The following is a 72,089-nucleotide window of genomic DNA, read 5'->3' on the forward strand; positions in this document are numbered from 1 at the left end:
ATAAGGGTCATTATGGCACAATTCATTTGAATTTCAAATAAGCTTTGTAGATCTTCTCCTAAATACCTATATTAGCGTATGTCCTAATGAGACCAGGGACATTAATAGAGAGCCAAAGTGGTGGGGAGAGAGGGTTCTCAATGTCCAGGTTTAGATGTTGGAGGAGAAGTGTAACCTTAACCTATCAACTAGTTCCAGTGCATTGACCATAGTTTATGTCATTGATAATTGAAGTGCTAGGTATCGATATTTGTTGTGATTCAAGTAAGAGTTGGCGATGCATTGTATCCTGTGCAATATGGTCATTGTGGAAAATCATTTATCTGAAGAGAAGATGGGAACTGAACTTGGCTAAGATGATGGCATAGAACTATTTCTTCTACGAGAATATGCTTCGATAAGAAAGTATTGTTTGAATTCAGGCTTTTGTGATCCATAATGAATTATGAAAAGTATTTCGGTAGAAATCACATAACATAAGTTTTTGGTCAGTGCGTTGCAAACCAGCCAGTGTGGTTCATCATCAGGACCAGTTGAAGAGGTAGACCATGGCAACGGCTTAAATAGAGAGCAATGTAGAGACCAAAATTTCAAATAATGGTTATTTTTGGAAAATAGTATTTAAATTATGATATTAAAAAATATTATTAAGTAACGGCTATATTAAACAGCTAGTTTTTGAAGAATAACATTTAAATTAATTTATGAAAATCAAATATCATTAATAATATTCTATTTTAATAAATTAATTTAAATATTATTTTTCAAAAACTAGCCATTTAATATATAGCCGTTACTTAATAATATTTGTTAATATCATAATTTAAATATTATTTTTCGAAAATAGTCGTTATTTGAAATTTTGGTCTCTACGTTGCTCTCTATTTAAGCCATTGCCATGGTCTGCCTCTTCATTTGGTCTTGATGATGAACCACATTGGTTGGTTCGAAACGTGTCGGCCATAAAATTCTGTTATGTGATTTCTACCGAAAGAAAGTATTGCTTAAATATGTTTTCCAGACATGAGCTCCACACCTCAATCATAAATATGTGTCCCCAAAGTGTGGAAGAGGGGCCTTTCATTTGTGCAAGTGGCAATATCTGATTAGAATAAATTTTTCTACTTCAAAAATAAGTGAAAGGAATTGCAATATGCTTTTGCATAGAGGGGCTTTTAATACATGATATTTTCAATAATGCATGTTGGAGAGCTAACATGAAAGCTTTATATCACTCCAACCATATTTTGGGTTTTAGATGGCATCTCTTATATTCGCGACTCTTCATTGTTGGATTTGTATTCTTTCATTATTACCATTTTGCTTTGCCTTCATCCACCACATATCATGTTAAAAATAATTTCACATTTCAGTAATTCGAAAGATAAATTTATGGAATTTAAAATTCCCACTTATATTTTTCAGCATCTTAGATTTCGAGATTAAAGAATCTTATTAATGCAATATTAGTATAAAGTTAGTTCATTATATATTATTTAATGTCAATTCTCTTGTTGTTTTTGTTTATAAAACGAGCAATATATGTGTAATCAATCTTGCTTTGTCTTCAACCTTTGTCCATCCTTGTCATATTTGTGTTTTTCTATGTTGAATTCTATTTATACAAGAATTGTTGACTTTGTTGATAGATTGTTTTCATTTTTTTCTCTTTAGAATAGCTATTAGTCCAACATCTAGCATTCGGTTGATCTCTTTCTAGTGCGTAAGATTGGTAGATTTGCTAGCAAATTATTTTGTGACATGCAATCATTAAATGTATTTAATGGATCTTCCTTATCAATTAATTTTATCTCTTTCTTGTGCATAACACTGGCAGATTTTCTAGGAAATTATTTTGTGACAAGCAAGCATTAAATGTATTTAATGGACATTCCTTCTCATTGATGTAGGCATAATAACTCCTAAATAGCTATGGGACAGTTCTATTAGGCCTTCTTAGTGGGAAGCACATCCCGCCTAGTCATGTATATGCTCTCTCTCTCTCTCTTTCTATGTCTATTACAACCATAAACACACTTGTTTTTTTTTATCTACTTTCATGTTTTATTGTGGGTCAACACTAAAGTTTTTCAAATATCTTTCACAAAAACATGCTCTCAACTTGAACTTTTTCTAGGAAATTATTTTGTGACATTCAAGCATTAAATGTATTTAATATATATTCCTTCTCATTGATGTAGGTAGGGTAACTCTTGAAAGTGTAATATATAGCTATGGGATAGTTTTATTGGACCTTCTTAGTGGGAAACACATCCCGCCTAGTCATGTATATGCTCTTTGTCTCTTTCTATCTTTGTGATAGCTACTGGTGTAGGGTTATCCCCGCACATATCCACAATACGCATAAATATGCATAAATACCTCTGTCCCAAGTAATTAACTCTCAAAGGAGTCAAATCTCCATAATATCGATAGTTAAAGCTCTCTTACCATCATTCCTTTGTATCGGAACCAATCACCCCACTTAAACCTCCTATCGGGACTATATCAACCCTTGAACCTTTATATAACCCATAATTCACACACACACACACACACACACATACACACACAGATATATATATATATATATATATATATATATATATATATATATATATATATATATATATATATAACCATCCCCTTTAAACATTGGTTACATATGGTTTAACATATGAATACACTATCGGTGCTCTTTTTCCTTATAAAACCCATTTACAAAGGAAAATATGCACAAACCATACCTTTCGCCTTTGTACGGTTTCTGCACGGTTCCCGATGTTGTACCTTTATCACAATCGCTCTCGGCTCCTTCGCGGGTCTTACATGTGTATATGCTTCACCACCTTCCGATATGCGATTCCCCTTGCTATCAGGCTGCATCACTTTAACACAAATATAATGGAATAACAATAAAAACCCACTCCGAACACATCTAGCGAATATCAAAATTTATCCACTTGCCACTATATATGTCATCAAGGCCACCTTATATGTTAACCTTTTGCCATGCCACTCCTCTAAACTCCGATAAGCGATCACCTTGACCTTCGATCGCCGATCGGCTTTATTTCTATTGGCGTATCGCTGGTCCTTGCACTTGACTCTTTTGTCTTAAACCTCTGATAATGCGATAAGCGATCAGATTTGGAATGTCGATCTGAATCTTGATCCGACAGTCCACGCTTAATTACATGATCGTGATCGCTCCATTTGATAGGCTCATTCTGATGTCTTCAAAAGGATTCCGCCTATGCGACTTAATATTGGTCGTTGATTTAAATGATCCAATGACTGTTGAGCGTCAATACTCCACTTCTCATTCTTCCTTTTACTTGGGTTTTTATGTTATTTTTCCAGTGTTTCCTCTGTGGGTTGAATCTTCAAAAGGTTTTGGTTCCTCACTGTTTCCACTGCTCAACTCTTTCTAAGCTTAACTTCTTGAACTCTCAACTTCGTTGTCTCTCCAAAACTCCACTCTGATGATTCAATTGGACTCGATGATCCATTACAGTTCTTCTGAATCGTTCTCCTCTCTCTGCGTGTTCTTCACCAGAACTCTGCCTACAACCAAAGTTATAGAACCTACAAATTCACCAATTACAAGTAATTCAAACATTCAATAGAATTTCATGTATTCACACAGTCCGGAATAGACTTCTATATATAAAAATATGAACAACGATTACAGAATGAGACTCCATCTCTCATAGGCATAATCTTCGATATCTGTGGCCTCTCCTTTTTGACTCTACCCTCAGGCTTACATATATGCAAGGAGTTTTATTGAAATATCCTGGTTCGACTCCTATATCTACTGAACTGACTCCTAAATCCTCTATCCATTATGTCCACTTCTAATTAATTAATTCCTAAAGTTTCTCCTTAGTTCCTCGAATCATGAATTATTTTAAGAGTCGTAATTGATTTTAGGCTCTTTTGTCATTATTACCACTCATGTTCTCATTTATTCGAGAGCACTTACAATTTCCTCCCATTATCTAATTAATTCACTTGAAAGCCTAATTATTACATTAGTTTGTCACTTAGGAATCCAACTTCCTAAAAATATATGACCCCCTATGTCTACTTAATTACAATGGTTTTTCTCTTGGGTGAATGCTCCTGCATCAGACTCCCAAAGTAGAAAATATTCATGATCTCTTGATCATGTGTCTTCTGGTCTTGGTCTTCCTGGATCCCACACTTTGTTTTGTAACTGTCCACATGCTTTGTTCCCTTATTGTTGTACTTCTATTGTCTTTTCCTCCATCTTCTTCTTCTTGTCAATCAGGTTCAAACTCTGATTGATCATGCTTCCTTCTGCTACCATTTTCTTCTATTTGGTCTGCTTCATCATTAGTTGCCACATTTCTTCAATTTATGTTTCCAATTCACCGTTGGACTGGCCCATATTCTGTTTCTTACTTCTTCTTCCTTCTCTTTGCTTCAGGTTACTGTTGCTATCCACTATTTCTTAAAACCATTGTTGGTTTCCTTTACTTCCTCCAACTTTTGCCTTGCTTGCTTTGCTAACTTCTATGCTAACTTTTATGTTGTCCCTTATGCTGACTTTAGCTTTGTTTACTGCCTCCCTATCATCCTTACCCTCTTGCACTAAATCATCTCTGTCCAACACTCTATCCAACAAATTAACTTCTCTATTCCATATATTGAGTTCTTCCTTAGAATTCTCTTCCTTCACCTTTATTTGGATGTTTACTTGTGCCAAATATCCTATAGCAATTGCAACAAAACCTACATTCACAAAAGAATTGTTAAAATAAAAAAAAATAAGGTTATTGTGCCTTATATTCCTTTGACAACAATTCAATTTGCTGCTCTATTTCTTCCTCCTTTGTCAGCACATCAGTATGCTGATTTGAACTCTCCAAAGAATTCATGAGACTGTCCATTAGTCTCTCTTCCACACCATCTTTCCTAATGATGTCTTCCTACCCTTGTCCATTGTAGTGAACTCCTTTTTCTGCAATCATACTGTCATACTCTGAATTCTCCAGTAAATATTCCAACAATGTAATTTCATTTTGACACTTTGCCAGTATTTCATCTTCACTTCCAATCCTAAGTTCTTTCTGCTACAATAAGTCACTGCTTTTCTCATTTAAGAGACATTCTTCATCCTCCTTTATTTCAGAGTTTTTATCTTTTGAAAGATACTTTTCCATACTTCTGACAGTTTCTAGAGATTGCTCATCCTCTACAAAACATTCTTTTGTGTGTGTTCTTTCTCCCTTTGCTAAGTCTTTTGCATAGACTTCTTCTTCCTTAACATCTTTTAGTAGATGTCCTTCTTCTTCAGTACATTCTGCATTGTTGTCCCCCTGTAACTCTTCTCCCAGAGTTATTCTTGTCTCATCATCTTCATTAATATTCTCCTACTTTTTCATCAATAACATTAGTCAAAATAATTCTATTACCTTTTTGAGAAAATATTTCTTCATTCTTCATTAGAATAAGATCCTAATTCCTCATCTCTATGTTAGCTTCTTTAGACTCCTTCATAGACTTTTCCTTCTGTATGTAGTCAAATTCTTCTTCTTCTCAAAAGTTTTCTTTGTCACCTTTTATTTCTAGATCTTCATCTTCTTTGAAGATATCTTCAAAAGGATGCTTTTCTCCTGCAATATCTACCATCATACACAAACTATCAGTTTTAAAAACATAAGAAACTGTGGTCTCACTTGATGGTTCAACCATCATATCTCCTAGCTGTTCTAAACCCTTCATATGATTAAGAAATTCTTCGATGGTCTCCTCTTCAATATCTTCAAGCCCTTCATTTGGTTTCTTGATATCTTTCTCCAACTGCATATGAGACCTATCTATCTCAACTTCTTCTAAAATAGAATTTAGATTCTACTGGTCTTTTTTCTTCTTCATGAAAATATCAACAAATTGTCCTTCTTTACATGTTTCACCCTCAAACATACATAAATTGTTAGATTTAAAACTATGTGACCCTTTGGCCTTACTTGAAGTTTCAGTCTTCAAGTCATCATCTTCACTTTCTCCCAGAATTTCTCCTTGTTTTGGTTCACAAATGGATTCTTCCATTTCTAACTCAACTTCCTTGAGTTTTCCCATCAGCCACTTCACTTGCTTTTGTTGTAGCCTTCTCTGCATCTCATGCCACTCCACTGGCTTCCTCCTCAAGACCCAACCCAGTCTCTGGCTTTCCTCAAGTTTTCTCCTCAATGCATCGAGTTGTTCTTTTAACTCTGCAATATCCTTGTTAATTTCTTCTTGACTCATCCTCTTACCATTTGCATTGGCATCCTTCTTCTCATATCCTCTGCTGTGGCTTCTTTCTGAACCTTTGTTATGACTATCAGTAGTCATTTTCTTCTCTTCTTTCTTCATGATCTCCTCTGCTACAAGCCTCTGCAATGGCTAGTCCCCCTCGCTGCAATCTTACCTCACTGAGCTCTCCTCACTCAGACTTTTGGTAAGCACGCTCCTCTGTGTAGAACCTCCTTTTGATCAACACCTTTTCTCCTTCTAGGCTTCTGCAATCTGTCACTCTCTCTTGATAACACTTCAGCTGTCCTCTCTGTCCAATCTCTTGTTGGATTCTTCAGGTTCACTGCCACTTCTCTATCAGAGTATTCTCCTTACTTTTTCTTCAAGAACACATCTGGTTCTCCTCTTCACATCTTCTTTTGTTGTCACTTGTGAATTAGTATAAAAACACAAATTCTTAATTTAAAACAGAACATTACCTCGCCTTCAAGATCTCAGCATGATTTTGTTTCACCATTCCACTTGTACTTTGAATGGATTGTGTTATCACTCAGGTTGTTCCCTCTGACTCCTAAGGGAATACAGTTGAGGTAACCACAGACCAATCTTTGGATCACAGGTCCTAGCCTACCTGCAATCAGAGAGGGCTCTCTCTTTAGGATTTAGCTTTGTTTTGATAATGTTTAGGCTAGTTCTGATGTACTGAATTTTGTTTAAAGTTTTGGTTGAATGATGTCTTCTAGCAGCTGAGATGTGATCCTTAGGAGGTTCAGCCTATTGGGCAATGGAGTCTGTGATTATGTGTTGTTTGAGGTATTGAGTAAGAGTGATGAGACAGCAGGGCCATATAGGTACTCATGAAACAAAATTCAAATTGTGGAATATGAACTATTTCCAACCAGTGAGAGGCAACTAAGAATCTTTCACTAAGCTGGTGATGTGGAGAAAGGAAATATTACTCAGGAGCATATTAGAATTCCTGAACAGTATTTACTATGTAAGATTTAGTATGGAGGTGAGCAATCAAGAATTACACATCCATAACTAATTCTGAAGAAAAAATTCATAGCAGCATAGATTGAGTTTAGGGTGTTCAATGAACAAATCCTGAACTATTCTTTTTCTGTACTGCTAAACCTGTGAAACATACAGCATAAGTGGATTATGAAAGAATGAAATACATAATAAGATGGTTCAGAAAACTTATTGTGACATGAAATAGCGTAGGAATCCTGTAGCAGCAAGCAAGCACACCACAACACCTCAAACAACTCAGAACTTCAGAAATTCCATTAGCTTCCTGTATTAAAAGTCTGAAATTACAGCATAGCTTCTCCAGAAGAAAAATCAACAACCCCAATAAGTTTATGCGTGGGGATATATATACAATCGTTTTACAAAATATCTTAACAATGAGTCATTTTCTCAATAACTGTCTTTACCAACTTTAAAAAATAGCAGATACAATAGTTATTGCTACTCTAAATGGACAATGAATGACTTTTCAGCTCTGTCAGAAATTCTTTGACTTTTGGAGGCAACTGGGTCAGCTGGGTGCTTCATATTGATTCTGAGTAATACGCCCTTTACTGCTTTGTCGTGGTGCGGCTATCTCAACCCCGTCATCTGCATCTGTAGGCATCTGATTTGGTGGTCAAACTTGATTGCTGAGTTGGCCCTTTCAATTGCTTTCCTAGTCAGAGCAAATATATTAATTTTCTGAAAATGCTGATTTGTGATAAAAATACAAAAATATGGTGAACAACCTGTTTCTTCACAGCAGTGTTTGTATCATGCCCGTCCACCATTCCTGAGTAGGTAATTGGTGTCTTAAGATTATGCCTAAGGTTTCATCTGCCTCAGTATATTTGTAATAGTTTGGAGGCACTTCAAAAATATGTTTGATCTCATTCACAATAAAAAACAAATTCTCCAGTTTGTCATAGAGACTCTGCCCAGATGGAGGCCCTGTTTCCTCTGGGGCACTTGATGCTACAGTTATCTGATTTGTGGCATATGTATTTACCCTCTTGGCATAGTTTTCATGAGATAGTAACCTTCCTGCACTGGTTACTAAGCTGGGAAGGCCTCTGTTATGTAATGCTGTAATTTTCTCAATGAATTTGTTCACCTCTGTCTGCATTTCTTGACACCTTCTATCCAATGTTTGTACATGATTTCTCAAAGTGAGCACTCTCTTCACTAGTAAAATGGTATCAGTTCTATTAGTGATACCCATTGCTTCCAGCTGAGGGCCAGTGTGGTTGTTAAGGACATTGATCATCCTATTAGCTATTTCAAGCATATTTCCTAGAGATGCCCTTGCTCTTTGACTTTCTTTTTGGTCCCTGCCTATGAGATCCATATGTTCATGGATAGTTTCAATATATTGCCACTGATCTCTAATAGATTGACCAATATTGGCCCACAGGATCTTCTTAATTTCAACTACAACTTTATCAAGAGAGAGCTCTTTCTCCAGTTCCTTTATTTTCTTCTCAAGAGCCCTTACGTCTCTTGTTTTTTCAACTACACTTTGCTTTGATTTATCATACTTTTCTTCAATGGCAGCCAGTTTATCCTTGGTATCCTGCAGTTTAGCCATCTGTGCTTCTAAAGCCTCCAGCTCCTTCATCATGTTCTGCATGCTTAGGCTGGGTCCCTGATCTGGTGTTGTTGCTGGCGTTGATGCTCTTGTAGTTGGTGCTGATGTTGAAGGGCCTGCCTCTGATGTTTGTCCTGTGGGAGGACCTGCTGTAGTAGTAGAAAGTGGCACACCTTCAGTGGATGCAGATGTTTGTGCTGGCTGTATTGGTGCCTCACCTTGTCTTGATTTTAGTGCCACCTCTAGTGCACTCTCTGTTTCCATCAATCTCTTGTATAAACTCATGAGTAAAAGCTACTACATCCTGATCCTTCTTTTGCTCTGCCACCTCTCCAGTTTGAGGGTGAAGGGTAGCTGGCAGCTTGATATGCTTTCTCATAGCTGCTATATCTTCATCTCTTTTCTTTAACAGTGCCTACACACCCTTGGGGTCCTTTGGATCATGACCCAATTCTATAATGATCTCTTCCAAGGACTTGATTCTGTTGTCCTTGGCTTGAGATGATGCCTTCTCCAATTCTAGTTGAGCAGTAGTGTTGTGTAGAGAATATTGTAATTGGTGTGCCAGTAGGGTCTTATCAGCTAATGTGGAATATATCATTTCCCCAGTTTGCCTATGTAGATCAATTTGATCCAAGGGGTTGATGTCTTTGGCAAAATTTCCAGATTAGTTCTGATATAATCGGCAGCTGTTTGAGGTTGCTGCATGGTAGGCCTGAAATGACTAAGAGTCATTTTTTGTTCTTGAATTTCATAACCAGACATTAATCTCTGCTGATTAGTTAGCGCCATTTTCAAGAGATGGTTGTAGATTTGTTGTTTGAGGGGCTCATTCCTTTTCTTGATATCTATGAACTGCTACTTGATGCTAGAGTCTACCTTAGATTTCTGCCTTGAAGATCTCACCTCTACCCCATGTGGGATGTCCTGTCCTTGCTGTAAGGAACTGGCCAATGTTTCGATGCTAGGAGGGGGAATTTATCAATTGATCTCTCCGGTAATTCCTCCTCTGAAAAAGGGTTTAACCTCTGTCTTTTTTCTCCTTGCTGGTCCGTAGAGGTAGTAAGAGGAGTGTCCTCTTGCCTATCCCTTTTCCTTGTCCTTTCCTCATTAGCAGGTGTTTGTAAAACTGAGGATTCAACTGTTACCTCCTGCCTTGGAGGGATTTGCTCATGTGTTTGCTGTTCTGTGGAGGCAGGTTCCTTGGCTGTACTTTCCTGCTGCTCTACTTGCTGCTCCACATTTGGAGGTGACTCTTCTTGCTGCACTGTTTTGCCTTTAGCCATGTCTGTTGCTGGGTCAGTTGTTTTGGCAGGCTGCTGGGGAATGGTGGATGAAGAAGCAACTTCTCCAAGGTGCCGAGAGCCTGAAGACCAAACCTGTCCAAAATATTCCAAGTCAACTGCCTTTTCTAAAGTTTTAATGGCTTTCTCTGCTATTTCTTCTTCAGTATAATCTTGCACTAATGTGCCTTCTTTCCACTCTAATTGATTAGCATATTTTTCAACTTCTGGAATGCTAATGTGGTCATATGTAGCAAGCCTATGCTTGATTCTTCTGAGGCTTATGAAATGGTTAGGGTCATAGGGTGCCCAATAGAAGCTTGTCTTGAGCTGGAGGGCTTTTAGCATTTGGTCTGCCTCATCCCAAGCTTCTTCTCTCTTATTAAAGATGAATGGACCCAATTGATGCTTAATTTTCAGCTGTGCCTTCTTGTTTTTGCTATGGAAGTGAATCATATCTGCATTGCCGAACTGCCTGAAGTATTCTAGTGCAAAGAGTCTCATGGGAACATACTTTGGTAGCCTGTATGGTGCTAACTCATAGCCATATATCCTGATCACTGTGTGGTCTTGGTAAAAGTACCAATCCCCAATGCTATAGTTCTTGGACAGCTGGAGGATTTTCTGCATATCATCAGTGAGTCTAGGAGGAGGGGAACTCTGCAGCAGTGACAAGGCTGGATGAATGAATAGGTCAATAAACTCACAGTAGTTGTACGGTGAATAATGAATGTGATGACAGACTGATGTCCAGAATATTACAGATCTTCTGTTTCCCTTTGCATCTAATTTCTTGAGGGAGACAGGGAAGCTGTCAGGCTGATTGTGCAATAGCAGATGATATATGTAGGAGGTGTACTTGAATACCCTCTCTCTCTCCAAGTTCATGAACTGTTCATGAATTTTGTTGGCTATAAATGAAGCATAGTCATACTGGACAGCAGGGGGTTGTCCTGGGGTAAAAATGGATAGCACTACCAGTGTTGTCTCATCCACAAACTCATTGGTCTTGAACCCTAGGATGGAAGATATAATGTCCACCAGCAGTCTCCCTATGTCATTGAACCAGTCATGCAGATAAGGGGGAGGCTATCGGGGCTGGTACTCTGGGCGCATAAATAATTGGCCAATTCTTGTAATTTGTGAGTTGGAGAGCTTGGCACCCTGCTCTAATAAAAGCTGCATGGAAAGAGGGACCAGTGGCCTTGTAGGTTGGAACTGCAGCATTTGGTTTATGGCTTCAGGAGTAATATGGAACAAGACAGAGCCTGAAGGACTCAGAACAACTCTTTGATTGGGGTCATAGTTTGTGCAGCATTGGTGAATCAAGTCAGGGAATTCATTGACCTGAGGGAGATAGTAAATTGGCAAATTGGATTTCCAGATTCCCAGGAGGTTTGTACCATCTCTGTGCTTCTTTCTCAACTCACAAACTATTTCTATATGGTATGTGTTGCACCTCTCTACAATTTCTCTCATCTGATAATCTCTGTCAGCAAGGGCTAACCACTCCAGGTTCTTGTGTGGGGCATTTAATGGGGCAATGTTTAATGCCACAGGGGTCTCCATGGTCAATTGATATTTGGAATTATATTTGAAATTGTTTCTTGGGCACAGCAATATAGAGCAGTGGATTTTGAATGAGCAGGGAAATTTGCAGAGGGGACGAGGAAAATTGGGGTGAAACTGAGTCGAAATGCTCATGGGGGAGATTCAACGAGCAAATTCTGGGATTGGGAAATGCTTGTTCAGTGAGCTTGTTTGGCAATGGTTCAGTTTCACAAATGCGCCATAAGCTGTGAATTTGTGGCAATTTGGCACAATGGGGGACTTCTGTGGGTGAACTTGGGATTACAGTGTGGAAAAGAAACACTGGTCACTGAGGATTCCTGGTAATTACTGTGTTTTCCCTCTTTTCTTGTTTGTTTGGTGAATTATGCAAAAACCAAGGCGCGGAGAGGGAAACTGATAAATACCTGGGTGCAATCGGACAATGGTGTTGATATACAGGTGAATTCAAGGCACCAACAGCAAGGGAGCAGTCTTGAGAGCTGGCGGATAAGCAACGTAATTGCTCATGCAGGATTATAGTAAGTATTTTTGCAAATAATGCGAAAAAATGACTTTTTGGGCAAAATAGGAAAAATTTGGCCTTTGGCGCCTTTTGTTGGATGACATCATAGGTGGGGTCGGGTACGGAGTGATGACGTGGAGGCCAGTGAGCGGTTCTACGTGGACAAGTGACATAGCAGACAGCTTGGAGCAATGGCGGATGGGGCGGTGATGCGATGCTGAGGCGGAAATGACGTGAGGGTGACGTGGGAGTGACGTATGACGGAAACAGGAGGGCGGTAAGCGGTAATATCAGACCGCTCATGGTACGGGTGTGGTTTTGGCAGGAGGCCGCCTGACACAACCCAGGAGCGACACGCGTCCGAGCCCTGACGTCACCCTTTGACAGATTTCAGGCGCTAATGTTCAGGCATCGGGGGTGGTCCAATATTGCCGTGAACCGTCGGATGGGAGGGCCCAGATCCGACGGTCGACGGGCTGCGGAGGTGATGGGTTGATATGACGGGTCTTAGTGGGGATTTTAATAATACTTTTTTGTTTTTTGCGGTGAGTGCGCCTAAACATAAACTTTGGAAAAGCGGAAGAAGTGGGTTTTTAACGAGGTTTTATACAAATGGCGCGGGTAATGCACTGTGATGGGTTTGTAAAGGGGATAAGGGTAGGAATAGGTTATTAAACTAACCAAATGTTAATTCAATCCCTGAATTTAAATGAACCAAATACAACAAACTTTTGATTCTGCATGGTTCTCCAAATATTGAGCATATGGCTATAATGCCAAAAAAGGGGGGTATTTACATATTTTGTGGGCTTTTTTCACAATAGTGATATAGTAGTAGGGGAAAAGGGGAACATAGCGAGTTAAATAATAGGGTTAGAAGTCAATGTGAATTGGGGATATGAGAGATTTGGAAGTGAGGAATAGAAAACTAAGTTTGGTGATTAAACTTAGATTTTTTAGAAGTAGATGGGAAATGATTTTACACAAGAAATGTGGCTTCTTTTCGGAGAAGAAAGTGAAAACTTGTCATGAAATTTCAAAGAAGAAATACAAGGAGGATTGTTTAGGGAAGTCCTGAAGTCCTCCATGGGATGTTAGAAAGAGAGTATTTGGGGGAAAACAGGGGAGTTAGACATGCTTCTATATTTTGCCTTCAAAATGCTGCATAGATACCTTTGCAACTACTAACATATGCTTTCTTGATCAAGGCCAAAACTGAACATGATCACGATTCTGCAACTTCTGGCTACCTACCCAACTTAGAACCTAGCATTTTTAGTTACTTCAGGGAGGGTGCACTTAGACTTGCAGACCCTCATATGCTCTTTTCTTTTTGCTGCCCTCCTATCTAAATATACCTTTATATCTTCCAAGGGCCCAGATTAAGCTAGTGGGCTCCTTTCTTTCTCTATCCAGCCAGTCATTTGTTAAGCTTGAACTGTTTGAATAGGTACTCATTAACTACCCTAAAACAAGCAATTTAAAACATGGCATGGCCCAACTTGAACTGTTGAGCCATCCATCAAGATAGCAGTGGCATTTTGATTGGCCACTTTCTTGGTCTTTCTTTGGGGTTCATTTCAATTCTTTTTTCTTTTGACCATTTCATTTTCTTGCCCTTTGATTATTCTTTTAAGGCATACCCTCTTTACATTTTTTAACTTTTTCTTTGTTCACCAAAAATGGAACCTTTGTTTCATCAAAGATGATCATTTTTAGCATTTCCACTGTCAATCATGAAATATGAAACCCTATTGGTATAGGAGGCTAACAGTGGCTCCACTTGGGGATGACTTTTCCAGATGAAAAGTCAAGATCAGCAGGTCAGATTGCCTTCTTTTTCCACCCTTCTGCAGTTTAACCTTTCCTTTTGTTGAAGACTGAACATCTGAATCCATGAAACTTGCATGCAATACTCCTTAAGCTGATCTGCTGTGAAATTACAGCCCTGTTTTTGCCTTGCTTCTCTGATTGTTTCTCATCTCCCAGATAGTTTCCAAGTACTTTCTCTTATTTTCCCATGCCAAAGTGAATAATATTCATCAAAATAGTGCAACACCTTAGTTTTTCTCAAAATCTGCTTCATTTGGAGCTCTATCTATCCGCTGAAAATAAACATACTGAAATTACAAATTTATGTACAATATACAATTGAGCAGTGCTTGATCAGAGGGGATCAAAGTAATGCTTGAGCATCCTCCCATTGACTGGGCCTTCCTCAGTGTTTGAGCCGTCCAAGCTCTTTAGAAAATAAGTGTTATTACCTTGTACAACATAAATTACATAAGGTCCCTTCCATAAGAAGTCAAATTTCCCATGTTTTCCTTTGTCCTCCCTCCTGGAATCCCATCTTAGCACTTTGTTTCCTATAGAGAAGTCTTCAGCTTTGGTTCTTTTGTCGAATATTCTTTTGATCTTTTCTTGCAGTACTTGGGTTCTTTCATAGACTTCCTCCCTTGTTTGTTGTAGGTGGATTGTTTGATTGATCCTTCTTTGAATGTCATTTGGCTCAGCTTGTATTTCTTGCAGCAACTTGATTACAGGGACACCTAAAGATGAAGGAAACCTTGCTTCCATTCCATAAACTAGTTCATATGGACTTTTACCAATGGATCTTTTGGTGGTTAGTCTATCTGCCCATAGAGCATTCATTAACTTCTTATGCCAATTCTTTTTTTTTTCTTCCAAAACTTTTTTGATGATGTTGATTAGGCTTTTATTGGAAGACTCAGCTATGCCATTGCCTTGAGGATAATAAGCTGTGGAATGACCTAAGGTCATATGATATTTGTGGCAAAAGTTGATCATTTTTTTGGACTTGAAAGCGGCAGCATTGTCTGTGATAATTTTGTCTGGACATCCAAACCTGGACAAGATGTTGGTCTCTAGAAATTGTATGATAATGGAGTCATTGGCCTGCCTACAGGGGACAGCTTCTATCCATTTGGTGAAATAGTCTGTAGCAGTCAAAATCCACCTATGTTGGCCAGAGGATGGGGGGTGAATTTCACCAATAAAGTCTAAACCCCATTGCTAGAATGGTCTCTCAGTTGAAACAGGTTTGAGTGGTAAAGGCAACAACTTTCTCTTCCCTTCAAAGATTTGACATTTGTGACAAGACATTACAAATATTCTTACATCAGTAAACAAGGAGGGCCAATAAAAACTAGCCCTTAGGATTTTATCAGCTGTGGATTTCCAGTATAGGTGTCCTCCACAGTCACCTGCATGAAATTCTTTGAGGACATTGTCAGTTTCAGCCAATGTTAAGCAATTAAGTAAGATTCCTTCATGATTTCTCCAAAACTAAACACTGTCAATAATACAAAATTTTGATGCTTTCATTTTCAAGAACCTTTTCTTAGTTCTCGACAACCCTAGAGGAGCTTGCAGGTTTAATAATACAAAACATATATCAGTATACCAGGGGGATTGCATAAAGGCTTGGTTGATCTGTGGAGTTGCCATCTCCTGTTCATTGTCCAGTTCATTAATGTCAAGGGCTTGGAAATTGGTTTCAGCCATCAACTTGGCTAGACCCTGTCCTTTTATCAGTTTGGTAGGCTTGATTTCCATGTCATATTCCAAGATTTTGGTGATCCATTTGCCCCTCCTACCTTCAATTCCTTCTTGGGTCAAAATGTCTTTCACTACTGCATTTGGGACATAGGAAATGATGTGGGAGTACAGGATATAGATTCTAAAGTCCTTGATTGCTTTCACCAGTGCATAGGCTTGTTTTTCCATGATCTGATATTTCAAGGGGGCATCCCTAAGAGCTCTGCTAAAGAATACAATAGGTTTTTCACAGTCTTGGTCATCTTTCTGTAGCAGAATAGCAGCAATTGTATGCTCAGAAGAAAAAGAAAAAATGATGAAATCTCTATCAAATCTAGGGCTTGTTAGGACTGGTGTGTTTGTCAATGCTCTTTTAATATCCTCAAAGGCTTGTCTAGCTTCCATGGTCCATTTGACCTTGGAGTCCTTTTCCAGCATGTTGTTTAATAGTCTTGTGAGCTCAGCCAAATTTGGAATGAACCTTCTCAAGAAGTTGATTTTTCCTAGAAAGCTTTGGAGTTCCTTGATGTTTCTTGGATGTGGTACTTGTAGGATGGCTTGAATTCTGTCTGGATCGATCCTAATACCATCTCTTGAGATTATATGTCCTAAGAGTTTACCTTCCTCTAGCCCAAATAGTGCTTTCTTTGGATTTAAAGATATGCCATATTTTCTACAAATTGTGAAAACTTGCCTCAAGTGTTCTAAGTGTTCTTGATCTGATTTTGAGAAGGCAGTTAGATCATCTAGGTAGACCACTAGAAAATCATGAATTTCCTTGGTGAGGCTATATCCATTGCTCTTTTGAAGGTGGCCCCTGCATTCTTAAGCCCAAAAGGCATTTTGACATATTTGAAAGTTCCCCAAGGTGTTGTGAAGGCAGTTTTGTCTTGGTCATCTGGGTGTACTAGAATCTGATTGAATCCTGAGAAACCATCTAATAATGAGATCCTAGAGGCTCCCACTACCCTTTCCAGGATATGATCCATTTTTGGTAAGGGGTAATGGTCTTTGAGAGAGACTTTGTTTAAATTTCTTAGGTCAACACACAGTCTGATTTCTCCTATCTTTTTCCTAGTAGGCACTAGGTTTGAAATCCATTCTGAGAATCTGATTGGAGCAATGATTCCTGCTTGATACATACGTTTCACCTCCTTTTCAATGAGAGGAAGGAGCACCGGGTTCACTCTTCTAAGTTTTTGTTTAAAAGGCTTTTGGTTTTCTTTTAAAGGTATAGTGTGCTGGATGACTGAGGTATCATAAGATTTGAGGTCCTCATAGCTCCAGGCAAAGACATCTTGGAACTCTTTAAATAACTCAATGTATTTCAGTTTCTACTCAGGTGGTAATGCTTTGGATAACTTTACCATTTTGGGATTTTCTGTAGTCCCAATGTTACAATCTTCAATTTCAGCATTCAGTGGTTGCATTTTTGGTTTTCTTGAGATATCATTTGAATCAAACAGATCCTCCAAAGGGGTTAAACCTGTGGGCAGAAAATTATCTTTCAACTCAATTACCTCTGCTTCTGTTTCAGCCAGTTCATGTTCATCTATTTGACTCAACTTTTGTATACTTTCGCTATTGAAGGTGGTAGGGTGCAAAACCAGATTGACTGTTTCAGCTGATAATTTCTGTGTATTTGTGTGTGGTTGTTGTTGATCATCTCCAGTGATTGAGTCAATGTTAATGCCAGAGAATTCCTCTTTTAAAGTGAGGAAATTGTTTATCTGAATGTCACTCTCAAAGACTTGCCAGTTTTTGATGTTGTCTGGAACTGCCGGCCTGTGTTTGATTTCAGTAGTAAAAGTATGATTGGGTTTGAAAGGCAGCTTACAAGTGCTGGCAAAGGTTGCCAAGCTGTGAGCATGTAGATTGAGTTCTCTAGAAATTTTAGTCAACTGTGATTGTGAAAAGGCATCAAGTACCTGAATAGCTGCTGCCTTATATGCTCTCAACCTTAGATCATTTGTGGTAAAGTTTCCTTTGATTTGTTGTATGATTAGATCTGAATCCCCTAAGATTGAAACTTTGGTTGCACCCAAATTTTTTATGAGTTTGAGACCTAGCAAAAGGGCCTCATACTCAACCATGTTGTTTTTACATCGGAAGTTTAACCTGTATGCATGACCCTCAACCTGGTCATTGTGCTATTATGGATCCAGATTCCTGCCCCAGCTCCTAACTTGTTTATAGAGCCATCAAATTATAAGTACCATAAGGTTTCATGATCAAGAATTGGATTGAGATTTTTAGAGAGTTGAATCATGGGTAGATTTATTTCCTGCAGATTGGTTGATACATTGTGTTCCGTTGTTACCTCAGCTATTCCTAGAGTCCTTTGGTCTTGGGGAGCATATTGTTCATTTAATTTCTCTACCTCTGCTGCTATTAATAGTTCATAATAAGCCTTGCTGCAAATGTCAGCATTGTAGAGAATAAATGAATCTATGTCAGAGTGTATTGAATAGATTGGGAAGTTTTGGGGCTTCTCTTGATTTCTTACCACATATTTCATCAATGTTTCACGGTATAATCTCTTTGGCTGCCCAAAGACTGAAATGGTTGCATAGGACATATCTAATTGCAAAGATCCTTGGAGTTTGGCCCCCCAGGATCTGGACAAGAGCATACCATACTTAGGGGGTATGTCAGCTACCACTACATCCATCAAGATTGTTTTGGTTGGGTATTGGACCAGGGAGAAAAATAAATCTTTAATCAATCCTAAGCACCTAACTTGGCTTGAATCAAATGAGAATAGATCTTTATAAGGTCTTGTGATGTCCAAGTCACGTTTTTCCATTACGGATTTGGGCATTAAGTTGTGTGAGGCCCCAGAATCAAACATTGCATTGTGTAGAACCTTATCATGAATGTTTAAGCTGACATAGAAGGGTGGAACCCCTCCATTTTCTATTTTTCCATTAACCTCAAGGCCGAACAACAACTCTGGTTGGTCATCTAGGACATTCACAGCTTATTGTCTGATACTTGGAGTGACTTGTTAATCTGCTGTCTGTATACTTCATGTTTAGCCAATTCCGAAAGAGGGACTGATATCTTCAGCTTACTTATTTCTGTTTCTAAGTTAAACGGCTTTTCAATTTTCATCTTGGCATTAAGTGCAGCAGGTTTTTCTTTTTCAGCTGGGTTATCAATGATCTTTTGTTCATGGTTGGTATGATTTTGAGTAAAATTGGTACCATGTTTGTTTCCAGGGGTGTTATCTGACTTTATTTTTGCTGGATGGAGTGGGACTGGTTGTTTTTCAGATGTCTGTTGTTCTGAAATATCCTCCACAGTGACTTCTGAGGAGTGTGGGTTTGAATCGCCACCTGATTGTGGGAGAGTAGTCTTGTCATTGGTCTTTTTTGGCTGCTTGTTGTCCCTTGGTTTAAGAGGTTCAGGTACATCTATCGTTCTAGTCCTTAGTTTATACTGTTTGTGTACCTCGTAAACAGCTGCATCATAACCTTCTCTGAAATCAAATGATTCTCCTGATTTAGTGTGAAATTGATTGTCATTATAAACCTCTTGATCTTCTTGTGTTAAGAAGACTTGATGTTCACTGTCCAAACCCATTAGGTTGATGTGAGGTTCTTCAGTTTGTTCATTAGATGTTGAAGCCTCAGCATAATTTTCTTGGAAAGGAGGTCTGACATGCTGGTCAGGATCAGTCCTTCCAACATTAGGATTTAGATTTTTTCTAAAGTTTGGGTTTCTAATATTGCTTGTTTGACCTTCCCATGATGATTTTCTTTCTATGGTTTCCACCCTGTCCCCAAGTCTATCCATACCTTTGATGATTGCATCTAGCTTTTGTTCAAATGATGAGGGTTCTTCCTTAAAAGTGGTTCTTCTTTCAGTTCTTGCCCGATTTCTCTTAGCAATCAGATTTGCCTCTACGCTGACAGCTATGTTTTGCATGTCTGCCAAAGTTGCAGGGGCTCATTCCCTTAGTTGATATGCCATATCAGCATCAAACCCATTAGGGAACTTAATTAATGCCAAATCAGGTGGAGGCCTAAGATTTTGAGGAATGGCATCATAAACTGTGTTGAATCTGGTGCAATAATCTAGTACAGTTTCTTGAGGGCCTCTCCTTATGGAGTCATACTCAGATAAAATGTGTAGAGGGTCCTTTTTCTTTTCCCATCTGTTTAGGAAGGATTGATAAAGAGCGCCTGAGTTAGGTATAGAATTTGCAGCAAGTGCTCTGAACCAAGTTCTTACTTCACCTGTTAAACTTTGTACAAAAATTTTCATTCTCACATCATCATCATCTATCTCATAGTTTTCAAAGTAATCTTGCATTTTCTTGGTATCCTGCAAGGTAGTGTATGTACTGGTTCCATCAAAATAAGTGATCTTACTTTGATAGTCTTGAGGCATAGCCCCCTGATTACCAGGTAACTGAAGGGGAGCATAATGATTAGCCAAATTTAGAGGGATTAGTGGGGCAACAGGTAGAAGGGGAACAACTGGTACAAGAGGAACAACAATAGCAGTTTGTGTATTGGGTGGGGGTGTGGACAGTACGTTTTGGGAATTGGATGAGGAAGAGGGGGAAGAATGGATTATATGAAGGTGAACTGATGGTTTAGCAGGGGTTGGGATGTAACTCTGCTGAACTGCCTCAGGGCTGGACTCAGCAGATTCTTCTGGTTCCTAAGAGTCTTAGGAATCAAATTAGGATTATCGAAAACAGGTGGAGGATTTGGGTCAGGATTTGACCTGGTATGCCTAGTTCTCTTTTTAGGAGCCAGCTCAAGGGATTGCTTAAATTTTGGAACCACTATCTAGAGCAGACAGAAATTGAAACATTAGTTTGTCCCCAGTGGAGTCGCCAGTTATGTTATCACTCAGGTTGTTCCCTCTGACTCCTAAGAGAATACGGCCGAGGTAACCACAGACCAATCTTTGGATCACAGGTCCTAGCCTACCTGCAATCAGAGAGGGCTCTCTCTTTAGGATTTAGCTTTGTTTTGATAATGTTTAGGCTAGTTCTGATGTACTGAATTTTGTTTAAAGTTTTGGTTGAATGATGTCTTCTAGCAGCTGAGATGTGATCCTCAGGAGGTTCATCCTATTGGGCAATGGAGTCTGTGATTATGTGTTGTTTGAGGCATTGAGTAAGAGTGATGAGACTGCAGGGCCATATAGGTACTCATGAAACAAACTTCAAATTGTGGAATATGAACTATTTCCAGCCAGTGAGAGGCAACTAAGAATCTTTCACTAAGCTGGTGATGTGGAGAAAGGAAATATTACTCAGGAGCAGATTAGAATTCCTGAACAGTATTTACTATGTAAGGTTTAGTATGAAGGTGAGCAATCAAGAATTACACATCCATAACTAATTCTGAAGAAAACATTCATAGCGGCATAGATTGAGTTTAGGGTGTTCAATGAACAAATCCTGAACTATTCTTTTTCTATACTGCTAAACCTGTGAAACATATAGTATAAGTGGATTATGAAAGAACGAAATACATAATAAGATGGTTCAGAAAACTTATTGTGACATGAAATAGCATAGGAATCCTGTAGCAGCAAGCAAGCACACCACAACACCTCAAACAACTCATAACTTCAGAAATTCCATTAGCTTCCTGTATTAAAGGTCTGAAATTACAACATAGCTTCTCCAGAAGAAAAATCAACAACCCAAATAAGTTTATGCGTGGGGATATATATACAATCGTTTTACAAAATATCTTAACGATGAGTCATTTTCTCAATAACTATCTTTACCAACTTTCAAAAATAGTAGATACAATAGTTATTGCTACTTTAAATGGACAATGAATGACTTTTCAGCTCTGTCAGAAATTCTTTGACTTTTGGAGGCAACTGGGTCGGTTGGGTGCTTCGTATTGATTCTGAGTAATACACCCTTTACTGCTTTGTCGTGGTGCGGCTATCTCAGCCCCGTCATCTGCATCTGTAGGCATCTGCTTTGGTGGTCAAACTTGATTGCTGAGTTGGCCCTTTCAATTGCTTTCCCAGTCAGAGCAAATATATTAATTTTCTGAAAATGCTGATTTGTGATAAAAATACAAAAATATGGTGAACAACCTGTTTCTTCACAGCAGTGTTTGTATCATGCCCGTCCACCATTCCTGAGTAGGCAATTGGTGTCTTAAGATTATGCCTAAGGTTTCATCTGCCTCAGTATATTTGTAATAGTTTGGAGGCACTTCAAAAAGATGTTTGATCTCATTCACAATAAAAAACAAATTCTCCAGTTTGTCATAGAGACTCTGCCCAGATGGAGGCCCTGTTTCCTCTGGGGCACTTGCTGCTGCAGTGATCTGATTTGTGGCATATGTATTTACCCTCTTGGCATAGTTTTCATGAGATAGTAACCTTCCTGCACTGGTTACTAAGCTGGGAAGGCCTCTGTTATGTAATGCTGTAATTTTCTCAATGAATTTGTTCACCTCTATCTGCATTTCTTGACACCTTCTATCCAATGTTTGTACATGATTTCTCAAAGTGAGCACTCTCTTCACTAGCAAAATGGTATCAGTTCTGTTAGTGATACCCATTGCTGCCAGCTGAGGGCCAGTGTGGTTGTTAAGGACATTGATCATCCTATTGGCTATTTTAGGCATATTGCCTAGAGATGCCCTTGTTCTTTGACTTTCTTTTTGGGCCCTGCCTATGAGATCCATATGTTCATGGATAGTTTCAATATATTGCCACTGATCTGTAATAGATTGACCAATATTGGCCCACAGGATCTTCTTAATTTCAACTACAACTTTATCAAGAGAGAGCTCTTTCTCTAGTTCCTTTATTTTCTTCTCAAGAGACCTTACCTCTTTTTTTTTTTCAGCTACACTTTGCTTTGATTTATCATACTTTTCTTCAATGACAGCCAGTTTATCCTTGGTATCCTGTAGTTTATCCATCCGTGCTTCTAAAGCCTCTAGCTCCTTCATCATGTTCTGCATGCTTAGGCTGGGTCCCTGATCTGGTGCTGTTGCTGGCGCTGATGCTCCTGTAGTTGGTGCTGATGTTGAAGGGCCTGCCTCTGATGTTTGTCCTGTGGGAGGACCTGCTGTAGTAGTAGAAAGTGGCACACCTTCATTGGATGCAGATGTCTGTGATGGCTGTATTGGTGCCTCACCTTGTCTTGATTTTAGTGCCACCTCTAGTGCACTCTCTGTTTCCATAAATCTCTTGTATAAACTCAGGAGTAAAGCTATTACATCCTGATCCTTCTTTTTCTCTGCCACCTCTCCAATTTGAGGGTGAAGGGTAGCTGGCAGCTTGATATGCTTTCTCATAGCTGCTATATCTTCATCTCTTTTCTTTAACAGTGCCTGCACACCCTTGGGGTCCTTTGGATCATGACCCAATTCTATAATGATCTCTTCCAAGGAGTTTATTCTGTTGTCCTTGGCTTGAGATGATGCCTTCTCCAATTCTAGTTGAGCAGCAGTGTTGTGTAGAGAATTTTGTAATTGGTGTCCCAGTAGGGTCTTATCAGCTAATGTGGAATATATCATTTCCCCGGTTTTCCTATGTAGCTCAATTTGATCCAAGGGGTGGATGTCCTTGGCAAAAATTTCCAGATTAGTTCTGATATAATCGGCAGCTGTTTGAGGTTGCTGCATGGTAGGCCTGAAATGACTAAGAGTCATTTTTTGTTCTTGAATGTCATAAGCAGACATTAATCTCTGCTGATTAGTTGGCGCCATTTTCAAGAGATGGTTGTAGATTTGGTGTTTGAGGGGCTCATTCCTTTTCTTGATATCTATGAACTGCTGCTTGATGCTAGAGTCTGCCTTAGATTTCTGCCTTGAAGAGCTCACCTCTGCCCCATGTGGGATGTCCTGTCCTTGCTGTAAGGAACTGGTCGATGTTTCGATGCTAGGAGGGGGCATATTGTCAATTGGTCTCTCTGGTAATTCCTCCTCTGAAAAAGGGTTTAACCTCTGTCTTTTTTCTCCTTGCTGGTCCGTAGAGGTAGTAAGAGGAGTGTCCTCTTGCCTATCCCTTTTCCTTGTCCTTTCCTCATTAACAGGTGTTTGTAAAACTGAGGATTCAACTATTACCTCCTGCCTTGGAGGGATTTGCTCATGTGTTTGCTGTTCTGTGGAGGTAGGTTCCTTGGCTGTACTTTCCTGCTGCTCTACTTGCTGCTCCACATTTGGAGGTGACTCTTCTTGCTGCACTGTTTTTAATTTACCCATGTCCGTTGCTGTGTCAGTTGTTTTGGCAGGCTGCTGGGGAACGGTGGATGAAGAAGAAGATTCTCCAAGGTGCCGAGAGCCTAAAGACCAAACTTGTCCAAAATATTCCAAGTCAACTGCCTTTTCTAAAGTTTTAATGGCTTTCTCTGCTATTTCTTCTTCAGTATAATCTTGCACTAATGTGCCTTCTTTCCACTCTAATTGATTAGAATATTTTTCAACTTCTGGAATGCTAATGTGGTCATATGTAGCAAGCCTATGCTTGATTCTTCTGAGGCTTATGAAATGGTTAGGGTCATAGGGTGCCCAATAAAAGCTTGTCTTGAGCTGGAGGGCTTTTAGCATTTGGTCTGCCTCATCCCAAGCTTCTTCTCTCTTATTAAAGATGAATGGACCCAATTGATGCTTAATTTTCAACTGTGCCTTCTTGTTTTTGCTATGGAAGTGAATCATATCTGCATTGCCGAACTGCCTGAAGTATTCTAGTGCAAAGAGTCTCATGGGAACATACTTTGGTAGCTTGTATGGTGCTAACTCATAGCCATATATCCTGATCACTGTGTGGTCTTGGTAAAAGTACCAATCCCCAATTCCATAGTTCTTGGACAGCTGGAGGATTTTCTACATATCATCAGTGAGTCTAGGAGGAGGGGAACTCTGCAGCAGTGACAAGGCTGGATGAATGAATAGGTCAATAAACTCACAATAGTTGTACGGTGAATAATGAATGTGATGACAGACTGATGTCCAGAATATTACAGATCTTCTGTTTCCCTTTGCATCTAATTTCTTGAGGGAGACAGGGAAGCTGTCATGCTGATTGTGCAATAGAAGATGATATATGTAGGAGGTGTACTTGAATACCTTCTCTCTCTCCAAGTTCATGAACTGTTCATGAATTTTGTTGGCTATAAATGCAGCATAGTCATACTAGACAGCAGAGGGTTGTCCTGGGGTAAAAATGGATAGCACTACCAGTGTTGTCTCATCCACAAACTCACTGGTCTTGAACCCTAGGATGGAAGATATAATGTCCACCAGTAGTCTCCCTATGTCATTGAACCAGTCATGCAGATAAGGGGGAGGCTGTCAGGGCTGGTAGTCTGGGCACATAAATAATTGGCCAATTCTTGTAATTTGTGAGATGGAGAGCTTGGCACCCTGCTCTAATAAAAGCTACATGGAAAGAGGGACCAGTGGCCTTGTAGGTTGGAACTGCAGCATTTGGTTAATGGCTTCAGGAGTAATATGGAACAAGACAGAGCCTGAAGGACTCAGAACAGCTCTTTGATCGGGGTCATAGTTTGTGCAACATTTGTGAATCAAGTCAGGGAATTCATTGACCTGAGGGAGATAGTAAATTGGAAAATTGGATTTCCAGATTCCCAGGAGGTCTGTACCATCTCTGTGCTTCTTTCTCAACTCACTAACTATTTCTATATGGTATGTATTTCATCTCTCTACAATTTCTTTCATCTGATAATCTCTGTCAGCAAGGGCTAACCACTCCAGGTTCTTGTGTGGGGCATTTAATGGGGCAATGTTTAATGCCACAGGGGTCTCCATGGTCAACTGATATTTGGAATTATATTTGAAATTGTTTCTTGGGCACAACAATATAGAGCAGTGGATTTTGAATGAGCAGGGCAATTTGCAGAGGGGATGAGGCAAATTGGGGTGAAACTGAGTCGAAATGCTCCTGGGGGAGATTCAACGAGCAAATGCTTGTTCGGTGATCTTGTTTGGCAATGGTTCAGTTTCACAAATGCGCCATAAGCTGTGAATTTGCGGCAATTTGGCAAAATGGGGGACTTCTGTGGGTGAACTTGGGATTACAGTGTGGAAAAGAAACACTGGTCACTGAGGATTCCTGGTAATTACTATGTTTTCCCTCTTTTCTTTTTTGTTCGGTGAATTGTGCAAAAACCAAGGCGCGGAGAGGGAAACTGATAAATATCTGGGTGCAATCGGACAATGGTGTTGATATACAGGTGAATTCAAGGCGCCAGCAGCAAGGGAGCAGTCTTCAGAGCTGGCGGACAAGCAACGTAATTGCTCATGCAGGAGTATAGTAAGTATTTTTGCAAATAACGCGAAAAAATGACTTTTTGGGCAAAATAGGAAAAATTTGGCCTTTGGTGCCTTTTGTTAGATGACGTCATAGGTGGGGTCGGGTACGGAGTGATGACGTAGCGGCCAGTGAGCGGTTCTACGTGGACAGGTGACATAGCGGACAGGTTGGAGCAATGGCGGATGGGGCGGTGATGCGATGCTGAGGCAGCAATGACGTGAGGGTCATGTGGGAGTGACGTATGACGGAAACAGGAGGGTGGTAAGCGGTAATATCAGACCGCTCATGGTACGGGTGTGGTTTTGGCAGGAGGCCGCCCGACACAACCCAGGAGCGACACGCGTCCGAGCCCTGACGTCACCCTCTGACAGATTTCGGGCGCTAATGTTCAGGCATCGGGGGTGGTCCGATATTGCCGTGGGCCGTCGGATGGGAGGGCCCGGATCCGACGGTCGACGGGCTGCGGAGGTGATGGGTGGATACGGCGGGTCCCGGTGGGGATTTTAATAATACTTTTTTGTTTTTTGCGGTGAGCGCGCCGAAACATAAACTTTGGAAAAGCGGAAAAAGTGGGTTTTTAACAAGGTTTTATACAAATGGCGCGGGTAATGCACTGTGATGGGTTTGTAAAGGGGATAAGGGTAGGAATAGGTTATTAAACTAACCAAATGTTAATTTAATCCCTGACTTTAAATGAACCAAATACAACAAAACTTTTGATTCTGCATGATTCTCCAAATATTGAACATATGGCTATAATGCCAAAAGGGGGGTATTTACATATTTTGTGGGCTTTTTTCACAATAGTGATATAGTAGTAGGGGAAAAGGGGAACATAGGGAGTTAAATAATAGGGTTAGAAGTCAATGTGAATTGGGGATATGAGAGATTTGGAAGTGAGGAATAGAAAACTAAGTTTGGTGATTAAACTTAGATTTTTTAGAAGTAGATGGGAAATGATTTTACACAAGAAATGTGGCTTCTTTTCGGAGAAGAAAGTGAAAACTTGTCATGAAATTTCCAAGAAGAAATACAAGGAGGATTGTTTAGGAAAGTCCTGAAGTCCTCCATGGGATGTTAGAAAGAGAGTCTTTGGGGGAAAACAGGGGAGTTAGACATGCTTCTATATTTTGCCTTCAAAATGCTGCATAGATACCTTTGCAACTGCTAACATATGCTTTCTTGATCAAGGCCAAAACTAAATAGGATCAGGATTCTGCAACTTCTGGCTACCTACCCAACTTAGAACCTAGCATTTTTTGTTACTTCAGGGAGGGTGCACTTAGACTTGCAGACCCTCATATGCTCTTTTCTTTTTGCTGCCCTCCTATCTAAATCTACCTTTATATCTTCCAAGGGCCCAGATTAAGCTAGTGGGCTCTTTTCTTTCTTTATCCAGCCAGTCATCTGTCAAGCTTGAACTGTTTGAACAGGTACTCATTACCTACCCTAAAACAAGCAATTTAAAACATGGCATGGCCCAACTTGAACTGTTGAGCCATCCATCAAGATAGCAGTGGCATTTTGATTGGCCACTTTCTTGGTCTTTCTTTGGGGTTCATTTCAATTCTTTTTTCTTTTGACCATTTCATTTTCTTGCCCTTTGATTATTCTTTTAAGGCATACCCTCTTTACATTTTTTAACTTTTTGCTTTGTTCACCAAAAATGGAACCTTTGTTTCATCAAAGATGATCATTTTTAGCATTTCCATTGTCAATCATGAAATATGAAACCCTATTGGTATAGGAGGCTAATAGATTGTCCTATGTTTTTGTTTCCAAGTCCTCTTCCCTTCAGAACTTGCATTAAGAAAACTTGCTTTCTCTTTCCTTCAAGGAATCCTCTGTTCTTGTCTACTCCAAGCCTCTGCTGGAATTGCTACAGTTTCCCAAGAACTTCAAAAGTTCCCCTTACAGTCTTCTGTTGTAGTCTCTATCATTCATCCATTAAGTTATGCACATGACCTTATTCTGTGTGCAAACTCCCTTTCACATAAATCTTTCCTCGCTCTAATTTCAATTCTGCTCTGATAACAAATTTGCACTGATACCACTAATGGTTTAGGGTTATCCCCACACATACCCACAGTATGCATAAATATGCATAAATACCTCTTTCCCAGGTAATTAACTCTCAAAGCAGCCCAATCTCCATAATATCAATGGTTAACACTCTCTTACCATCATTCCTTTTTATCAGAACCAATCACCTTTCCTAAACCTCCTATCGGGACTATATCAACCCTCGAACCTTTATATAACCCATAATTCACACACACACATATATATACCCTTTAAACATTGGTTACGTATGGTTTAACATATGAATACACTATCAGCGCTCTTTTTCCTTATAAAACCCATTTACAAAGGAAAATAAGCACAAACCATACCTTCCACCTTTGTACGGTTTCTACACGGTTCCCAATGTTGTACCTTTATCACAATCACTATTGGCTCCTCCACAGATCTTACATGCATATATGCTTCACCACCTTCTGATATATGATTTCCCCTTGCTATTAGGCTGCATCACTTTAACACAAATATAATGGAATAACAGGAAAAACTCGCTCTAAACACATCTATCAGATCTCAAAACTTATCCACTCGCCTCTATATATGTCGTCGGGTCTGCCTTCTATGTTAACCTTATACCACGCCACTCCTCCAAACTCTGATAAGCTATCACCCCATCCTTCGATCGCCGATCAGCTTTATTGCTATTGGCGTATCGCTGGTCCTTGCACTTGACTCTTCTGTCTTAAACCTTTGATAATGCGATAAGTGATCAGATCTGGACCGTCGATATGAATCTTGGTCCGACGGTCCATGCTTAATCGCATGATTGCGATCAATCCGTTTCATAGGCTCGTTTTGACGTCTTCAAAAGTATTTTTCGTACGTGACTTAATCTTGGTCGTTGATCTAAATGATCCAACGGCTGCTGAGCATCAATACTCCACTTCTCACTCATCCTTTTACTTTGGTTTTTACGCTATTTTTTCAACGTTTCCTCTGTGGGTTGATTCTTCAAAAGGTTCTGGTTCCTCTATGTTTCCACTGCTCAACTCTTGCTAAGCTTAACTCCTTGAACTCTCAACTTCACTATCTCTCCAGAACTCCACTCTAATGCTTCAATTGGACTCGATGATCCATTAGGATTCTTCTGAATCATTCTCCTCTCTCTGCGTGTTAATCACCAGAACACTGCCTGCAACCACAATTACAGAAGCTACGAATTCACCAATTACATGTAATTCAAACATTCAATATAATTTCACGCATTCACATAGTCCGGAATAGACTTCTATATATATAAATATGAACAGTGATTATAGAATGAGACTCTCAATCTATCACAGGCCTAATATTCGATATCTGTGGCCTCTCCTTTCTAACTCTGCCCATAGGCTTACATATATTCCAGGAGTTCTGTTGAACTATCCTGGTTCGACTCTTATATCTACTAAACAGACTCCTAAATCCTCTATCCATTATGTCCACTTCTAATTAATTAATTCCTAAAGTTTCTCCTTAGTTCCTCGAATCATGAACTGTTTTAGGTTCTTTTGTCATTATTTCCACTCATGTTCTCATTTATTCGAGAGCACTTACAATTTCCTTCCATTATCTAATTAATTCACTTGAAAGCCTAATTATTACATTAATTTGTCACTTAGGAATCCAACTTCCTAAAAATACTTGACCCCCTATGTCTACTTAATTACAATGGTTTTTCTCTTGGGTGAATGCTCTTACATCAGCCACAAACACACTTGTTATTTATTTACTTTCATGTTTTATTGTGGGTCAACGCTACAATTTTTCAAATCCCTTTCACAGAAACATCCTCTCAACTTTTCCCTTCTTCTAGGAAAAATTAAAGTAGAATATACAATCAAGTAGCATAAACAAGTCTCGCTTTCTTTTTCACTTTTCCATTGAAGGAAAAGGTACCAGCTTCATTAAATAAAAGAAGCCTTGAGTCATTTATTTTTAAATTTGATCATTTTTCCTTGTTACTTGTTTAACATGATCAAATGTTGTTTTATGTGTGTTGTATTCTCATCATATAGGATACTATAGGTTTGTAAATATTCAATGAAATTGGAATTCAACCTACTTCGACCACTCACCGCTGTCCTTTTATGAAGCTAAGATGAAAAATGGAAATTACGGCAAATAAATATGTAAGATTTTATAGTTTTTTTATTAACTTTTAAAGTTAATATGGTGGCTAGAATTGTATATGAAATTTGAATCCATAAATTTATGTTCTTTTTATTTAGCTATAGTTGCCATCTTACAACCCTATTGTTCCCAATCAACTAATAATCTTCAACATATGTTATACATTTACTGTTCCTGACATCACTATTACAAGAGAATCAGAGATTACAATTATAAATCATTTCTTTGATAATTTTCTAAACTCTCATTACTGCTACTAGTCTGGTAGCATAGTAATTTATAATCATAATGGATATGAACCATTTTATATAGATTATAATTCCTATAACATTTCATCTTGCAATTTGTGATTGCTTTGCTTTATTATGTTTCATTGTTCAGGAGTTCTTCAACATCTAATTGATCTTAATATATTATTTTCACTGGATTTAAAAGTGACAATGCATTCAGGGAATTATTTTTGGCCAATATTGAAAGTATTTTGGTTTCTGAAATACATCTATGATGAGCACCAGTATTGCAACAAGAATGATGCAACTCCTGGGGTTACCAACTTTACTTTATCAACTCGGAAGGAAAAAGGTTGAAATCACATGCTAAAACACACCATTTTCTAACTAACTGCGAAGAGGCTTTGCTTCAAAAGAATGCTAAGTTAACATGTATGCAATCCTACTGTCCTAAGCATGTTGATCCAAACCATCAAACTTTCTACTGCTATGCATGTAAATGAATAAAATAAATATGTTTTTCTTTTCGTCCTCTTCTTATGTGAGAGTGTGAAAGCTAATCTCTTTTGGTGATGTGGCAAGTGGCTTAGGATTGATGGTGAATGGCTAGAAGGCTTGGGAGACAAGTAGGGACCCTTTTCTATCTTCCTGGAGGATTTTTCCTCAATTCTTCCTAAAAACAGGCCACTACAGGTCAACCTATAGGATATCCTAATGTGTTCTACCGGATGTCCTAAAAACCTATAGGATCCCCTATATTTCTACAGGATATAGCTGAGAGAAAAAGGATGGGTGTTGAAGGTGATGGAAGGCTTAGGGAAGGTGGTTGATGGATGGAATGAGGCAAGAGAGTGCCTAGGACCACTTCATAAATCAAAACCAAAATTGGGAGATGGTTGGATTTTCTCAACAAGCTTGGAGAAGTTTCCTTGTGAAATGATGAAATTGGTGAGGGTTTTAGTGAAAGAAAGGAATGATCATCGATGGATGAAGTTGTGATGAGGGTGATAACTATGAAATCTCTCTATACTTCTGAACCACCCTCCCTACATCATACATGGACATTTACCGAAAAATTACGCAAACAAGAAGAATTTCAATTATCTAAGGAAAACTGAATTTCATGAGCTAGCTGCCTACTTCATGCATGAAGAAAACTTGCAGAACAAAATGGAACATTGATGAGATCTAATGTAATATTGAAGATAAAAGAAATGATAACTAAATCCTACTCTTGCAAATTGATCAAATGTTGGCCTAAGTACAGAAAACCCTAAATTCCATGAGAAAGTAGAATTATGTCTTTTTGGGGCTGCATAGGAGTTCTTTCCTCAAACCATGATCCTTGAAGGAAGGAGTGAGGCCAAAGCCACCTACTGACAAATTTTTGATGTTCCTTTATATATTCTAAGCTACTGTTGACGTGAAGCACAAATCGAAGCAAACTAATAAGAAAACTGATCAAATCTACACAACTTGCAATGAAATAATTCGAAAGACAATTCAACCATTAATATATGAAATCAATCTAATTGTAAAAATACAAGATGAGGAGCCTTTGTTGCTAGGGTTGGGACCTAACCCAAGAGCTTCAGCCCTCTAAGCTAACTAAATGTTGGATCAAGGAATTGCTCATTCTCATTATCAAAACATAAAATTACATCACAATGTCTTCCACAAGTCTTGAACTTGAAAATGACTAGTGTTTTTATAGCAAAAATTCAAATCCTAATGAGGCTCTAGGCCCCTTTATTTAGACAACTGAAGTCTCCAACGACTTCCTTAAATCTAGGGAGGCTCGACTCCCAAACTCGAGATAAACTAGCTCTTTATCAACCACTTGCTCGGCTGCCTTTTGATCTCCATGACTTGGCTTCTTGTACTCCAATCTAGTGTGATTGAGGGAGGAATATTCAAATAAGGGAGGAGTCAATAAGGCGGATATTCCTCCTACAATCTCTCCTCCTTCTCTCATTCGAGTTTCAGCCCTTAATTAGCCAAAATTCCATGATTTTCTCTCACAAACCTGCAATCAATGCACATTAATCCACTAGGCATAATATCTCACTTTGACTCATCTCGTTAAACAAAATACAATCAAAATATGTAATAAATTGTGAGAAGAGTTGATTTGACTAAGCTAGGAGGTGGATTAAGGTCCATATAGTTACCCAATGATGAGGCTCATCATTACCCCCCTACTGAAAGTGTTGCTCATCCTCTAAGCAACTAAATCAATATCCATGTCTTTCATGGCTGTAGTGGCCTCCTTGACATCCCATGCTTCTGTTGTAGTTTCCTCTTCCTGTGCATAGAATCCTGCCTTCCTTTCTATCTCCTCCCACTACTTTTTTTTCTCCCTCTTCATTCCTTCCTTTCAGCATTCCTAAGAGCAGTGGTGGAATGAGTCTCAAGCCAATCCAATTGACTTTGAGTCTTTGGAGAGCTTGCTTGTACATGGGTGTCCTATTAAGTGCTTCTCTCATTCTTTCAAGAGAATGGTACTCTCTAATTTTCAAATTGTAGGGCAAAGTATTCCATCTCCTTTGGCAAGCTTGCATGCTTTCATCTCCTAACAGCCTGAACATATCCTCAAAGTGTGTAATTGCTTGCTCTTGGGCAGCAAGGTACCTAGGTGCAAGTTGAGGGTCATTTGCAATCAAGTTATGTGTGTTGATGACATCTATTGGATTTGGCTTCTCAGCTCTTATCATGAGAGGTTTTGTTTCTTCCCTTGCCATTATTTTCTTCATTTATGCATCCCTTGCTTCCTCATGGTTCATCCATGATACAAAAGCCATCAACTGTAAGTCCCCTAGTTTTGAATTAGGGTCCCATATATTTAGATCTGTCAAGGCTAAATTATGTAGGTAGAACTCACACAGTTTAGCCCTATCCTCCAATGTGCATTGATCACAAAGATCAATGAACTATCTATAATCCTGGAATGGCATAGTGCCTCTTTGTGCTAGGGTCTTGATGTGGAACTGTATCCACTATTCCTTAAGGTATAATGCATAGTACTTAGCTAGCATCTTGCACTGGATTGCCTCTAAGGATAGACTGGCCATGGATGCCAATTGATTCTCTCTTTCTTGTAGCGATCCCCTTAACCATGCATTTTTTGTCTCCAACTGAGCTTTCATCATTTCCTCTCTGTCCCTTACGCTGCTTAGCTCTTTGCCCATCTCTTTAACTTTTTCCTCCATGTGACCTATGTTCTCCACTCCTTTGGATTTGGTAATCTGCATCCATGTATATGTTCTTGCCCTTTCTTTCTTGAGCTCAAAGAATAATTGGATGGAAAATTTCTGTGGAATGACCCTACCACCTTTAATAAATCTATAGTAGGAGTCAAGGTTAGGTTGATAACTAGGTTCCCTTAGCTCTGGATCCTCCTTCCTTGTTTCTTGCTACATAATCCCGTCTTTATCCAATTTCTGTGTTTCATGTAGGTTTAGAAAAGTTTCCTATAGGATTGCCTGTGCTTCCTGTAGGTTCTTCTGTGCATCTTGTAGGATGTCTTTTCCTTTGGATGAGGCAGATCTAGTCACAAGCCTTCTAACATAAGTGATAGGAGACTTGGGAGAGGCTTGTCCTAATGATCCTTCTCCTTGAGTTTTCATAAGAGGAGCCATCTTCTCCTACTGTTTGGGTGAGTCTTCAATAAAAATAGGAAACTTGGTGGGAGTTTGAGGTTTTCCCTACCTTATTATTGTAATTTTTCTTGTCCTAAAGTACAATGGAGTTTGTCTTTGTCTTTTCCCTTTTTGTTTGATAGGGGTACTAAGGGCAGTGAGGGAAACTGCTGCCTCTTTCTCAGTGGGTTCTAGAGATACCCTAGGTGATTCATCCTTGTCTTCTACCTCCTATTTTCCATTCCCCCTCTCATCTTTATCTTTCTCCTCTTCTTCTCCCTATAGTTCCTCACTCTGTTCATTAGTTTCCTCCTTTGCATCTTCTTTTATCTCTTCATCACTTTCCTTCTCTTTTTCTTCCTCTTCTTCCTCATCTATTTCCTCTTCATCCCTCTCTGTTTCTTCTTCCTCCTTTTCGATTTCTTCTTCATCCCTTTCACTGGCAGTGGGGCTCTTGTCATATTCAAGGGCTTTTATATCATCCTCTTTTGCATGTCTCTGAAAGTTTTCCATGTGATAGGGATTCTGAGGTTTTAAAGGGAATCCTCTATGGCAAGTCTAAGTAACCCATGATGGGCTAGCTGTTGATGGTTTACTTCCTGCACCTTCATGCTCATATATATCACTGATTGAAGAAGGAAGTGGGGTATGCTAAGTCTGTTTTGAGGACGTGTGTCTACTCTAAACCTCAATTCTTGGAGAAGCCTAAAATGGTATCCATATGCCACACTATACCAACCTTCACATGAGATATACTTTATAAGGTGGTAGCTAATGTTGTTCCAATTATAGGGTAGGCCTTGTCTTCTCACTCCATTTTTGTATTCCATGGCCTCCTCTCCTTCAAAAATGAATTTCTTTTTTGTAGTTTGGCTATTTCCCTTATCCTCCTTTCTCCAAGGCACTCTTAAGGGAAGTGTGGTAATTCTACCTATGATTTCAGAGGTGAGCTCTATGGAGAGGCCTTTCACCACAACAATGGCATGGGTCCTAGTCAGTGTAATGTAGGAGAGAGAAAATTCTTTGGCTACTTCATCATCATACCCCCTCAATTTCTCAAAGAAACCCATCCAATTATGCCTTGTGAATATCTCTAGCATAGGAGGGTGCTGATGAATCTTCACTATGTTGATGGGTTCCCTCTTATTAAATCCCCCTGTCATTTTCTCTGATGGATGGAGGGGTGTATATTTCTGATACAAAATTTAATGAATGAGGAAATTTAAATGAAAATCTTGTGTATGCAATTCCCTTATGCTGCAATTATTTCCAACAAACTAGTAGTTTATTTTTTTCACTTGGAAAAATGTGGGGAAATACAGAGCCTACCTCCTTATCATGGCTTGATGAAGCCAACCCCTATTTTTCCCTTTTAAACCTTCTCACTTCCAATCCTTTAGGTGTTGGAATGTATCCTGTAGGTGGTCCTGCACAGGAAAAAAATGAATTCTACCTTTCCTGTCGACTACTTGAGGGTCGAGAGAGACTATTCTAGTGTGTAGACTCGAGAATGTGAATGCTTCTATGCATGGGGATCAAAATTTATTTCCTCATATGGGTGATTTGAGTGGGGTGTTGTGCTGGCAGCCGAGGTATGAGTATCCATTTTTGGACCGTTGGTCCCACTAACACATCATCATTCTCCTCACTTCATAATCAACTCCCACTTCGGGCATCCGTAGCTTAACTACTTTCGACCTCATCCCTTATTTTCCTTAACTTGACTACTGCCACGTGTGTAAGGACTAATTTTCTTCTCCTCGTTGACTGAGCGAAGGTGGCCAAGTTAACTGGACACCTTTTTCTTGTAAAACAACTCTTTCACAACTTTTACATGTTTCATCATATTATGCTAATGAGAGAGTGGAAGCGAGATGCTTACTTATGGTAATGCTGCCTTGATGTTGTTTGTCGAAGAATGAAGTCTTTGTTGTGTGTTTGCTGGATGTGCTTTTCTCCTTCTTCTTTTTTTATTGTCCTCTAGTGATTTTATTTGATGTGAAGGTACTTGGATGTTGATGTTGATGATCCTTATGCTGCTAGTAGGCTCTGGAGGAGATTCTTCTACCTCTAGATCTCCATGCTTGAAGCTAACTGCACCCTGTGATTTTTGTTTTGTGGGATAGCTACTACAAGATTTGCTATAGGATGTCCTGTAGCTTCTTATCCCTCAAAAGTTTTAATCATTTTCCAATGTTGGAGCCTAAGGATGGTTGGCATGGGTAGAGAAGGGGTCTAGGGATTTGTGAATGAGGAAAAAGCCTTCAGGTGTTGTCCCCTTGTTCTCTGTCTTCATCCTCTTTTCTCTATTTTCTCTTTGAAAACTGCAATTTTTTTTTTTGAAACTGACTTTTTTGATGAATGCAAGGGTGATCATGGTGGAGAGAGGTATGGTGATGAGATGGTGAAGTAGATTTCTTTTTATTTTTTTGACATGGGCAAGTCATTCCCTTACTCTAGGGTTACTTCCTTTAGGATTCCAAAGCCATTGTAATTCCTATAGGATCATCCTGTAGGTTTTTAGGGAATCCTATAGGTTTACAAAGAATCCTGTAGAAAAGACAAACCCTTGCAAACTGAGGTAAATGAATGCAAAAAATGGAGGTGATGATGGAATGATGAAGGATAATTAATGGAGAAACAAAAACATGAGTTGGATATGTCCCTTTTGATTCTCTCTTATTTCTCTGATCCTCCTCCTATTGACCTGCAAACAATATTTTCAAAGTTTTTTTTTTTTGAAAGCAACTAGTCTGCCTCCAAGAGGTTTTCATCCTAGCTGCTTCCCCTAGGCACCTCAAAAGAGGTTTTCACCCAAGAATTTTTTTATTTCTCTTTTTTTTTTGACACCATTGGGCTGCCTCAAGAGGTTTTCAACCCAACAATGGGACTCAGGTGCCTCATGGGGGTTCTCAACTGAGTCTCCTTATTTTTATCTTATTTTTGTATTTTATCTTTTTTCTTTTTTATCTCTGAATGACTTTATGAGGTAGGAGTTGAGGCTTGCTCAACCACCATCACTATTCTGCTGATACCATCAATGAACTCTTTCTTTGACAATGGCTTCTTGTTAACCTTCAATCTATGCCAATTAACAAGTAAAGGAATAGCATCTGCATCTATGGTTCCAATCCGCACTGAACCATTATCATGAAATTTCTCTATGACATAAGGCCCTAACCATCTAGTCCTTAAGTTTCCCTTAAATTCCTTATATCTGGAATCATATAACAAATCCCAATCACTTTCTTGAAATTTCTTGTCCTCGATGTTCTTGTCATGCTAGACATTCCTCTGAATTTGAGTCACCTCTATGTGTAGGAGGGCCTACATTATGAACTCATCTAACCCATTCAGCTGGAGCAATCTCTCCTTTTGTGCACTGTTGATATCTAGATCCAGTCGAGCTTCCATCCTCAATGAATTGTACTCAAATTCAATGGATAACAGGGCCTCCTTCCCATAGATCAACTCATAGGGTGTGAATCTACTGGTGGTCTTCCAGGTGGTATTGTAGGCCCAAGTGGCCTCAAATAATATATTTGCCCAATCTTTTTTGTTGCTGCTAACCACTTTGGTCAGAATGCCTTCTAGTGCTCTGTTGGTCACCTCCACTTGCCCATTAGCTTGTGGGTGTTAGCAAGTGGATGTTCTATGCTTGATCTTGTGTTGGCTTAACAAGTCTTCAATCATGTTGGATGTAAACTAGCTGCCTTGATCAGTGACCAGTTCTCTAGGGTACTGTTGAAGCACTAAAAATCGGTCTACAACAAGGGGGATACCCACTCAGTTCGTACCTTGGTTAGTAGCTCCTTTTCTTTTTGGTATAGTGGGTGCGACTGGGGATATGGGACCAGTTTCCCAATTTATGTGTGTGTGTGTGACAGACTGATATTTCTCTTTCCAACAGTTTCTAAATGGAATACTTTTACTCTAATTCAAATCTAATAATATAGAAATTGTATTCTAATAAGCAGAAATATCTAAGTCTACACTAACCCGAGGTGTAATCTTTCTTTTATGCGATCTAAAATGATTTCAAATAACAACTGGTAATAATGATCATTCAACTATTATGAGAAAATAATTCAATAAAGATGAATCCACTTCGTATAAAAAGTTAGACGAAACAGTTGTGAGAAACATATCGCATAATAAGCTATTCATACATTGAACATAAATAAATAGCTATCACCGTACAAAAGTGCCAAATGATAACTCAGGAATTCATGCATCAATATATAAACAACTGAACATGAAAATCACTTTAACACAAAGACAGAAATAGTCAAGAGATAGAAGTACCATTTATAACTAGTCCTACTCATGAGCTTCAAGTGATAACGATTTATCTCTTCTTGATCTAACATCCACTAAGAGTACAAAAGTGAAACATCAGTAGTAGACATCAAATGCAAATATCAATAAATCCTATTCCATTCATTCATCAAAACCTCCTCATAGGGTACAGAAGTGCATGTACTGGGGATAAGTTTTTGACAAATTTCAGGACCTTTCTCTAAATGCATGAGAAGGGTTTAAATAATACTAACTAAATCTAAAAATAAATTATTACAAAAATGTAGGATGCGGTTTAAATGACCGTCCTCATTTCAGGCAAAATAAAACAAAATTAAAACTAAAATTGAATCTAAAATTAAAACTAATTTTGTATCTGGTCTTTGAAATCACACTCATGCAGCATCTGTTTGAGAAGAGTCGGCTGGCTGACTTCTGATTTTAGCTGAGCTGAGAAAACAGAATTGACAAGAGCTGGCGCCATCTTTTCAGCCGAATTGATAATACACTTGAGAGTCATCCACTGGTTATGTGGCTTTACCAAGTATGCCCAGTAATAATCCCATTTCATCTTGGTTAACCCTTGGATTGCTTGTGCCTTTTCTTGAGCTTCCTGCCTCCAATCTGTTTGTAATTTTTGTACGTTAGGTAAATACCCGAGACTGGTTTCTACGATCAAATTTTCCCTGTGCAAATTTTCATTTACACAATCAATAATACTATTTTCTTTCTTGCATTTTTCGGGGCTTGTAGGTAACTGAGCAATTAGAAGCTTTCCTTTTCGAGAATTTTTTCTCAACGATGCATGATTAGCGCTAGGCGCTAATCGCGCAACGGAAACTTCCTTTGTTTATTGATCCAGGTTTCCTTGATGCGTTTTTCGCCTTTGGCGCTTTTTTCTTTTAGTGGATATAAAGTTCAAATTTTGTGAAAATAATCATTCCGTAAGCTCTTGACCTTGAGTTTTAAACTGTCTACTTCTGATATCAACGTTGTCCAGTATCCACTTCACTTCACTTGTGAATTTTAGGTCTTGCTGCTATCCGGTGCAAGAATGAGCAAGCTAGCTCTGTGATGGATGCCTCAGAAGAACTATGTGAGACCGCAGTAGCAGTAACTTCCATTACTCTGAGATTCTCCTCTTCAAGAAGAGTATACATGCCTTCCCACGTAGTAATTCCTGCATCTCTGTTACAGGCCGTGTCTGTATACAAGGGTGCCATTTCTTTTTCTTCAAAGCTCGGAGCTTTGCTTTTCTTTCCCATAATATCCTGCGTATTGCTTTGTATTGTTTTCTGTTCTCCGTTCCTACAATTCACAAGTGAAGTGAAAATAATGGTAAGGCAGGGTGATGGGAAAGTTTTAAATGTCGAAGACGCATCAAATATACCACCTTACGTGAGATGATTTTTCGATAAGTACGAAACCATATTCCATTAATAACTGGCAACTTATTTATTAGCATTAAAGTGCATAACCAGGTGTCAGTTTATGGAAAATACTTTTTTGAATAACAAGCCCGAAAGATCTACGATGAAGCGATTTGCTTTGCAATATCATCACAACGTCGTAAAATTGTAACATCACAGAGTTGATCGCTCGTGACATCACATTATCGCATTGTCATTGTATCGCGAAATCACAATATCGCAATATCGCAGATCGCAAGAACATGATATATGACAATCTTTGTTATTCTGTTTTCTGCGAAATGCGATTTGCGATATGCGTCATCGCATATCGGCAATTTAAGATGTTTCAATGTAAGTTGTGCTTGATGTATGCGATGCGATATTTTATTATCGCGTATTGCGATCTCGCAATGTTGGAATTTGGCTTGTAAGGTGGTATCCTGTCATCTTTTTGCGATGCAATATTTCCTAAGGAAAGATTTTGTCTTACCTTATCATAAAACTTAGATTTTTTAGATTTTGCAAGGGGGTTTCCTAAGCTTATGTTGGTAAGCTTTTATTCGAAAAGGAAATTTAAGCACTAATTGATTTTTTAAATTTTTAGCTAAGGGTCCCCACTTATTTAGTATTAGGAATAACACTAAATAAGAAGGGGGGTTGTTGCTGGCCACAACAATTGGCGATTCGCTTGGGAGAACCAGTTATCTCTGTTGTTCTTTTGAATTTTCAAAACTTCCAAAACAGAAAATTAAACTTTACTATAGAAAGACTAAGTACATTATGCTTTTGCCTATCAATGATATTTCGTTTCTTCTTTTTCCCAACTTTGATTATTTACTGCCTCAAGCCAGTTCTTGCATCTACATCAGTCATTACTTGGTTTGTAAAGATAAAAACAAAGTATTCTCTGTAAATCAGTTTTAAATATGCTCATTTGTCGTAGGTAGAGCCTTTGCTTCCAACAAGTATTTATAGCCTCGACAGGGTTACCTATTATCTAGCAATGATCCTGTATCCTACTTAGAGAAATTTACAACTTCTTAGAGAAAAATCCATTTCCACACTTTTTGCTTTCATTTTCCTTTTATTCTTAAAGAAAATTGTCTTGGTTTGGTAGCCAATTCATGACACATTCATTCACTAATTTATAACTTTTCTGAACAAGCTGGCTCGTGATGAGACCCCTTGTCTTTTGATTTTAACAATCTCGAGTCATTGCCCTGTTGTGGTATGCAGTATTTGGCAAATTCAGCAAGCTATATCATCTATGATCATGATAAGTCAGATCGTGATGAGACCTCTTACTCTTTAAGTTAAAGTGTATCTTTGGTTCATTCTCTGAATATCGTAGTTTCCTAGGTGGGGAGGAAGTCATTGTTTCCTTAAGACAGCTCTAGACGACAATGATAGAGTTTTTTGGAAAGAGCCTTTCTACAGAGAATCTTCATTTTGTTATTGATGCATTTCATTTGACTGAAATAAAACAATTTCTAACTAAAGGTGGATTTTTCATCAAAATTTATACAGTTGAAGCTAATATCATTTCTAGGCCTATAGTCTTTAACTATATCTTTCAATAGTAATGATTAATTTTTCAGAAATAATTCTATTTATACAAGCGAAAAAAAAACAAAAATCTAAAAGAGAATTTGTGTCATTTTCATGAATCTCAAATGTAACCATTTACAACCGATTTTATTATGGAAGGAAAAACAACTACTCTACAAAAATAGAAGAATGATCTTCTATGGAAAATATTTTTTAAGGATCTGACCATTAACAAGTAAAGAATCTCTTTTCCCTGTTAAATCTTATAATATGAAAGTAGATAGACCTATGAATTCTATGATTTGAAAAGGACCAAGCCACATTCTTTGGAATTTTGTATGTTTCCCTTTTTCCTCATGAGCCTTGTCCCATTTTAAAACTAGATCTCCCATCTGAAAATCTTTTCTACATATCATGTTTGAATCAAAAGAAGCCTTCACTAATGCTTGGTGATGGGCGTGAGTTATCTTAGCCCTTTCTCGTTGTTCTTCTAACTTAATTAATTCCATCTGCCTTAGTTGTAAGGAAGAAGTTGCTTCTTCATCAATATACTGAACCAAGGCTAAAGAGGGAATTGTCAGATGTGTTGGAAGAACCACTTCTTTCCCATAAACTAAATTAAATGGAGAAGTGCTGATAGAGGCTTTCTGTGTTATTCGATCTGCCCATAAAGCATATATTAAAGACTTATGCCAATTTTTATGATTTTGGTCAATGGTTCTCTTAATGATTCTAATTAAGTTCTTATTTGTAGATTCAGCTAACCCATTCCCTTGTCGGTAATAATCGGCAAAGTATTTAAGCTTGAAACCCCTTTTGAGTGCAAATTCAGTCATTGTATTACCAGAAAAATATGATGCATTATCAAACATTAAAGCGGAAGGCAACCCAAACCTGGTGATTATGAATTGATCTAAGAATTCGATAATATTTTCAACGTTAGCCGTCTTGAGTGGAACTGCTTCTACCCATTTAGTAAAGTAATCTATTGCTGTAAGGATGTATCTATGCTTTTTGAATCAGTGATCGGAGAATCCACAGTTTGAACATCTTTATACCAACGTTTCAAATCCCAAGTGGGATCCATCATCAGGGTTGAAGAATGATGAAGCAAGAAGAGCAAAAAACCCTAATAAATACTAATGAGGAAGAATAAGGAAGAACAAAGAGTCGGCTCTAATTTTTAATTTAATTTTATTATTTTTAATTTTTATAAATTTTATTTTAATTTTATTCATCTTAATTATTATAAATAATTAATTTTTATAATAAATTAATTGTTATAAATAAATAATTAATTAATATTAATAATATTATACATATTAATTATTATAAATAATTAATATTTACAATAAAATAATTGTTATAAATAATTAATAATAATCATATTTTCTTGTTATTCAAATTAATTATTAATTATTAAACATAATTAATATTTATAAATAATATATTAATTAATGAAATTAATATGAAACTAAAACAATAGTAATCAATTATTATATAATAAATAATTAATTAATATTGTATAATAAATACTTAATTATTATTGTATATTAATAATTAAATATAATAATAATTAATTAATAATATACTAATTAATATATTAATATAATTATTATATAAAGTAAATAATACAAATGATATTAGTAAATTTAAATGACTAGGATAATAGGTAACAAATATAATAATTAACTAATTAATAGGTTTAAGTCATATTAACTAATTAATATAATAATCAAATTAATAATTAATAATTAATAATTAATAATTAATATTTATAGCTAACTAATATAATAATTCAAATATCAATTAGATAATATTAACATAATAATGATCAAATGTTATTAATAAGTTATTCTTATATAATGAGGATTAAAAATATTATAATAATTAATTAATTAATTAATATATTAATTAATGTATTAATTATAATTATTAAATAAATTAAATTATAGGAGATTAGTATCTATAGATGACTCGTAAAATAATAATTAACTAAATAATATTTTTAATCATAATAATTAATTAATATATTAATAAATTAATAATTAACATTTATAGCTAACTAATATTCAAATTTTAATTAATATAATAGCTAATAGAATTAATATAATACTAATATAAGACTAATCAATTGTTATATGATAATTAATTAATACTTAATATAAAATGAAAATTAAATAAATAATATAATAGTTAATTAATATAATAATTAATATATTAATTAATATAATAATTATTAAATAAAATAAAATAAATTTTTAATTAATATATTTAAATTATATTAGTAATTATAAATAGTTAATATTTATAGTTAACTAATATAAAATATTAATTAAATTATTATTAAAGTCTAATGATGTAAAAATAGAATAAGAAAAGGAAAGGAGAGGGGACAACATACCAGAGGGATACATTACCTGGGGATGGGATGGCGACTTCCAATTTCTTTTATCAAGGGGAGCCAGCTTCCGCTAATTTCCATACCATTGTCTCTGTTCAGATTCTGAGGATGCTTAATAATCTCAAGAGCTTCTCTGATCTTTCGTCTTTGATAATGTTCCTCTTTTGCGATAATGGATGCGCTTTCTAGGCAAATATGGTGTTTAGCCTTCAAAGAGTGTTCCGCCAATGCTGAGGTACGAGATCTGGGGTACGAGATCTTCCTCTTTGCCTGATCTCTTTTAATTTCCATGCCCAAAATATAGTTTGTGGAACCAAGATCTTTCATGTCGAATTTGGAGGACAATTGGGTCTTCAAATCTTGGATAATTTCTTTGTCATTTCCAACCAGCAACATATCATCCACATACAAGACTAGATAAATAACACGGTCACCAATTAATTTAAAATACACACAGTGATTTGCTTTGCTTCTGGTGAAGCCAAATCCCCGTATAAATGTATCAAATTTCTGATACCACATCCTTGGTGACTGTTTTAACCCATATAGAGACTTCTTTAACTTTCATACAAGTTCTTTCTTACCCTTCACCGCAAAGCCTTCAGGTTGCTTCATGTATATTTCCTCTTCCAAATCCCCGTGAAGAAATGCTCTCTTCACATCCATCTGTTCTACCTCAAAATCAAAAGCAACAGCAACAAATCAAAGTAACCTAATAGAAGTTACCTTGGCAACAGGAGAAAAAATATCACCAAAATCAATTCCCGGCACCTGGGAATAACCTTTTGCTACCAACTGAGCTTTGTATTTCTCCACCTTCCCTTCTGCATTTGTCTTTTTTTTGAACACCCATTTTCTGTCAATGGGTTTCCTTCCAGCCGGCAACTCCACCAGATCCCAAGCCTCATTTTTGTGTAAAGATGTCATTTCATCAACCATGGCCTCTTTCCAGAGTTTTCCATCCTCTGAATCCATTGCTTCCTTCACATTTCTAGGATCATCATCAGTAACAGACAAAGCAAAATTTGAACAGAAAGCAGATGGACTATACCTTTCTGGTTGCCTTCTTTCTCGAGATCTTCTCAGAGCCGAAGTTTTTGGCTCTTCATCTTCTGATTCCTCCTCTATTGTAGAGTCTGATTCTTCCTCCTTTAGCTCAAACTCTATCTTCTCAGGTTCCTTTGGTTGGACTTCATGTTTAATAACATCTTTTACCTCTCTGAACACCACATCTCGGCTGTAGACAACCTTCCGTGTGACTAGGTTCCAAAGCTTATAACCCTTTAAACCATCCTTATACCCAATAAAGATGCACTTTTCAGATTTACTATCCAACTTGGTTCATTTCTCCTTTGGAACATGTACATATGCATCACATCCAAATACCCTCAGATGTGAAAGAGAGGGTTTCTTACCAATCCATACTTCTTGTGGAGTCTTATCCTCCAAAATTGATGAAGGTGACCTGTTGACCAAGTAACATGCAGTATCCACCGCCTCTGCCCATAATTCCTGTCCTAACCCGGCACCACTGAGCATGCTTCTTGCCATTTCCATCAACGTCTTGTTCATTCTTTCTGCGACTCCATTTTTCTAAGGTGTATATGGATTAGTCTTCTGTCGTGCTATACCACACTTCTTACAGAATTCTTCAAATTCCTTGCTGCAAAAATCTCCACCATTATTTGTCCTCAGCACCTTTATCTTCTTCTCTGTCTGATTTTCCACCAAAGCCTTAAATTCTTTAAACCTGTCAAAGACTTCAGATTTCTTCTTAAGGAAATATATCCATGTATTCCTTGAGAATTCATCTATAAATGGTACATAGTACACAGACTTACCCAGTGATGGAACCTTCACAGGTCCAAACACATCACTGTGCACAAGCTCTAATATCTGTTTCGCCCTCTTAGCACCAGAGGGGAACCTCACCCGATTCTGCTTCCCATATACACAATTTTCACAGAAATCAAAATCCAAAGAGCTATTACTCATACCTTCTACCATACCTTTACCATGAAGTATTCGAAGGCCCTTCTCTCCAATATGTCCAAGCCTTTGATGCCACAGCATGGTCTTCTCTCCAGAGACCACTAGATTTTCAGCTCCACTTTCAGGAACCACAGAACTATTGCACCCATCAACAATAGTGCTACCTTGCAGCTTGTACAGAGTTCCAGTCCAAACTCCCCGCATCAATACCAGTGCTCCCCGAACCATCTTGCAGGTATCCTTCTCGAACACTGTTTTTACACCTGCATCATCCAACTTGCTTACAGAAATCAGATTTCTGGGCAATGCAGGAATATGCAGAACACCCGGAAGTGTTCTAACCCTTCCACCTTGCAACTTCAACTTTACTTTTCTGTGACCAATGATTCTAGCCTTCCTATCATCTCCTAAGAAGATTTCACCACCATCGTATTTCTCATACTCGCAAAACCACTCTCTATGGGGAGTGAAGTGAAAGGATGCACCTGAGTCAATCAACCAAAACTTCCCAACAAATCGGGAATCTCGATTAGATACAATAGAAGTGGGTAACCCAAAATGAACCCATACATTCTGAAAGAACAACTTTGTTGTTTGTTTAGCTGTAACTACTTGTTACATGGTATCAAAATACACATTTTACTTAACCTATCCACAAAACATACAAATAATCATGACCTTTCCTAGACTTTGGCAATCCCCCAACAAAATCCATGGAAACAATTTCCCAAGGACGAGAAGGAATTGGAAGTGGAGTGTACAAGTGTAATTTCTGATTATTAGGATTTCTTGTGGCACACATAGTACACCCTTTGATATATCTAGGAACTATCTCATGCATTCTTGGCCAGTAACAGAACCTTTGCAATTAGGCAACTGTTTTACTTACACCAAAATGACCTAATATGAGAGAAGCATGTGCTTCTCGAGTTATGTTAAATCTTCTAGCTCGTGGAATGCATAACTTCCCAAATGATATAAGAGTTGGTCCTTTACATAATAATCCAATTCTTCTACTTTCTTGCCATGACTTAAAGTTGCATATACATCTTTAAAATCTACATCTTAAGCATATTGTTCAATGTAACTTTCATGCATTACTGAGTTATGCTTAAGTATAGTAGATGCATTTATGATTGGTCTTGATAACATGTCTGCAACCTTATTGTGTATTCCTTTCTTATATCTGAGGAGAAGATGAAATCGCTGTAGAAAACCCATCCACCTACAATGTCTTGATTGCTGCAACTTAGTTTCTGAGTGCAAATATTGAAGTGTTTGATGATCTGTATGTATGATTGTTTCTTTACCCACTAGGTAGTGTTTCCACTTTTTCACACTTACTAATGCATACAATTCTTTATCATATGTGGGATAATTAACTACTGTAGAAGTAAATGTCTCAGAATGATAGCATATGGGTTTTCCGTGTTACATCAACACTGCTCCCATGGCATAGTCACTGGCATCTATCTCAATCTCAAATGGATGTTGAAGATCTAGCAGTGCTAGTGTTGGTGCTGTACTGATTTTCTCTTTTAAGGTTTTGAAGGCTTTCTGTTGTTTGCCTCCCCACTTAAACACCTGTTTCAATCTTGTTAAAGCATGTAATGGAGCTACAATCAAAGAAAAGTTAGCAATAAACTTTCTCCAGTATTGTGCTACCCCTAGGAAACTCCTAACCTCTGTAGCAGATTTGGGTTTAGGCCAGTTCACAATGACTTCAACCTTAGAGGGATCTATCTTCAATTCACCACCCCCTACAATATGACCCAAATAATTTAAAGATGTTCTGCCAAATTCACATTTTGACAATTTTACATAGAGATTTTCTCTTTTTAAAACATCTAAAGTCTGCTTTACATGGTCTTCCCATGTCTTACTAAAAACAAGAATGTCATCTAAATAAACAATTACAAAGTCATCAATAAATGGTCTGAGTACATCATTCATAACTCTCATAAATGTAGTAGGAGCATTAGTTAAGCCAAAATGCATAGCCAACCATTCATAAAGTCCTTGGTTTGTCTTGAAAGCAGTCTTCCATGCATCCTGTTCTGCAACTTTGACCTGATGATAACCACTTCGCAAGTCTAACTTAGAAAAGTAAACTGCTTCTTTCAATTGATCTAATAAATCATCAATACGAGGAAGAGGATAACAATTCTTGAGCGTTATTTTATTTAGTGCTCTATAATCAATGCACATTTTCCACGAACCATCTTTCTTTCTCACCAACATGATTGGAGATCCACATGGTGATGTTCTTGGTCATATAAACCCTTTATCGAGCAACTCCTGTACCTGCTTCTTTATCTCTGCATTCTCTAAAGCTGACAACCTGTACATTCCAATGTTAGGTAATGGAGCATCTTGCTGCAAATAAATATCATGTACTATTTCTCGCTTGGGTGGCAGACCTTTAGGTTCTTGAAATAGAACACAATATTCTGCAACAACTTCAACTAAATTAGCTTTCTATTTAGAATCACAGCCTTCAAATGCATTGGATTTTTTAGGATCCTTTGCCTTTACAACCATTAGTAAAAACTGCTTACTTGAATTAACAATTCTTTTCATCTGTCCTGATTTTATGAGAGAATACTTATCTTTGAGTTTATTATCTCTTACAATATATTATATTCCATCTTTAGTGAGTTGATACTTATTCTCAACTCTATAGAAAATAGCTTTCCTATCATACAATTATGGACTTCCCAAAGCAATACCACATATATCCAATGGAACTATATCTAACTCAACCTCATCTACAAATGTTGATCCAATAGCAAACCTAAGTTTACATTGTCTCATTACTTGTAGCTTTGTTTTATCACACACCCAACCTAATGGATATGGCTTCTCATGAGTTTTTGTTTGTAATCACAACTTCTTTACAATTGTTTCAGAAATCAAATTTACTTGTGATCCACTATCAAATAAAGTATCAATCTTATTATGCATGGAGATCACTCTAATACAAAAAAGATCATTTCTTTCCCTCTCATTATTTTCATTATCAACAGATTGTGAAAAATTACGCATGGATGCTTCAAAATCTTTACCTTTAATACCTATGGCTGTAGCTATTGCTTCATCACCTGAATCTGATCCCAAGTCTTGTTGAATAGCAACAACATTATTTTTCTCCTTTCCACCGAACTTCTTAGGTTTCAGTTCTGGATGCAAAAACCAGCAGTGTGCCTCATCGTGTCCTTCTTTCTTGAAATGAGTGCATGAAGGTTTATCCTTCTTTACAATGTTTACTTTCCTCTCCTTCCATTTCAGTTTCTTCCTTTCCTTGCTCTTGCTTATAGTATATTTAGATGATCCCCCAACCTCTAGGTTTACATTCTTGCCTCTAGATTATAGATGTGTGGCTTGAACTAATACATCATCTAAGCTAGTGGGATTAAACATAAGAATATTATGCTTTAAATAGATATGAAGACCACCTATATACTTTAATAAAGTCTCAGGTGAGTCTAATGATATACCTAGAGTTAAAGCTCTCTTTCTGAATTCTTGAGTATAACTTTGTACACTTTGACCCTTCAATTGACGAACAGTTTGCCAACTCATCATTTCCTGTTGCATGTAGGCTAAAGGATAGAATTGCTTTTTGATAGCAGAAACAAATTCATTCCAGGTAGAAATGATTTTACCATGTTTTTGCAGATCAGCTTGTGTCTTTCCTTCCCACCATACTAGTGCAGTTCCTCCAAGTCAAAGGCTAGCCAACAAAATCTTCTTCCTTTCTGAATCAACGTTTTGTACCCTGCAATATACATCAATTTGTATTATCCAATTATCCATCTTTTCTGCATTGAGTTCTCCATCATAAATTGGCAAATCAAACTTCACATCTAATTTGATTAAATAAGTTTTCTTCTTCTTCTTAGAAGAGCTAGAAGATGAGGATGAGGGAGGTGATGATGGAGGAGATGGTGGAGGAGGAATTTCCCCTTTTCCTTTGCCTTTTGGAGGGGCAACTAGAAAAGGTTCCTCTACTCCTTTGTCTAGTTTAGGTGTTGAAGTGATTTCACCTCGACCCTTCTTAAACTCTAGATACATCTCTTCTACCATAGCTCGAATTGTCATAAAACTTTCTATAAATTGATATTCTGATCCCAATGGAGCTTCTTCTACCATTCTCCTATGAGGATAGACTCTTCCAATCTCTGGATTAACCTCAACAAGTTCTCCTTCTCCTAGTCTGAGCTTTAATCTAGTTAGCATTCAAAATCCAACACAAGCTTGTCTAACCTTAACAAAACCAAATGCTCTGATACCACTTGATCCGAAATTGGATGTTAAATCAAGAAGAAAAGGTATTACAGACTCATGTGTAGGAATGCCTATATTATTTAGTGCAACAGATAAAAAAGATTATGAATAACATAGACAATGAATAGTTATAAAACATAATACACACACATCAACACAGTCAAAATAAAGAAGGAGTTCACCAGACCCCCTAGCTACATCTCCTGGTCCATCTTTCAGTGTCGACCTTTATATTATGTCTTCAAGAATAGAGTTTACAGGTGTGAGCTCAATCAGAGCCATAACACAACAACAATGATATTACACAGGGATTTCACTTGAAAACCTCAAGTCTAAAGAGTGCACAGACTCTCCCTCTTAGTGCCTCTAATCAACTGTTCGTAGTTGTGTGTTTCTGTGACTCTTTGTCTCCCCTCTATCTCTGAACTCTGACTTGTCTCTGTTTTTTTATGGGATGGATTTTTAAGCTTATCGGTGCTCTCTGTTCGCCTCCATTTCAGGCTCTCGGGCTCCCGGCCCCTATCCGTTCATCTCACTTTTGAGCATTAAACACTCATCGTAATAAATGCTTAAGGCACCAGATAGTTGTTTACAAATGGAAGGATATTTGGGCATGGATTAAAATCCCCGAAAATACACTTGTTCAAAAACAAAAATACACTAAAACACAGAAAAACTCGACAAAACGCCACATATCAGATTTCAAATTTTATAGTGCCGCATCTATAACCCTGTCAGGTCCGTAAAACAGCTCGTTCATCATCCACCATCTGATCAGTGATTGATAATCCACGACTGACGATCATTTCGGGCGGCCCACTTGCATGGAGATTACCCGCCTAAAAGAGCAGTTTTCTCTCTCCTGCGGTGTGCTACGTGTCGGCCGGTGTATGGAATTAGGTGGAGCCTCTCCAATACCACTTACTGCCTAAAGCCCACCCAAAATACCGCTTACCATGGAACTCAAATCTTTCGTTGTTTTATTTCATAACTCCTTTGGGTCCGCCTCTGTGAAGTCCTCCCTTACGTTCCATGTGATGTGATTTTGGTAGTTGATCTGGACCATTGATATGCACGCTTGATCAACGGTTCACATTGTTTCTCTTGTATCGCTATCACTTTTTTCTTAAGGCTAAGGCCCGTTAACACTACTTGGATTTCTCCAATGCGATATCAATGCTTTATTGCTGCAATTTAACCCTTATGTTGTTTTCTGTGGTTTTAACATATTTGAAGGCTTTTAAAAGGATTGTTTAAGATCAATTTTAGATCAATATGTTTGATGAATAACACTATAATAATCTAACTAAAGAGAATATAATAATCTAAAGGAGTAGAAAGCATTCACAAGAAGTTATCGTGACAAGAGAAATCACCTAATTTCTATGCCCTAGATTTCTCAACAAAGTGTGCATCATACTTCTCCATATGTGGGATATAAAATATTTCTTCTTCGCACCGTTGCTAATCCGCGAGGATAAATTTTGGCCAAAAATATATTTTTCCTTAATGCTATGAGACCACACACCATTTTCAGACACTTCCCTCCACATATTTTTTATAGTCAAATCCTTGTTAAAAGTGGATGTATCTATGAAACCCCAACCTCCTTTTTCCATTGGCCTTACAAGTGTTGACCATCATACCCTATGAAATTTTTCTTGTAACTATGTTCCAGCGCATAAGAAGTAGCTCATGATACATTCTATCTTATGTATGATCTCCCATGACATTAAATAAAGGCGGATACAATGTATTGAAATGTTTTGTAGCACTGATTTCATCATTATCATCCTTCCTCCCATCGTCAATGATCTGTACTTCCAACTATCCAATTTTTTGTGAAATCTTTCAATTAACCATGCCCAATCCTGGTTATAGTATCCTTTCGGTTTCATCTTAAACCTAAGGTAGGTGAAACCATCACCCAAGATTGACGATGCTACCCAAAACATATCACATATGTCCTTTGTTACATTCTCCTCACTATCATCGTGTAACAAGATCGATTTTCCTTCATTCGTATACAAACCAGACACAACTCCAAATGATTTAATGAGGTATCTCATGGTTCTCCACTCCCCCACAGTGGATTCCCCACCGAGTAAAATATCATCTACGAACATTAAATGAGAGATGGAAATATTTCTGGTTACTCTGATCCCTTTAATAATTCCATTATCCTTTGACACCTTCATTTTTCTACTAAGAGAAAGAGTAATGGAGACATGGCATATCCCTGTATAATTCCTCTATATGCATTGAAAAACTGTGAAGGCAAGCCATTAATAATGACAATAAAATTTGTAGTTTTGCAACATGCCAAAATCCATTTAATGTTAAATAGAGACATACCATATTTTAACAAGACCAAGAAGAGGAATTCCTAGTCAATGCAATCATATGCCTTGCTCAAGTCTACCTTTAGAAGGAAATCTCTTTGTTTCCATGATTTAATAGAGTGCATCATCTCCTGGGCAATACCAATTACATCTTATATTTGTCTAACTTCTAAGAAACCAAACTATTCCTTTGTAATATGCTTCGACAATACTAGCTTCAACCTACTCATAATCAATTTTGATATCATTTTGTACACCGCGTTACAGTGAGATATGCAACGATAATCTAGAAAGGTTCTTGGTTCCACCCTTTTGGGGATTAATGCTATGAAATTCGCATTTATGGCCCCTGAGATGAACCCATGAATCCTAGATTCTTTAGCTACTGCCAACAAATCTGGGATCATCAAATCAATGAAGTGAATAAAAAGTTCAACCCCCCACCCATTTGGGCCAAAACTTTTCTCCTTTTCACATTCCTTCAATATCTTCGTCAATTCCTCCCTTGTGCTTGGTTGTCCCAATTTGTTATTATCCTATGATGTGAACATGTTTGGAACTTCTTCGATGAAATTAATTTGCAACTAGAAAGATGTCTCTTGTGCCGAGAATTTGCCTTTGAAATGTGTGAACGTTTCTTGTTCAATATATTTCTTCAAACTGAATATGTTTATGGCGTCATCTCTTATCCTCCTTATGGAATTGATATGTTTCCTAGCATTGAAATGTGTGTGGAAATATCTAGTATTTTTATCTCCAGCTTTTATCCATGTTGCCCTAATCTTCATGTGGATGTCTTCTTCCCATGAATGAAGAATGTCACTTCTCTTACACTCCAATTCAATTATCTTGTGTCGGTATTCCTCTGAGAAGAATAATGGGTCCTGAGGATCATTGAAATAACATAGGAAAATGTTAATCTCCCTAAGAGCTTTAGATTTTCCCTCCTTCATCCCCCTAATCCATTCTTGAGTGACCCTTTTAGCTCTCTAAGCTTTCAACATATGGATGTCATGTGATATTGTGTAGGAGGATCAATGACCAAGACCAAACATTTCAGATCAGAGCCCCAAATTCATCCATTTTAAGCCATTTCAAGTTGAATTTGAAGGGTTATCATGATCTCTTATGTTCCCCTTCATCCCATGTCAGCGTAATGAGCAAGTGATCAGAAATAAATGTTGGAATAATATAAGATCTTATATATGTTGGATGATTAGCCATATTCTTATTAACCATAAACATGTCCATTTTTTTTAGACACCCTGCTCACAACTTCCGCAATTCCTCCAAGTGGGGCCAAGAGGATCTGATGTCACATCCAATAGGGAAAAATCCTCCATCAAACCTCTTAAATAAGCAACCATACTATCAATTCTAGACTTTTGTCCCCAAATATCTTCCCTCCCCATAGAAAAATTAAGATCCCCTGCGATGATCATGGAACTTAATGTAAGGATTCTAGATTGTGCATCTTGGTCCCAAAATAATCTACGCCCCACATATGGAGCATATGAATTGACAATTCAGACCCTTTGATAGTTTCCCATCATGTGCACAGTCATACTAATCCCTGCACATGACATAAATGCCTGCATTTCAATAATTTTTGGATCCCAAATAACCCCCAAACCACCAAATAATCCAATAACATCATTTTCAACTACATGCCATGTAGGGCGCACAGAAAACATTGCCTCCCACGACTTATCTTTGAAAACCATCATTTCTCAGAAAAGGATTAGAGAGGGTTTATGAACCCGAACAATACCTACGAGGGAGCTTAATTTTGGGGTAGCTCCCAAATCCCGGATGTTGATGGAAATAAGAAATAGAGGCATTCCCAATAGTAAAATTAGAATCACTATCAAACTAGTTATTGGGACATCGACATAATCCAATTCGATCTTGTTACAAGCTGAAACCTTTTTATGTTTAGGGGATTGCTTCTTCCTATGTGTGACATTTTTATATGATTGACCTCCAGAATCCAGAGGATTATGAAAATGGAAATTTTAATAGAAAGGGGAGCTAGATTCTCAGATGAGGACAAAATAACCTCCAATTCCTTGTCAAGGGAAAATGTACTAGGGGATGAGACCATATCCAAAGGTCGGAATGGTAACCCAACTACATAGGACGACTTATTGTAAAGAGGGGAGGACTCAGATATAGGATGAGTTTGAGGGAAAGGAGCCTCACATCCGAAGTCATTCGTGCAATCCACAAAGGGATGGGGAATATGTGATAGATCATCAGAGGATATGGGAATGACCATTACCAAAGGCCAAAATGGCATCACCGCTTCAAGGGACGACTTACTGTAGAGACTTCACTTTATTAATTATCTTGTTCATTCATAAAGGGGGTTTTAAAACTGTGAAATATAAAGCCTATATATTATAGATATTGGGGGTTGGGATTTTGGGTAGAGGGTTATAGATTTTGGAGGTATTAAAATGAGTATTTGGTAAAACTAGGGGATATCTACTAAAATAGGCATGGGGTAGTATCAATTATTTAGTAATAAAAAGAAAAGGGTAATCTAAAATGTGAAAACATTGATGGTTGTTTATCTCACCACTTGAAAGGATGTTATGAGTTCAAATAGCCACAAGAGGGAGAGGATTATACATTACCAATACTTTTTTATAGGTTTCAAATCAGATGTGAATGGAGAGGACTTTGCGAAGGTTTTCTGCGAGGGTCAAGGTTTTCTAGCCTTTGATAGTTTATTAGAATGGTGGCATGAGGAGGCGTTATCCAACACAATGTGGTCAGAGGAGGTAGATTCAATTGTAGATTTGGGCATGGTGAAGATTCCAAAGGTTGCGAGGTGCATTCTAGCATCTGTAAGGATAATGACAATTGTTCTTCACTGAGGAAGAGTAGGTTAGACTCCTCTTCTTTGGTGGGAGCTATACACAACAAGGGGGCAGTGGAAAATGCATTTGTGCCTTTCGACATCATCGTCAATGACATTTTATCCTCAATGGTTTTTTGTGTTGGTTAGCTAGTGTTGGGGCATAATTTGATGGATACAATTATGGATGACGTTCGTCGGTGTGAAGGATGGCATGATTCCATGGGCCCTGCAGTCCTCTTTCTCTGCTTATTTGCTAGTGTAGGTGTGGCCATGGTTGGGGCTTCACGATGGTTCCTATCAAATCTATTCTGATTTATTCTATGGTGGCTCTATTGGTGGCCTTGTGTCATTTTCAATTATTGTGCGATTGATGCTATGATCTAAAAGTAATTTCTACATTAAATTAAAGTTAGAAATTTATCTATTTAATTAGGATCATATGGATAATAGTCGCCAAGGGTTGAATTTTTTTAATGCACTTAACCAAAAATACCTGAACAGGTGAAATATGCCTCCAAATATGTGAAAATGTGTCCTTGCCCCCAAAAAATTCTACTTGATGGGGAAACACGCCTTCAAATACATGGAAGCTCTTTCATTAGGGTTATTTCTCACCCCTTCTTACCTACAACATCCCCCAACCACCTCCTTGAAGAGAGTATCCAACCTCAAGACTCAAGTGGGCCTTTGACCAAACCCATGTGTAGCTTAGTGCTACATAGCATGACCGTAAGTTGGATGTTCATCTTGTAAAGCTCCCTTTTTGTTGAGATCCTTCATCCACATTGTCTTAGGCCCTAGTTTTAACCTAAGAGCAAGGATATCCATCAATGACATAATAAAAGAGAATGTAATAAATGTAACCATTCCTCCAATTACATGTAAAACATGCCCGAATGGATCCTCATAGTGAAATGTATCTCTGGAAAATCCTTCATCAATCCATCCATATACCTTCTATATGTTTTTTCTTCCCTTGGATGATGAAGATTTCTTAGGCTTAATGGATTTCAAATGTTGATAGCATCCCAAACTAGTACAACCTCCCTAATAGTGTTTTTGTTCCTGCACATTGTAGCATACCTCTAGAAAAAACAAGTTTTTTTGTCCCCTGCCTTTAACCATATAACATGGATTTTTAGTCGCCATGTGTAACACCCTCCTCCCACATCTAATCCACCATCTCCCATGTAGCTTCATCAGGCCCAAAGTGCTTCCAATGCACCTTAAATTGTTCGATTGCTCAGTTTTGGAGCATGAGCACCTTTTTATCCAATATACACTGAGTCTCTTGCTAGAATTCTCCATCTGGTTCCACCTGCAATACTGACCAGTCAATCACATGATCACCATCTCTAACATTTCTTCTTAAGTAATGACACTTGGAAAACATCATGGACTTTCACTGTTGGAGGCAATGCAAGTCGATAGGTTACTGGACCAATCCTCTCAACAATGTTGAAGGGTCCACAAAACCATGGTGCTAGCTTGGCACATGATCCAATTCGCTAGGATCTCTTCTTTAGTTTGATGTGCAAGTACACCTATTCCCCAACCTAGAACTGTTTGAACAACCTATTCTGATCTGCATAAATTTTCTGCCTATCCTATGTTGCCTTTATATTTTTCTTTATAACCTACATTTCTTGTTCCATGTCTGCCAACATATCTAGTCCAATCAATACCTTGTAAACCCGATCACTCCAACTAATAGGAGTGTTGCAACTTTGCCCATGAAATGCCTCAAAATGACTCATCCTCAACGATTCTTGATAACCATTTTTGTATGCGAACTCTACCAAGGGGAGATACTCTTCCCACTTCCATTGCTGATGCATCACAAACATTATCAACATGTCCTCTAATATCTTGTTGACCCTCTCCATTTGTCCATCTGTCTGCAGATGATAAGCTGTAATGAAGGCCAACTATGCGCCCAAACCTGCAAATAAATCCTTCAAAAACTTGGAAGTGAACTTCGCATCTCTGTCTAACACAATCTTCTTCGGAACACCATGCAATGTGACCACATCCTGGATGAACACCTGTGTTACATCGCTAGCTGAGAATGTAGACTTCACTGGAATGAAATGTGCAACCTTTTTAAACCTATCCACAACAATCATGATGGAATCATGATGTCTCACTATCCTCGACAACCCCATAATGAAGTCCATGGAAATGACCTCCCATTTCCACTCTGGAATCACAATCGGCTCTTGCATTCCACCTGGATGTTTACACTCTACCTTCACACGCTGACAATCAAAACATCTCTCCACAAAATCTACTACATCCCTATTTAGATTTGGTCAATAGTAAAATATCTTCACTGTTGTTTGTGTCTTCTGATAACCTGGGTGACCTGAATAAGGTTTTGCATGAAACTCCCTCAGGATCACCTTCTTGAGTGTCAGAAAATTATATATTACAGAGCAATGGAACACATAAAATATTGTAGAAATATAAACACAAAAAACTCATAAAACAAGAGAGACACAAATATACGTGGTTCACCCAATTTGGGCTACGTCCACGGAGAAATAGCCAGTCCTTCCTTTTATATTATCTAGCAAACTGAAGAGATATGACCTACAACAGATCTGTTGTAATTGCCTCTTCTCTCTCGCTCAAGCTCGTCTCTCTTCTTGCTCAGAATCCAGATCTGCATAGATGCAATACAATTCCATCATATATAGTGAGGGGTTGCCTTCTAAGGCAAAAAACCTTAAATTAAACATAACGTCTACCGTCAGATCTCCACCTAATGAATGGGCCAGATTGACTACGAAATTACAACATTTTACAAGGTAATTTTACATCTATTTTTAGCAGTCGCCCCCCCTGCAGCGTATATGTTACGGGCGGCTTTGCCGCCCCATTACGAACTGGGGTCCAATGCGGAAATACCTTTGAATACAGAAGATAATTAGGCTACATACCCAACATTGAGCTCACTGTTATCCGACAAATATATCCTATCTCGGAACCTGACCAATCCCTCTGTTGTAAGACAATAATCCATATCCTGTGCACCTACACCTGTACCTATACTTGTACCACTACCTGTACCTATACCTGTACCTGTACCATCACCTATACCTATACCTATACTATCACCTATACCTATACCTATACCATCACCTGTACCTTTACATGTGCTCTGCTACAACCTGTGCACAATATCCATAAATCTAACTTCCTGGTGACCTACTCGCAAGATCCTATCCTGTAGATCTATCCCATAGGAGCTCACAACTGCTAAGTAATTTACTTGTACCCCCCTACTAAGAGCATCTGCCACTCTATTCTCTTTACCTTTGATATACCAGATCTTGAAATCAAACTCACTGATCGTATCCAACCACCGAGCCTTCCTACCATTCAGATTCGGTTGGTTAAATAGATATTGCAAACCACTGTGATCACTCATCAATGTAAATCTCTTGCCCAGAAGATAGTGTCTCCATATTTTCAACACATGTATAATCGATGCTAGGTCAAGATCATGTGTGGGGTAGTTCTGCTCATGCTCATTTAGTTTTTGCAACTCATAACATACCACCTGTCCATCCTGCATAAGGATTCCACCAAGTCTTCTCTTGCAAGCGTCTATGCATACTACAAACCCTTTGTCTGGATCTACAATCTTTAGCACTGGTGCATGTGTCAACAATTGCTTGAGTTGCTAAAAAATAGCCTCACACTTCTCTGTCCATTCAAACTTCTTACCTTTCCTTTGCAATGATGTAATAAGATAAGGAATCCGTGAGAAGTTCCTAATGAATCTCCTATAATAGCCTTCCAAACCCATGAAAGATCTCACCTCATCCACATTCTTAGGAGCTACCCATTCCATGATGGCTCTTATCTTTTCTAGATCTACTACAATTCCCTCCTTGGAGACAACATTCCCCAAGCAGTGTACCTCAGTCTGAAAGAAACTACACTTGCTGAACTTAACATACAACTGATGCTCTCTCAAAAACCTCAACACTACTGCTAAATGCTCGACATGCTCTTCCTCATTTTTAGAATATACCAGTATATCATCAATGAACACAATAACAAACTTATCTAAGTACAGACGCAACACATTATTCATCAAACACATAAATGTAGCTGGAGCATTAGTTAAGCCAAATGGAACTACAACAAACTCATAATGCCCATGCCTGGTCCTGAATGTGGTCTTGTAAATGTCCTCCTCTTTGATGCGTACCTAATGATATCTGTATCTCAAGTCGATCTTAGAGAACATTGTTGCTCCCTTCAACTGGTTGAACAAGTCATCAATCATCGGTAATAGATCTTTGTTCTTGATGGTCACTTTGCTCAACTTCTTGTAGTCAATGCATAATCTAAGAGTACCATATTTCTTCTTCACAAACAATACCGGTGCGCCCCAAGGTGATACACTTGGTCTAATGTATCCCTTGTCCAACATTTCCTTCACCTATAGATTTAACTCAACCAACTCAGGCTTCCTCATCCTGTAAGGTGTTTTTGATGATGGAGTTTCCTCTAGCACTAACTCAATAGAAAAGTCTACCTCCCGATGTGGTGGAAACTCTATATGTCATCAAGAAATACATCCTTGAATTGTTGCAAAACTAGGTACCTGTTCAACACATCTATATCCTCAACTTCCTTACCATTATCACTATAAATGTGCACTGCAAATAGTTTACACCCTTTTTTGCGACTACACTTTGTTTGCATAGTTGTCACCATCCTAACTGATGTAGCTTTCTTCTTACCCTGTAAGACTCTTGGTTCCCCATTGTCATTAACACACTCAATGGCTTTGTCATAACAATCTACCTTGGTTCTATGAAGATACAACCAATCCATGCCCAACAACATAATGTATGAACCCAATGGTTGTACATTCAAATGTGTTGCGGTAGGCATACCATTCAAATAAAATGCACAAGCGCTTACCCAATGATCAAATCGCTTCTTCGTACCTATAGACAACTACACTAACCAAGACACTACATGTAATTCCTTACTCAAACCACACTTATCCACCAACTCAAAAACTAACATAGCTATAATTAGATCCAAGGTCAATCAAAATAGAAATAACTTTATCACAAATCTTACCGTCCATCTCAATGATAGATGCCTAATAATCTGCATGTTTGTTATCCAATGTTGCATAGATACATGGAATAATCTGACCAACATCCCCAATAGTTTGTGCCTCCTGTGCATTCTATATATGAGATCTACCACCCTGATTCTGCGGACAATCTCTCCTGCGATGATCCTTGCCACAAATCCAATACTCTACGGGCTTCCAACTTGTCTCCTTGTTCTTTTCTCCTTATCGGAATCCTTGTCCTCTATCTAATGCATTAAATTTCTTAGGTGGTGAAACATTCTCCTTTTTACCTATATCTTGAGGCCTTGCTCGCTTTCTGTCCCATTTTCCTTTGTTCTTTGCATTACCTCTCCAATCTGGCTTAGTCTTAGCTTTGTGCTTTGATTTTTCATAGCAATTCCTTAGCTTCCGAATATATTCCTCCAATGATCTAGGCTCATCAAACTCAATCTTGTATTTACAACCAATAATCCACTAATGAACCTATGAATCTTGGCCTTTTCCTCTGCGAGATATGGCACATACCTCAGTAACTCCAAGAACTTGATAGTGTACTCATCGTCTGTCATGGAACCCATCCTTAGCTCATAAAATTATTTTTCCCTGTCATCAAAGTATCTCTCTGACAAGTAATTCTTGAATATCCGCTCAAACTCACTCCAAGTCAAATCCTCCTCATGAATACATTTGACATTCTTCACATATTCCCACCAAATTTTTAATTTACCTTTGAGACTGAATGTAGCCACTCTAGCTTCCATGTTCTCTGAATATCATGCAATCTAAAGAATTTCCTCATGCCAAGCAACCATGCCTCTGCATCTTGAAGTTTCTTCATCTCTCCGTCAAATGTTGGTGGCCTTTCTTTCTTAAATCATCCGAAAAATATCCCCTATCACTCCTCCTATAAGGATGATAATGATGATGATCATTATGCCTATCTGAATCCAAACTAGAATAATACATGTGTCTATCCGCTCTCCTAAGCTGGAGTGTCCAACAATCTTCCATCTCTAATTGTGTCATCTCTATCTGACCTATGACCACCATGAGACCGACTACCATATGCCCCATTAGTTCTATCCTCTTTCTCATAGTTGATCTAACGTGGTCCCTGTCATTGCAAATCTGATAAACTTTGAAGTATTACTACATTTACCTCTACTGGTTTCTCCTGTGCCTGCACGATTATGTCATTATCTGCCACACAACTCATTATTCTTCCTTTAAGCTTCTTAGTGTAACTTCCAAATCGGAAGCATTCTGAACACCATATTCCTCTTCGAATTCATAGGGAGAGTATTTGTAGTCAACCATCTTGCTAGCCATTTGATATTTCTTCCTGCAAGGTATATCATGTGAGCTAAACCAAATCACAATAAACCAGTGTACCTTAGCATAGATTAGGGAGGATACCTTGTCTGCAAGATCAACAAATCAACATGGTACATGTATAACATAATCATGACAACATATAGAAACTTAATACATAAGCATATGACCATGCAACCATCATCCTAGCTAGGGTCCAGTCGCCAATGCATGACCTTAACAACAACACGTAATACGACCTCATGCATGAAAACAACCACTACATCATTGTACACTTGACCAAATGCAAACATGAACATGCATAAGTGATGCATAACCAACTACAGATATGCATAAGCACGTATGATCAAGCATGAATGAACGATACTTGAAATCAAACCTACACGAATAATACATGCAACCAAGCATACAAGAATGTAACCAAAAATGCAATAATGTAACCAAGCATGCTACAACGATACATGTAAGCAACATAAATTGACATGTAACTAGTCATACACTCATGACGCTGCATTCCACCACAACAACCTCAAGTTTCACATGACGACATCACTGCAACCATGAACAACATCATGCAAATCCAACAAGCACACAAAATGAAAGTGTGAGAGACACACATGCAACTGACATCCATGCATGACCAACACATAGCCCATCCAGTCCGAGGGGTGAACCATGATATGATTCGACCTCCTAAGTCATGTTAAGGAAGTGGAACCGATGAAAACACACCATACAAACATTGAACATCAGCTTTAGGACCCTCAGGAACCAATCCAACACTACAGACAACTTGCCCTTGGGTCCCACTGAACTTTTGGACAACTTAAGCCTCAGTCGCTCTCATGCTATAGGCATGATAGTGTCTAGAAATCTAAATTCACTCTCACAGGCTTACCTGCTAGCGTTTAGAGACACATTTAGTCAGTGCTATGCTAGCGTCCCTGAGATTTGAGCCACTTTTTCAGGCCTAGAGCCCAAGTCACTACCCATAATTGAACCATCTCTTTAGAATAGTAAAATAACATGGAAATGACAGTGCTTTAGCAAATACTTGTTTAAGACCTTATTTGGACCCCTACTAGCCATAAAAGACATTTCGTCAAACATATCACGAATATGTAAACTACAGGTGTAAATAACAATTATGAGCATAGGGGTCTCATACTTAGTTGAGAATTGCTAAGAACCATTGATGCCTCAATACATCAATTTCCATTCCCTCCATTAAGTCATAGATACATTTATATAAGTAAAAACATGATGAAATCCATACATGGTTGTTGTCATAAAACACATAAATAACCAACATAATAGAAACATAAATAATAATGAAAGTACATCCATATAGACACATATAATCCATCAAAATTCTCATAGAAATACAAGGAGAAATAACCTTTCATTAATGATGCAAAATCCAAACCAGGGATGGGACTTCCACATTCCACCCAACCGTAGAATGGATGAGCCAAATCTCTCTTCAGCCATTCATCCCCATGCCATATTCCTAGCATGAATGTGGGATCTCATAGAACACATCAATCAAAACTCATCTAGGGCTTTCAAAGGCCATCCACCTCAACCCATCAAACAATGATTCCACCTCATGATCGGACATCACAAAACCATCATCAGATTGGTTTCTATCCAAGCCTTCCAGGGCTTCCATAGCGTTTGTTCCAACTAAGGCTTCCAGGACTAGTAACTCAACCCACAGTTGCCGTTGGGCTTCTAGAGCATTTGTTCAACCAAGGCTTCCAGGACTAGTAACTCAACCCACCAAGGGCTTCTAGAGCATTGGTCAAACCAAGGTTTCTAGTACTAGTAACTCAACCCAAGCTATTGTAGGGCTTCCAAAGCATTTGTCCAACCATAGATAACTGGGACAATGATTCATGAATTGTCTTGCAAAAATCCTCATTGGTCAGCCAAGTTTTATTGAACTTGAAGATCAATCCTTTCCACATCATATTTTCCTTCCACTGTAAAATGATCGGAGTGTGGTCAAAGAGAGTTTTCGAAGAGACCCAGGATCGCATGTACCCCATCCTGTCCAGGAGATTTTGATGAACTAAAAATCAGTCCAAACTTTTTACAATGTGTTTGATACTAACCCTGCAGTTCCTCCAAGTCAACACAATGGGCCCTGGACATATATCCACCATAGAGTTTGTAAATATTATTTTTTCTATGCATATCACATTAAAAAATTAAATTAAAACCGATTATAAAATATATCAAATTAAATTAAAACAAATTATAAAATATATCAAAGAAAATATCATTTTTATTATATCTATATAACCATGGAAAATTTTAGGGGCTAATATTCATAGGTGGCCTAATTTTCCATGAATTGTCCACAAAAAAGATTCATCAATTTCCATTTTTTATAAAAATGATTCGCCCAAATTTTACAATATAAAATTATTTTACCTTAAAAATCGCCAACATTATATAGAGGGCATATATAAAATCATTATAAATTTGAATAATTTTACAAATATATCAATAAATATTTTATAGTTTGCATATTAAGGATTAGTGAGATTCACCAATGTTTTTAAACTTAAAGATAATTTTCATGCTTAAAATTTTCCGTATATATATATATATATATATATATATATATATATATATATATATATATATATATATATATATATATATATATATATATATATATATATATATATATATATATATATATATATATATATATATATATATATATATATCTATATGTTCTTTGTTTAGGAGGGCTTTCTGGCATATTTTCTAGTCTAATTTGTCTAGAATCCAACAGGGATTTCATAGAATCACAAGTTTGAATTGTAAAATTTCCACAATCCAAGTGCCCCATGGGTTTTTCAAGGTGTTGAATCCATATATGGAGTCAAAAACCCATTTAAACAACAAAAATTAAGAGTTCGCCATTTTTTTTTGCCAGATTCTGGCCAAAAAATAAAAATGTAGCATTTTTAGACAAATGCCAAATGATATTCACAAATAAGCTACCTGGCTCATGATATTTTGCAGTTATATCGTATTGCATATAAAAGTAGGAGAAATCTAGCCTTCAATTTCCATGTACTATGCAGTTGTACCATATTGAAGATAATGGGTAACATCTCGCTTGTAATTTCTATTTACTCATAAAAGGCTATTGTTAGCAATCTAACTCCAATTTAAAATGATTTTTTTTAGATAGTGTTTCATTTTTTGCTTTATTGATGGGATTGTTCCTGTTAGAGCCTAGATTTACCTCAGGCTGAAAAGGCAAGCTTCTAGGTCCACATCAAACCACGCTTAGCCTCGTAGCTAGCCCTACGAGGACAGGAGAGGGCTCTCTCCAGGTCAATCTCAGCAAAAGATAATCATATGGGGCTTGAGATGACTGATTTAACAACTAATCTTAGGCTAGGTATGAAGTGCAAGGATTTGATTTGATTTTTTGGGGGTTTTTTGTTGGAAAAAGGGAAAGGCAAATTTGGGTCCGGGGATGAGGCAAAATTTTTGCAGAGTTCTAGTTGGGGCAAGGTAGGTAGTAGTTTTGATGCTTTAGATTCAATGAATGGGTAGAGAAGACTGCTGAGGAGCTGAAGAGGGCAAGAGGCTGCAAGAATCCTCCTCAAACTGAAGAAAACATTGAAAATTAAATAGAACTGAAAGGCATAGCACAACAAGCTAATGAATTCAACCTTTGTCACTCATTTGTTTAATTTCAGAAGTAGAGAGAAAGGAAATGGCATACATGAAACATCAATGAACTTACAATTACATGAAGAAAAACACCATCAAAACACACAGCCACAAGGATCCCAACAAGTGCTGCAAAACCCTAGTCTTTCCTTTGCCGAAAATGCAGAAATCAAATGTACAATGAAGTGCCAAGCAATACCAAGTGTCCAACCCTGAAAATGACTAAGAAATTACATGATATAGACAAGCCTAACTCCTTCCCATTCCTCTAGGGGTTGAGCTCATCATTCTAGGAGCTGTTTCAACCATATCTAAACAAGGAACTAAAAAATAGGCAATGAAACAACTTGCCTTTATATGCTAGGAAACTGATTCATTCACTCACATTTCACCTTTTGGTGAATGAATCTACTAAGACAAGTAAAAATGTTCCAAAATTACATCATGGTCATGAAATTACATCAAGTTAGAACAAGAGTAACATCAAAAAGTGAAACTATTCAAAACTGGCCAAAATTCTGAGCTGAAGAGTGAAAAATAGGCCAAAATTCTCTATGTGTCGCGCCCAAAATCTCTATGCATAACAAAACTTTGGAGCTGATTTTGAGGCCCTTACCGAAGTCCAAATTGAGCCCATGATAGCTCGTTGGAAATTCGTGCCTGTCTACTCTCCAACCCAAGTGGAATTTCTAGATTGGGTGTCCATTTTCCCCTCCAAATATCCAATCCCAACACTGCTTCTTATGAGTGCAAAAGGTGGCAGAGAGGTGATTTTTAGGGTGTTTTTGACCCTTTAGGAAACCCAAAATTTGATGAAATCCTTAGGTAATCCATGAGAATGCATAAAGTTTGATGGAAAATCCAAAAATGTAAAGGTTTCCTCTTGCAGAGCTAGCAATTATAAGCGCGCGCCAAGTGGCGCTACGCGTTGGGCGAAAAACCTGTTTTAGGCCAAATTTTCAAAATTGACTAAATTTTCTCCAAGTTTGCTGAAATTTGGATCGAAGGTCCATCATCAAGTACCATGCTTAGCCAAAGGAGCTTTAGCCAAGATTTGGAGCCCATCATGCTTTTTGCATCGTTTTAGTGCCCTCCTAACTCTTGCCTTCAGGATTTTGATCCTTGTTTTGCAAACATGATTTCGTGCCCAATAATGATTTTTCATGTGCCTGAGCATGTCCTTGTCCTTTTTTGCCTTAGCCAACAGCTTCTCAAGATGAATTTTGTCCTTCTCAAGCCAAATCTCTCGATCAGCCTCTATCTCCTGCTGAATGGGTGTCATCTCATTTAGGCTTCTTTGGGCAGCCTGCCGGTTTTCACGGATGTTTTGCAACTCCATGACTGTATGCTGATCCTCCAATTGTTTGTTTCACTGCTCTAAATAATTTATTACCCATTGAGCCTTCTGCAACTTGTTGGTCAATGCATCTATCTCAGCCTTCTGCTCCTGAATAGTCTCCCTCAGCTTTGAGCTAGGAGAGCTCACATCATCATCTATGAGTATGAAATCAGTGTCTTGGCCTCCTGAAGGGCCCTCATCCTACATAGGCTTCTTGGCTTTGTCCTATACCCGTACCTGTGCTATTAATGATGGAAACGAGATCCCTTCCACCCCAGGTGGAGATAGTACTCGTCGAGCTGCTGTAAACAATCCTCTCATGCCTCTCTGATAGGTGACATATGTCGGCATGCTAGTAATCTCTGCCTCCTGACCTCCATACTGATGTGAAGGTTCACCCGCATCATGGACAATATCCTGATGAGTTGCTGAAACTATGAAGAACTCACAGGAAATAAAGTCTTCCCGTGTAATACCCTGCAAGCCAAGCTGATTAACAACAATGATCTTGATGAGCGCATAATGGTAAATGATGTTGTACTGCTATTCAGGAGTCTTCTTCTGCACAAGAGTAGTCATCCTCTCAATGTTTCGGCACATGAAATATGGAATGTTCATCATCTTCACTCTCGTGAAATGCATCAATAACCTAATATGGTATGCATAGAGGCATGAGAAGCGGCCCTCACAACTGAAATATCTGATAATGAGTCTCATCAACGGCGCATAGGATTCTTTCAAAAAATGGAATGGGAACACCCTGCTGAGCTGTCTCACATAGCTAGGCCTGATATATGGTTCATAATGTACTCTTTCCACGTGTTGTCTTTTGTTCCACCCCTCCCCTATATTCGGTATTCATGTTGCTTGAGAAATAGCCTCTGGTGTCAAGATAAAATTTACACCAGCAAGATTAACATGACCATCACGCAAATTTAAAACAAACAACTGGGCCAACTCCTAGTGATTCTAAATCTGAGAAATCATCTCACAATACTGAAAGCATGATTGTTGCTGGAAACATGCCATAGCAAGTGGAGAGGCCTGCAATTGAGTCAATGAGGTAGTTTCTTCTCTGACATGTCTGCCACCCTTTCGAGGCCTTCTTGGTGCATTAAGTTCTGTGGTAGAATCACTATCTTGTTCATATGATGACTCAGTGTCTGTCATGATGTTGCAAGTCTATGCCAAGTGAATGTTGATCTGTATGAGATGGAAACAACAATTTGGTGTATTTGCCTCCAATTGCCAAATGTGTGCTAAGTAGGACGGGAGTGTAGGAAAAGAAAAGGGACAGTGGATAAAGTGGACTGCCAGGTGAAATTAACACAGAATAACAGTCACTTGACTGTGTGTTAGGAATGTGGGGTTTGGGGATTTTTTGAAAATGACATGGAAAAGTGATAGGGATGGGAATAAATGGGGGAATAGGGGATTAGTGAATTTAGGGGGTAGAGGAACTTAGGGAACAATGAACTCAAGGGATAAATGTGATAAGGGAGTGATGGATGAATGATAGACTTGGTAGCAAAATGGTTTTTCAAACCCTAGGCAGCAGGTTCTTAGAATGTCAAATGATAGGGTTTGATTTTGTGTTTAAAACAATTATCATGTTTCAACCACCATGATATAAGCACAAACTTGGAATGAAAACCAATGATGGAGACTCTACCTGGCAAATCCGTGCTTTGTTTTGGGCGATTGGAGGTCTTTCTGGAAAATTTCGAGCCTCTGGCTGTATGCGTCGTGCGCACAACCCAGTGCACTATTCTAGATGAGTGCACCGCGCACGTTCAAATTTACACCATGAACAACGGATCTATGCGCCGTGACCTCCCGGTGCGCCGCGACCTCCACCCAATGCACCGCGCAACCTTCCAACACACAGTCCCGACTTTCAAAACATGCTTTCGCTCCTCCAAACTTGATTCGGCTTCACTGAGATTTCTTGCAGACAAATGAATTGTTTTGGACACCAAAATATCTTATATGACCAATGGATTTAAATTTTTGATTTCAATAACCCACTTTATAATGTTTCCACTTTGGCACTTTTCACTTTCTAATACAAACTCTGTTTTTTGTTGCTTCCTTTGACTTTTGACTGAAATGATGAAATTCTTGGCAATTTTTTGCAGGGATGATGGAATTGGATGTCGGCAAAGGATGACCAGGGCTGCACTAAAGAACTGTAGAACTTGAAAAACCTTAACAAATTACATATTTATTACAAAAAATAAATTTAACGATTTCTTCTTCAAAACAGAGTTTTGAAGAAGAATCATTCTCAAGCATTATTGATGATGAAAATTCTAGAATAAAAACTTATTAGGAACATCCTCATGGCCTGCTGGCATTATTAGACACTTTGAAGACAAAATTTGTGAAACCCTAGACCTAATGACTGAAATAACTCTTGGCTGACCAAAAGACCATCCATAATGACTGTAAAATTGACTTTGATGAACTTTGATGATCAGACACGAACCAGCAGGTACATGACATGAGGGAAGAATGGAGACAAGACCCTTCCATCAGAAGATCGATGCTCCTAATGGAATGCAAATGATCGAGCTGAATGAGACACCTAAAATGAAATGCAACAAAAGAGGTTTTGATCTCTGATGGAGGGCTGAACAGACCGACTCTAACAGTTCCTTAAAAAACATTAATTTTGTTTGGTCTCTTTAACATTGGTGCTATATTTTGTCCAATAGTTCTGCATAAGATGACCATTGTTGTTGATGATATTAAATAGCCTAAAGTGCTTCAGCACTTCTTGACTGTGAACTTACTTTGTATTTCAATTTGAGATTCGTCAGTTGTTTCTATTTTGTTTCTTAGGATGGGGATCCCAGACTTTCAAGCTTTTGCCTTATGAAAAACAACAGAGATGGAAAGAGATATAGCACAAACTTGGCATACACACCACCACAGTTTTTGAGGACAAGTATTCTTATTAGTTTTTAATGGATTATGATAACCTATGTTTACTTTTCACCTAGAGGAATCTTATGAAATTTGACTGCCTTGAAAGGATTCAATCGAGGAATAAATAAAGATTATGCAGTAGGATGCATATTCTAATAGAAAACTACTTCCACTTCTAATACTGCAAATAAATAAAATTTAAAAATAGGATCTATGAATCCCATTGGCTTCTATTGAAACTAGGATCCCATTGGTATTCTAAGCTCAACTTGAATGTCAACAGTCATGTTGTTGAGCTATGAGCTTGTGTATGTTCTCTAACCACCTATTTTCTTGAAGAAAGGAGACCTGTTGAATTGTTTTCTTTTAAAACTAGAATCCTATTGGTACTCTAATCTACACTTGTTATTAGTGGAGGCCCAGATTCACTTGTTAAGACAATATGAGCTGCTGAGCACCAGATTCACAGATGGCCAAGATCTAGATCTTTAAGAGTTTCATAGGCTAACTTGTTCAGGGACGTGGCACGTGTAAATAGTATTGCTCACAATCTGCATGTGTGGATAGTACTACACATGGGCCACACGCATGATGACTAGGAGGGAGGGAGGCAGTGTGGGTGCAGTTTGTTTTTTCAGGGAGTTGAATTTCCAGGTTCCATTTGTTGTAAAAAAATTGTATTTCTCTGTGTGCCATCTTCTTATTTATTATGAGAAATAAAAGTGAAGGATAACTCGAGGGTTTATAGTTTTTGGCATGTGATTGATTTGATATTTGTGATTTTGTTGTCAATTTTATTATTAAAATACCAGAGTATTTTTATTCAACAATTTCATAAAAGATTTACTGGGTAAATTAAATTTCTGGGTTATAAAAAATGCTTGGGACACAAATAAGATCCGGTATTCAGGAATTAACATCGAATTCATGTTATAGGAGGTCTTGTCTGTGAGAATTATTCTTAAGGGGTAGCACCTTGCAAAGGAACAAGACAACTTTGGTTTTCTTAATGTAGATAAGTCCCATACAGAGCATGCATGATGTGAATCACTAAACAAAAATGGAATCAACCATGGTTTTTGTAATTTATAGCACATAAAAAAAATGATCCTGAGATTCAGGTTGTCAAATAAAGAATATGCACAAATATTATGCCCCCTTTGAAGATGACGATCGGTTCCAGTATACAATTGGTGATAACAAGCCTGAAGTTTTCTTTTTTTAATCAAGAGAATTGGTAGACCTATTTCCTGTCACCGAGAAGACCTGAGATCAATTCAGTGGGACTGCCAACTGCCCGCACGCCTTGCTAGACAGATAAACCAAATTTCAAACCTGGGCGGGGCCCCTATATTCGTTGGAAAACCCTTTCTAGTGTAGGACGCCCACCTTCGGGACTCTTATGTTATAGTGTAGTTGTATATGAACTACCCCAAGGTGTGGATAAGGCCAACCTAAAGTTTTGGAATAGGGGTCGTTATGGCGCAATTCTTTTGAATTTCAAATAAGCTTTGTAGATCTTCTCCTGAATACCTATATTAGCATATGTCCTAATGAGACCAGGGGCATTAATAGAGAACCAAAGAGGTGGGGAGAGAGGGTTCTTAATGTCCAAGTTTAGATGTTGGAGGAGAAGTGTAACCTTGACCTATCAACTAGTTCTAGTGCATTGACCATAGCTTATGGCATTGATGATTGAAGTGCTAGGTATCGATATTTGTTGTGATTCAAGTAAGAGCTGGCAATGCACTGTATCCTGTGCAATATGGTCATTGTGGAAAATCATTGATGTGAAGAGAAGATGGGAACTGAACTTGGCTAAGATGATGGTGTATAACTGTTTCCTCTACGATAATATGCTTCGATAAGAAAGTATTGTCTGAATTCAGGCTTTTGTGATCCATAATGAATTACGAAAAGTATTTCGGTAGAAATCACATAACATAAGTTTTTGGTCGGTGCGTTTCGAACCAACCAGTGTGGTTCATCATCAGGACCAGATGAAGAGGCAAACCATGGCTACAACTTAAATAGAGAGCAATGTAGAGACCAAAATTTCAAATAACGGTTATTTTTGAAAAATAATATTTAAATTATGATATTAACAATTATTATTAAGTAACGGCTATATTAAACATCTAGTTTTTGAAAAATAACATTTAAATTAATTTATTAAAATAAAATATTATTAATAATATTTGATTTTAATAAATTAATTTAAATATTATTTTTCAAAAACTAGCCGTTTAATATAGTTATTACTTAATAATATTTGTTAATATCATAATTTAAATATTATTTTTCAAAAATAGCCGTTATTTGAAATTTTGGTCTCTACATTGCTCTCTATTTAAGCCATTGCCATGGTCTACCTCTTCATCTGGTCTTGATGATG

This window comes from Pinus tabuliformis, chromosome Q (assembly GCF_031772625.1).
Source record: "Pinus tabuliformis cultivar Carrire ecotype Pingquan chromosome Q, CPIR1, whole genome shotgun sequence".
NCBI lineage: Eukaryota > Viridiplantae > Streptophyta > Pinopsida > Pinales > Pinaceae > Pinus > Pinus tabuliformis.